A 72,089-nucleotide genomic window follows, 5' to 3' on the forward strand; every position below is an offset into this window, starting at 1 on the left:
ACCACTATCAGAGTTTTTCGAACGGCATATAAAATTGGCAAACATAGCCGGCCATTCACAGACATGCCAATTGATTTGAATGTACAGAAACTGAATGGGCTGAACGTGGGCAGGGTTTTGCACTCCAATAAAACCTGTGGCGAAATCATCGACCACATAGCTCATGAGCTGAAGAAAAAAATGGCAAAAGACATTACAGAAAACCAAAGAAAACTCTGTGTTTTGGTCGATGAATCTACCACTATTAGTGGTAAAACGGTGCTTGTTGTGTGTCTACGCTTAGCATTAGCTGAGCCCGAAACGTTTTTTTGGGAGCTGATCGAGTTGGATGGAACAACGGCTGATGACATCACAAAGGCGTTAATGGAGTGTCTTGGAAGAGATTTTAACGAGGACTTTTTAGGTCAGTGTTTCGTTTCTTTTGCATGTGATGGGGCTTCAGTCATGCTAGGGAAGAGAACAGGCGTTGCTACCCAGTTGTGTAGTAAATTCCCAAGCCTGTTTGTGTGGCACTGCTCCAATCATCGTCTAGAGCTGGCAGTTGGGGATGTGGTCAAGGAGGTCTCAGGGCTCAATCATTTCCAGATCTTTTTTGACAAACTCTATTCCTTGTTCCATGCCTCCCCCAAAAATCAGAGGCAGTTAGCGCAGTGTGCGCAAGCAGTCGGACAGCGTCTCCTGGTGATAGGGCGTGTTTTGTCCATCCGCTGGGTGGCTTCGAGTGAAAGGAGCGTCAGAGCAGTCTGGGAAAACTACCGAGTGCTTCATGATCACTTCACAAATGCTGCAAACGACACGAGCAGGGATTCCAGAGACAGAGCAAAGTACAAGGGCCTGGATGATGTGCTCACATCTGCAACGTTTGTCAGCAATCTGGGACTGATGTACGATGCGCTCACAGAGCTCAGCGACCTCTCTCGGCAACTCCAAAAAAGAGAGATGACACTGCCTACAGCAGATAGGCTCTTAACCTCGAGAAATACGAGTTTTTGAATCCATGGTCACCATGCCTGGCCCACACATGACTACAGTTCATACAGCTCTAGCTGAGAAGTCCTTCAAGGGTGTTGCCCTGCGTGAGAATGGCAGGCTTGTACAGATTCATGCAGGTCAGTTTTTTCCGCAGTATGGTAGAGAATCTGAGACACAGAATGACTTCCACAACCTCCTCTCATGTCAGCACAAGAGAAATCCCATTACATGGCCGGGAGGCCCGGGACAATCAACTAATCCAGGACATGAAAGTTATCCATCCTGGAAGTTGGCCTGAAGAGGAGTTAGACGTACAGTATGGGGACGTAGAGGTGCTACGTTTGTGCGAAGTGCTGAAAGTGGACAGAAGAGAGACTGTTCAGGGCTTTCGCGAATACAAGGAAACCAGGGCATCCCGTACACCTGCTGCCATGGAGCCTCTACTGAAAGCAGTCCGAACCATCACTGTCTCCACTAGTGAGTGTGAGCGGGCATTCAGCTGCATGAACGATATCCTTACTGCAAAAAGGAATGCTCTCTCTGTCAGCCGACTGTCCAGCCTGGTTTTCATTAAATGTAATGGACCATCACTAGGACAGTTCAATCCGGAACAGTATGTGAGGTCCTGGCTGGCAAAGGGAAGGAGAAGTGCTGATGAAAGAGCCTGTCCAGCTCCAGCCCCTGATACTGATGTCCCCAAGGCCTTCTGGAGCCTTTTCTAACAATGTGAAGTATATTGCAAAGCAGTTCACCCAGTGAGAAGACTTTTGGCATAATGTGCCGATTTGTACAGATCCTGGAGATAGAAGGACTTCAGACCAACCAGGGAGTTATCTGATCAGCTTGGTGTTCAATGTAACTCTTTACCATGGCTCAGACTTTGTTACTTGCAGTTACAGTTTCTCATTTTAGATTGTGCAAATTTTGCATTTGTTTTTACATGTTATTTGTTCATGCTCTTTATCATTTTTCTGAGTTGGAAAGTTAGATTGCATCATAGTTTACTTTATACATATTTGTATTCTTCAGTGGTGAAGTATAGTGCAAAGCAGCTTAGCCATGTGAGAAGACTTTTGGCACTTTTTCGTTTTTCGTTTTCTGAGTTGGAAAGTTAGATTGCATTCAAAATGTACAGAAATACTTAATTTTGTTAAAGCTTTTTATAAAAAATGCTTCTGACCAGAGCTTTGTTTCCTTGTCATTAATGTTGAACACCACCAGAGGGGCTCTCACCTGAAAGGTCTCTGCTTCATGTGTCTTCAGCAGAAGATCTAGACTTTGATTGCTATATTTTCAGTTAATATTGACCTTACTGAGCTTTAGCCATATCCGCTGCCTATCATAAAAAATGTTAAGTACAGTGAACCTTTCTAAAATATACAGTAGTAAAGAGACAAACCCACCAGCATTATAGTAGCCAAATTCTTGTTTGTGGGCTGTATATATAAAATTGACTTGAAAAAGTTGCTGATTTTAGAGTACTGGCACCTTTTTCATTCCAATTCAAGCACTGCTCCTCGCTCCCTTATTACTTATCCTAGCTGCACATCCAACACATTGTTTATGATCGCAAGGAGACACAGAATCTAACGGTGCCCACCTGAACAGCCCAACACTGAAAGATACAAACTTGCGACGTTATCAACAAAAACGTACATCAAAACAAATGGCGCTAGCGCTAATGCGCTAGGCTAACAATGACTTACCTTCCTCGTTGTCTGGTCTAAACTGGTCTTCAATGGCATTAAAACGATAAAAACGATGATGTAGTTAATCCATAGATTCATATCCAATGGGGCTGTGTCCCCTTTGAAATGTTCTGATAATCTATAAGCAATAAAACTGCAATTCCGTTATCTGCTGTCCGCTCTGTGCTCCGTGCGCTCTGGGTCCTGCTGCATTTCCTGCTTCTTTACGCTGTAAACAATAAATGAAGTCGGCTGCGTAATGTACTTAAGTTGGCTGCCATTCTTTATAATTTGCGCAGGACCATATCTCTGGAACCCATTGGTCGATTCGTGTGATTTACACCTTTTTCTTAACCATCAGAACCAATAGAATCGATGGGCAGTTCCCAAATCTACGTAAACATTACCATAGCGGACGTAATAGAGAAGCAAACGAAGCATATCTGAAAGTGCAAGCCTGGACGGCAATACTTTATACCGAGTATATTGCCATAAATATGATGATTGATTATCAGTAAAAAATTATACGTGACACAAAGACATTGGATTAACCTTGAGATGCGTTTTTATTTCGTTGAACACAACTTTTGATCACAAATCAAAAAAGGTAAGACGTAATTATTGTAATATTTTTGGAACCGGATGTTGTTTACTTTCTCTTTTCTGGCTGATAGCTCCAGGAATTCGAGGTCGGACAGTGATGACATTACATGTGTGGAATCTGTGGAGTCTCAGCTTTAAATCGTATATCTTGTTTGTGCAGTTAAGATAGTAATAAGGGCATTTCTACCGTGTGTTGTGTGTAAAAAAGCGTTAGCATTAGTTAGCATTTTTTCGCTCAATGCTAATTCAAAGGCTTGGTATTACTTTTGTGTTTTTCTTAGCTAACAATTGTTCTTATTGTCAGTTAGCGGAGTTTCTTACCTTTAAAAGGGTATGAAACATTAATAGTTTCATAAATGTTAAGAAGCCCTGAGACATGTGAGAAAAAAAAAAACTGTGGGAGGGGTCCACTGGGGGGACCTTCGGGCTTAACTGGTTAAGCTGGATGGTTGCCTGTGAGTGGCCTCTCAGAAGAGGGTCCAGAGCAGACAGGGCTGTAAGAGTCGGACTGGCCAAGGGGAGCTTCTTCTGGAGGTACACTGCAGTGGTGATGTAGGCTTTCCTGACGTCTGCTAGGAATGGCAACAACAGCTGACACAAAACACCAAAAACTGACCATTATTTTAAGTCTCAAAAACAATTGAGAAAAAAGGTCATGCAGGTGATGCAGGGTACTTACAGCATGATTGGGATTCTGGTTCCTGAACGTGTCAGCCTCCTGTCCCACATAGACCTCCTTGGAGGGCAGCAGCATATGATCCTCCAGGACCATCTCCCTCAGAGCCCTGGGAGACAGCTGTGTAAGGGAAGTAATTAATGGGAGTAATACCTTAAGTGCCTTTCAAAAGACCCCAGGTTGCTTAACAAAAAAGGAAACACTCAACTGATAGCACAGACAACAGAAAAGTAAAAATAGGGATAAAATCAATATAGTAATGTAGGCAGAGTGGGTGTGAGGAGGAGTTAATTACCTGAGTAATGTATTCGGCCTTCACGAAGCAAGCCATGAAGGCCAGGAACAGCTCAAGCTGCCGATCATGAAGTTTGTGAACCAATGTCTGGCTACCCTGTGTATGTAAAACATATTCTTATGAAATTAATTGATTGCCAACATTGGATGTGCATGCACGTGCAGTCAAGTTGCAGTAATTCCAAGCACAACTAACACCCACCTGGAAAACCATGACATACTCCTTGAGAATAGCCAGCAAACCCATGTAGATGCTGAGCCGTAAGACTGTTGTCGTCTCCTCATGCCACAGCTTTTGACATACCCTCTTTTTTCTCTCACGGCCTTGTGGAGTCATGCCTGTGAAACACAATACATATTCCTCCTCATTAGTAACTTCAAAACAAGTATAAGTGCTAATTATTATAAGGGATTGGAACATCAAGTCTCATCACCTTTCCTGTTGAGTTCCTCCTGAACCACCTTGATACGGGCTCTTCCCGCCTGGTTGACGTGGTACTTGGTGTACATCAGTTCCAAAGGCTCCCTATACAGCTCCTTATCTGCAGTGGAGAGGAAGCCATAATAGAGGACTCTGTATGCAGGCATCATGGCATGGGTTGCCATGCTGGCATCGTATGCAGACAGCCAGCGATGACGAACAAAGCCCCTCTGTGGGCTGGAGGCGGGGAGATTTAGAATCATAGCTATCTCCTTGAGGTACATCACCTGACAAAAGACAGAAAAAGATTTTGAAAGAGACACATACATAGACATTCTACACATTCCATAGTTTTACCACAGTACAGTACAGTAGGGCCAGCAGCCGTGGTCTAGACTAGAGCTGCATTTTGTTTACCTGGTCTGGACTCCACTGATGGTCAACCTGGAGATCACTGAACAGCTTCTCCAAGTAGCTGTCAAAGGGCTCTGAGAACTTCTTTGCCGCATTGTGTATATGATGACAGGAGTCCCCATCAACATCGAGCAGGTTGGGACAGTATTGGTGCATCCTGATCTCGAGGCCGGTCTTGCTGCCCTTCATCACAGCACACGAGTCCATCAGCATACTCACAAGGTTATTCCACGGGATGTTGTTTTTCTCAAAGAACTCACAGAGCACCTTCTCTAAAAAGAAGCAGCATTCAACTTCACAATCTCCAAGGACCCCAAATGCTCCACTATCACCTTCCTCAAGTCTGCATGATAGTAGCAAACGAGCATGGAGAGGATCTTCAACATAAAAAGGTTTATTAGCCATGCAACATTTTACAGGGCTGAAGCAAAAACAGATGGACTTTGATGGCAATAGCTTAATATGAGACCAACCTTGTTGTTGTTGTTGGAGGTACTCTCGTCTAAATTTAACGAAAAGGGAAATATCTTCATGTTGGAAAAGGTCCTCTCAGAGTAGGTCCGCCCTACACAAAGTCGGACAGATTTGTCACATCACATGCATAATCTATTTCGGTACAATATAAATCATACAACAGGTAATTGTGGCAACATAGCAGTATATATAGCAACATGGTAGTTTAAGGAACATGTTTTATGTGCGCAGTTCACTAAAATGTAAATTAAAACACTGAAATAGTAGGTAAGAAAGAAAATGTAAATACCTAGACCATGGATCATCTTGTATGAAGCTGTCGTCCGCGACAGCTTCATTCCCTGCAAAGCTGGTTTATCCAAGGAAAGGGTCTGGGCAAGCTCAACAATTACAGGAGCCATAGAAAACGGGATGGAATGCTCCGCCAAGGTTCCAAGGACCATTGCCTAGAACACAAATTATGTAATTAATGTAAAGCTAGTGTATTCCATGTTTAGGTGATGATGCTGTCAGTGACCGGAGCTGATTGTGAATAATAATAATAATAAATGATTATTGTTATAATAAAAATAACAATCTCAAAGTGCTAGTGAACTCTGTCTATGCTGCCTGTGCTGACTAACAGGCCTACACCACCTACTTCTTAGACCTATTCATATCTTAGACTGCACTGTAACTTTTATCCATGTATTTTTTCTTTTAATGTGTATTTTATTAGCTTTTCTTTTTAATGCCATGTCTTTCATTTTTTGTAAAGCACTTTGAATTGCCTTGTGTTGAAAAGTGCTATATAAATAAACTTGCCTTGCCTTGCCCTGCCTCTGCATTTGCTATGCGGTTTATAACTGGTACGGGCATCTTTCCCTGGCACTGCTGCCTGATTGTTTCTGACCCCTGGTTGGCTTGACTCTGGCTTGCTGGATTCACCCTGGCTGATGCTGGAAGGAAGCTGCTGGCAACACTATGAGTGGAAGCTATCATCTGCACCTTCTTCTTGTGAACTTCCGTGAGCCTGCAGAGCATGGCTGCCTTTTTTAGCATAATTGATCTCTTTGTGGCAGAGTATGCATCTGGCGAATCCCTGCCTGTTGATTTTGATGAATACATCTCCTAGATGAAAGGACACCCCTCGCTCTTTTACTGAGACCTTGCCTTCCAGTTTTAGCCACGACCAGTTCCAGCTGCATTTCAATCCAGCATCTAGCTGTTTAACAATGGCTGAATCCTTCTCCCCTAACACACTCATTCTGCAAAAAATAATGTTTGTATTAGTGTTAGCACTAACTTCTAGTTTAGCCTTATTGATAGAACGGTGGACCACTTTACCCTTCAGCCTTGTCAGTCCCCTCACCTCAAAATCATCAACACATCCTGGAAAAACGAGTTGTAGAGATTTTAGAAAATAGCACTAACATTAACCAGTTTTTATTTTTTGTGATTTACCGTAAGCTATACAAGCTAGCATCTAGTAACTTTAGTAACGATATCTAGCTAATGTTAGGCTAACGTTAACGGTAGCGTTAGCTAATCATTTTCCATCTGAGCTTTATTGCTAGCTGTCTAACGTTGCGTTCCCTCCTGCTGTGTTCAATGACTCAATTCATCAAGCTGTAGCTAACGTTAGCTAAGCCTATGTCAACAGAGCTCCTGGGTAACTTAGATATACCAGAAAATATTAAAATGATTGAAACCATCACTCACCAAATTCAGTCAGGTAAATCGCTGAGGCCAGGCGTGCTTTCAGCTTCTGATGGTGGTCTGAATCCCGCTCTGGTCAGCACGAGCGAAGCGAACTGCTTGTAAACCAATGATCAGTTCCCTTTTTGGCACGCGCACCTGTTCGCAGTTCACTGAATCTCTGGGGCTGGTTCCGAGGCCGTAGCAGTGCGCACCGTGGAGGACGGGACCCAATCACTGCCGCTGAGAGAGTCTCTCGGCTGCGGTGATTGGGTCTCGTCTTCCACTCGTCACCCAACGGTGGGTGCCGTTGCGGCCTCTGAACATACCTACCCCCCCCCCCCCCCCCCCCCTTAAATATTTTCTCATCGAATCTACACGATTCACGTAGGTCACCTATTTTGGTTTCAAAATGGCGAATATCGCCGAAAGGTGAGTGATTCTCATGCCTGCAGAAATTAGACGTAGATGCAGCCAAAATCGACGAAGGCCACTGTCGTTTTTCCATACATCTGCAGGCAGTCTGTAAGGGCAATCTGACAACCCACACAGCTCTAGTTTACGCTGGTAACGACCTAGAGCACACCCCTCAAGTCCAGAGATGTAATCCGAAGACATGCAGCGATTTCTTCGGTCGTTAATTCAGAAAAAAAAACTTGTGCGCTCTGCCTTGCTACGTTAGCTAGCTGTTTATATTTGCACTTCCAGGATATTTGCACCTCCAGGAAAATGGCGTATTTATATATATATATGGCACGTGTTGCATTGTGGGTAGCTCGTGACGTCACTGTGTGTGAAAGAATAGAACATTACATGTTGATAGAAATCAACATGTAATGAAATAAGACCCCACGGTTTGATGATTGATAGGTGTGTGGGCTGTCTTTCATTTTGACACACAGAACAATGTTATAATAAACATACATAGCCTACTGTATGTTACATGGATATATCTGCCTTCTTTCATTTATCTTTCCATTCCCACAACAATATACATAAAGAAATGGCATATTTTGGACATAGTTCGAATGGTGATTAATCATGATTAATACATTTTAAAACTGTGATTAATCCGATTTTCACAGTGTGGTGTTTGTACTTTTACTTACCTGCAGCAAGTGCTGATAAATGGTCTAAAGTGTTATTAATGTGATAATAAAGTGCTACTGAAGAGTGTAAAGTGTTAATTAAGGGTAAAGGGAACATACCTGCTCTGTGTATCCGAAGCTGAGGCTGTAAAACATCGTCCAGAAGCTTCTGGAGTCTCTTGTTCTCCTCCTTGGAAAGAAACAGCTCCTCCTCGAGCTCTGCTATCGTTTTTTCAAACGGAGCAAATATCTCTTCAGCAGTGAGTCGCTGCTTCTTCAACGACAGCAGCATTTGGACTTTACTCATGTTTCCTAGAACACCTTTCCCTGCAGACTCCGTTAAACACACCGTTTCTCTCTCCGTCAAACTCTCAATCTGACTAGCGTTGCTAACGTGTTTCCAGCTAGCATGCTAAGCTAGCTCCTATAGTACGAGGTAAACACTCCAGAAAAAAGAGCACAGAGTCCATTCAGAGGTTTATCCAAACACAGAGATGATGGATCAGTAGAGCTGCAGCTCACACACACTTTCTCAGGAACACAGAGAGAGAGAGAACCGTAGCGACGAGACGCCACCTCGATCCAGGTTAGAAAGAGCTGGGAACTTCACTTCCGGTGCGGTTTGAGGACGTCAAAATAAAAGCGGGAAGGATTTCTTCTTTTTGGTTTTAAGAACGATTGGCATCCGGACGTTGCCTTAACACCTACTACTGGATCAATAATAAAACTACTCTTTCAAAACAAAACTATTATAACTAACAGAAAATACTCATAAAGGAAAAAGGGAAAATAAATAAACATCATTAAGCTAAACAGGTCGCAGTGCACAAATCAAATATCTGTATAGTGTTAGAAATTAAAATCAATGTGGATATGGCGTAATTTGAATTAAATACACTATTGTAGTGTCGAGAAAAAGGGAGTCGGAGGCGGTGCAATGAAGGTGCAAAAGGGTACTTTACTTCGGAGCAGAAAAGGACATGTTGTTGGGTCGCAGCCCGGGAAGACAAGAGGACAAGAAGCAAGGAGGGCACACAATATATACAGTAAGTGTTACGCCCCTGATAAAAGGGAAGAATTTTGACAAGAGTCAAAGTTAGGTTTCATTCTCTGGTACTTTTACTGGAGTGAGTCAACAAATGCAACACCTTTCAATAGCACATACAACTTGGCTAGTAACACTGTATTTCAATCATGAAACTTCTTATTTACCACAATACAGTGCTGGAATTGGGCCGGTACTCACCGGTACGCAGTACCGGCACTTCTGGTTCTGACCCATGGAGTACCGGCACTTCTTGCTCAGTACCGGCATGCTGGCGGTACTCCGGTACTCATGCACCGTGCCAGTACTCAACACTCTCCCGCCGTTCTTATTATACATCCATATATATATATACAGCCGCCCGGTACTCAGTAGATGCGTCATGAGGTGCCGAACGGACATTCTCATCGCTCTAACCGCTGGAGTTTCACAGCGGCTGTCAGCTGTTTACTCCTGTCATTCAAACAGAACGTGCTGGAGAGGGGGCGGGGCTTATCTTCTCCATGTAAATACTGTGGTGGAAACGACTATGTCAAAATTAACCTATTTGACCGTGATTTAATAGTAATACACGTTTCAAAATAATAATAATAATAATGCCGAAGTAACAACATACTGAAAACTGTTAGTAAAACCATGTTTTAATGCTTTACAATTTACATACCTAGATGCACGTGTGTTGTGTTTATGCAGTGCAACTCCCACCCAGTGGGTGGCTATGTAGAGTGATAGAACAGAGCAGGCACTCCCCCGAGAGAAGGAAAGCAAGTCACGTCACAAATTAGCATTTCTAAAATGTTAGCGTGGATTAATAAAAGTGCAAAAAGACAGCGGTTGTCGCCGGAAGAAACTTCAAATACAGAGAATGCTGTGCCTGTGTTGGAAATTGTGTCTGATGGGGAGCTTTCTTTGGTTGATCCTCCTGCTCCAAGTTCTAGTGCATTAGCATTAGCACTAGCTCCGCCGCCTCCTCCAGAGCCTCTAACGTTAGCTGCTGCTGGCGCAACTGCCACCACCAACACCGGGCAAAGCGATGCACCTGACTGCTGGACAACGGACCAGGTGCAATATTTTTGCAAGACCAATGCATGGCTCCTTCTTAAAGATAAGAAGCTAGGATGTCGGATATGCAGAGATGTCAAAATCTTTGGGAATACACACTGGACAAGGACTGAAACTGTCAACTGAATGGGGTGAGTGTGCAGTGTCTCATTTCGGTGTTGACAAGGGCAAACAACAAGCTAGCCTGAGAAAAAAAATCAAAGAACATAAAGAATCACAAGCCCATGTAAAAGCTGCTGCCATCCTTACATCTGCTTCACGTGAAACTATTCAACATCAAGTGCAGTCTATGCATAAATCTGAATTAGACACCACTATCAGAGTTTTTCGAACGGCATATAAAATTGGCAAACATAGCCGGCCATTCACAGACATGCCAATTGATTTGAATGTACAGAAACTGAATGGGCTGAACGTGGGCAGGGTTTTGCACTCCAATAAAACCTGTGGCGAAATCATCGACCACATAGCTCATGAGCTGAAGAAAAAAATGGCAAAAGACATTACAGAAAACCAAAGAAAACTCTGTGTTTTGGTCGATGAATCTACCACTATTAGTGGTAAAACGGTGCTTGTTGTGTGTCTACGCTCAGCATCAGCTAATGCTGAGCCCGAAACCGTTTTTTTGGGAGCTGATCGAGTTGGATGGAACAACGGCTGATGACATCACAAAGGCGTTAATGGAGTGTCTTGGAAGAGATTTTAACGAGGACTTTTTAGGTCAGTGTTTCGTTTCTTTTGCATGTGATGGGGCTTCAGTCATGCTAGGGAAGAGAACAGGCGTTGCTACCCAGTTGTGTAGTAAATTCCCAAGCCTGTTTGTGTGGCACTGCTCCAATCATCGTCTAGAGCTGGCAGTTGGGGATGTGGTCAAGGAGGTCTCAGGGCTCAATCATTTCCAGATCTTTTTTGACAAACTCTATTCCACATTATACTCCACATTACAGGATTTTCTTACACATGAGTTAATGTGTAAAAAGGGGTGAGTGTGTATCATGTATAATGTCAACATGGTTGTAAAATTCACAATTTACATTTTTCTTATAGGGATTGAAAGAAACCTTCCGCCCCAACCCAGATGTTCAAACTGAGTATTGAATGATAGTTTTAGAATTAACTTGCTCCATATCTGGGGCTAAGATACTGTTTGATGAATGTTGACATGTTTCTAAATATTGATTGAATTATAACAGGTAACACAGAAGCAGTGGCCAAGGGGCTACTGTGAGAGATGTAAGTCCAGAATAGAATACCGAAGAAGTTGACCTCTGATAATGAAACCATTTTGTAATATTTCAACAGATATTAGAGTAACTGAGGTTTGAAATGTAGAAAGAACATATTACAGTTAAGTTAAGCTAAAACAATGTAATGAATGTACATTTAAGAGAGCCAGCCAGGAGAGTGCTTGCTCTCTCAGTGTATGGGAATTTAGTCCCAAGCGTTTTTCTGTCTGGTCTGAATGAAGACGCGCCCAGAAAGTACATATCATTTGAAATAGATGAGGGGAGACAGAAAGATAAACTGTATGTGTATGAATAGAGGAGTGAAGGAAAAGGACACATTAAGGAATGAAAGGTGAAGGGATGAAAGGATGAATGGTTATGGGGATGAAGGATTGAGGGATAAAGCGTTGGGGTGATGGAAGAGAAAGGGAGGGTGGTTTTTAAAATATGACTATCAGCATTTTTCCAAATGCAAATAATTTAAATTGATTCTCAGTTGAAGACTCTGTCTGTGGATCTTCATATCAGAAACATCCCAGATCCTTATGAACACTGTGGCTCCTTTCCTTCCTAGTGACACATCACCACATGGGGACACTATGGGAGATAAACAAAAGCAACACTTATTAGATGTTGTGTTTGTATTGCTAGCTAATAATGAAACATGATATACCGCTAAGTGAAACAGAAAACCTGAAATCTAGAGATCTTTGAAGGTGATCTTTTCCAAACACTCGTCCGATGGTCCTTCACTTGTTGAAGAGCTTGCTGTTGATTTATTCTGATTGTAATCTTACACAGTAACATCTAACAAGGTATTCTACTAGTGAGCTTATGTTTCATGGTGTGAACATCTAAACTGTACATGGAGTGAAAGGTGATGTTTTCTGGCTCTCTGTTTTAAATAGACTTGATTGTCTCTGTCAGCCAGGACAGCTATTAACCAAGACACTGACGAGGACTCTTAAAAGTTATTTATTATGTGGAATTAAAAAAAACAATTTGACTAGACTTCTGTAATATCAACAACTCTGCAGTCTGCATGTAACACATAAGCATGTACACATAGTTGAAGCAGTAATATAGAGCACCTGAGGCTGGTCTTAACGATGAATCATGTTCGACACCTCGACATGATTCACTTTAAGCTTCCAGCAGCTCATTCTCTAAACCTACAAGCTGCTGACTCCTATCTGCTGCTGCTGCTGAACACTGACTATAAAAGCTCTAAGAGTTGAACGTGAATATATCCACTTCGCACACATCCTGCACAACCTCGCTCTCCTCAGGGACATTTCAATGTCCTTCTTCTTTGTTTCTATCAGGAGAGCATCTGCAGAGAATCAGAGAGACTTTGTGTAAAGTTACAGCTGGAACTGTGACTCTAAATGTGGAGTGGGCCTGTTTGATCTGATGCAGGAGGCTCTAACCTGAGTGGACTTCACACCATGTCTCCCTGCTCCTCTGTGTCTTCTGTCTGTGCTGCAGTGTGTGAGTCGTTCTCATACTCAGGGATAGAGTCCAACTGATGAAGAGAGAGAAGACAACATCAGACCCTCATTCATGAAACCTGCATATACTTTAAGAATTTATAAAACATTTTTCATATTTTAAAGTTGACCCCAATTATTTATTGGCTAAATTCATTACTGGTTTCAACTCAGGACGTTGTCTTTGATCACAAGTTGTCTTCTCATTGCATTTATGAGCCACAGTATAGCTTTGACGAAGGGGAAGTGTTGTCAATAGGTCCGCTCTCTCTCACCTCTATCTCTTCAGGTGCTTCAGTGGTGGAGCGCAGAGCTTTCTTCTTCCTGGATTAAGGGCAACAACAAATACAGATTTTATTTCCTAATTGTAAACTAAAAGATGTTAGAAGGATGTGTGAAGTGATGAACTGATATGGTTGTACCTCGTCCACAGACTCAGGAGAAACACAGGAATAAGCATCAAGACCCCCAGAGTCATCCTGATGATATTCACTATCATTGGTTAACTCCCTAGAAAGATGAACACATATGTGATACTTCTAAAGGCCCTGACACACCAAACTGACACCAAAGAACACGTCCCGACAGAACACGACTGTTGTGTCTCCTGCTTCTTGGCCAACAGTCGCACTGGAACACACCGCAAAGACTTTAGCCGACGGCCAAGTAGCACGTACGAACTGCGCATGCGTGAGTGGCAATAATTCTCCTTACCAGCATGCGGCGGTAGTGTGTATTCGTCATTCAAAAGAGGCAACAACTGGAAGACAGAGAAGAAGAACAGACTGCGTGATTTAAACAAACAACAAATAGCGTGTGCGTTCCATTTTCACTCTCGTCCATCGAAAACATGTTTCGTGCGGTACTGGAGCTATCAGCCATTGGAGTGTTGCTTGTGGAAGACATTCTCAAGCAACCGTTTCGCTTCTCATGCACTGATTCGCTAGCTGAACAGCCAATCAGAGTGATTTCTCTTTCCGACTGCCTGTGGCCGACGCACGGCCGATTCAACATGTTGAATCGGCCGTGCGTCGGCCATGGAAGGCCAAATAAGGCGTGTCACGGCCGACGGTGCGGGACACACCAAATTAAGTTTGGGCGACAGGGAGGGGACGCTTCGTCGTCCGACAAACGAAAACGGACGATTTCGGCCTGGTGTGTCAGGGCCTCAACTATAGATTGATAAATCACATTGTCAGTGTGATCCACCTCTGACACCATGGAGGTTCCTCCCTGAACACTGACATTTTGAATATGCTTGGGTTGCTTCAGATTACAAAGTGAATCAGTTCTGGTGAATGTAGAGAACTTACCTGTTCCAACACTCAGATGAAAGGTGGAGTTGCTACGTCCTAACTTGTTCTGGGCTCCACAGGAATAACTCCCACTGTGTTTTGCTCTGAAGTCAGTGATGGTGAAGATCTGTCCTGAAGCTTTTGGAGAGTCTTCATCCTCCTTGTACCAGGTGTAGTTAGCTGCTGGGTTAGCATCACTGCTACAGGTCAGAGTCACTGAACTGCCCTCCTCTCTCTCAGCAGAGGGACTCACTGACACAGATGGAAGCTTTGGAGCATCTGGAGATTCAGAGAGACCCGGGTCATTCACATCAGGAGGTTTTAAATATTTACATGGCATTCGCAGATGTTGCATTTTGGATAAATTGATAGGTTTTTGGGAAATTATTGTCAATAAATGTCCTTTAAAAAAACGGTTTAGTATCTTAAAATCACCTGAAGCTACTCAGAGAAACACAGCAGACTGTGAATGAGAAGCGATAGAGCTGAAGAAAGTAGTAAAGATCAGTGCAATCTTCTCCAGCAAAGACTGGACAGATCAAAGCTTTAAAACAATGTTTCACTCACATTTCACATCAATGGATATGCTGTTAGATGTCTTCACCCCCAGCTTGTTCTCAGCCATACAGTAATACTGTCCGGGGTCAGAGGACTGGATGGAGATGAGGACAAGACGTGGTCCTTCATTGAAAGAAGAAAGGTGTGCATTTTGATCCTCCTTGTACCAGGTGTAGTTAGCTGCTGGGTTAGCATCACTGCTACAGGTCAGAGTCACTGAACTGCCCTCCTTTATCTCAGCAGAGGGACTCACTGACACAGAGGGAGGCTTTGGAGCATCTAGAGGAAATACAATAGACAATACAATTGAGTTAAAATACATCATGGTGTATTTAATGAGAAATAGTTATCTGTGTGGGAGCATCTGGAATTTGGAAGTGTTCTTTTGACAGTTATAGAGCTGAAGGAAAATAAGTATACGCATTTATATTTATTTTTCTGTATAACTACTGGTTTTAATTACCTGAAAATACGTGCTAATCTGGGAGCCTATAAACAAAACAGCATTTTCATCATTGTGAAGTAAAAACTTCTTTGCAGCAATGTTGAGCCAATCATCAAATGAGGGAAACTGGATTCGCCTGTCAATACACTGATATTTATTGAGAGACAAACGGCCGGAGAGATCACAGTATACTACAGTTCTCATGTAAAATACCAGCCAACTCTCAAGACAAAAGCGCCAAGAACCCATCTATATGTAAGAAGAGGAGGGCCCTAAAACACGCGGGTTTTCCTTTAATGCATGCCAGATGTCGAGACAAAGACTCGTTGTATTGCAAACCCACATGAGCCAAGCTTCTCCCCCCACAAGACATCAGATGACCTCTTGACCTGTGTCTTCCTGAGAAGCTATGGATCACATTACAGGCAGGAATACACTTTAACCATTAAACAGATTCCCGAGGACAAGTCACTAAACTCTATATACTTTAACAAGACTAAAATATTCCTTTACAATCATCTACCAACCCAGTCTCACAAAAAAACGTGTAATAACTACGTTGATCCACAACGTAGGATGTAGTATTTCTACAAAAACGCCTCTGAAATTGTAAAATCCCTACGTTTTTTTTCACCATTCATTCCAATGGCTGGCGTCTATGTCACGTGATCTTCACATTTCTCCCTGCAGAAAAAAAAAACATGGCCAACATTCGTTTTATTCTCGTTGGAAAACCTATTTTAAAGTTAGTTTGGCCATTCAAATGCGTTTTGATGTCATTTGATGCGAGAAATATGAGTTGTTATTTCAGATTATGTGTGCAGTGGATGTACATGATTAGTTTGCTAGTTATTACGAAGATTACTTCAGGAAATTGTGTCCATCCAACGTTTTAATTGTTACCAAGGTGGTTGCTAGGGATGCTGGTATCGATGTTATGTTGTGTAACTGTTTAATGGTGTTATCTTTATTGCTACACTCTTCCCCGTCAATTTATAGTGTTGGTCCACAGCGCAAACTTATTAGTTTAACAAAATACGCATCTAAAAGTGTGGCATAGATCTACGTTATTTTCCCCTGTGTAATTCTCCATTTACTCAACAATAACACATAATTATCTTTGTGTTTATTTATTTGTTTGATTAATAAACACAAGTTGGAGTCCGTCATGACCGAGGGTCGGAGCTGCTCATTTGCTTTAGAGAATATTACACCCGGAAGTACAAACCCTGTGATAGTCCTCAAGCTCTGTGATTGGATGTTTGAGTGTGCTCCGAGGGTTACGCCGAGCGTCGAACAGCACTTGAAATGGGATGGAACCACGGTAGACTGTCCAAAACTGGATTTGAACGGGTCCACCCCGTCCCCCCCTACCCCACCCCGTACCCAGAACTACACATGCTAGCTATTGTGTTTCGCAACATGTTCTCTATCTATGGCACGTCTCTACTGGGAATTGTAGTTTTAAAAGACGTTTTCGTATTTCCCATAATAAGAAGTTGCCAGTATTCAACTGTGTACATCCCTGGACGTTTAGGGGATAGGAAACACTAAAATGTAAAACATATAATTAATAAATGGGTGAAAATTGCTTGTGCCAATAATGGGCAGCATTAATATATATACCCACATGCCAGCTAAGGTCAGAAGAGCTTTATTTAACAGCTGGTCTTATGTCTGTGACCCCTCCTGTTGTCAATTGATAACATTACATTACATCAATTGATAAGCCTGAAACATGCACTTGTCAAGGTTCAGAGGCAAATTTTGCAAATATGGCAGTAGCCATCGATCATCTTAAGATAAGATATACTTTATTGATCCCAAGTTGGAAACATTTGCGTTACATCAGCATGTGTAACAGTTGTAAATATGCAGTGGTGTTTATTTGTAAATCATTTAGTATAATCACACAAATTCTGTGTTTTATATTTAATAATTCCGTGTTCTTTATTTATTGATTGTTCAATACCTGACAAGGTTGGAGATGAAAAACTTGTGTCACAGGTTCCTCAACAGTGCATTTTAAGACATCTATCAATATGTGTCTATACCTCCACCTGTCCAACTGTCATATTCTGCACATTTATTATACTATCTACATACATCTTATAAGAGTATAATACATTACATTACATTGCATTTAGCTGACGCTTTTATCCAAAGCGACTTACAATAAGTACATTCGACCAACAAAATACAAACTTGAAGAAAACAGAATCATATAAGTGTTACGGTGTGTGTAGGAAGCAGGACCCGAATGCAGATTAAAGTGATAAAAAACTCCTTTATTTCAAGGCTAAACTAGGGCCTCCAGGGTGGGTGGAGGGGGACCGGAGGAGGGACACAAAACTAGGGCCTCCAGGGTGGGTGGAGGGGGTCAGGAGGACGGGTTTGGGCTGACAACCCAGGAGCACAGCGGAGGACCCGGAAGGGATCCCGGGCGGAAGGCCCGGGGGAAAGGCAGAGACCATGGAGGGGGTCTCGGGCGGACGGCCCGGGGGCAAGGCAGAGACCATGGAGGGGGTCTCGGGCGGACGGCCCGGGTGCAAGGCTGAGTCCACGGAGGGGTTCTCGGGCTGATGGCCCGGGGGCAAGGCAGAGTCCATGGAGGGGCGAAGGCCACAGCGGGCGAACTCAGGGGGCCGGGCTCGAGGGCGAAGACCGCGGCACTCAGGGGGCCGGGCTCGAAGGCGAAGACCGCGGCTCGAGGGGGGCCGGGCAGGAAGGCGCTGACGGGACAGCTCCGGAGGCTGGGCAGGACCTGGTGTCGGCCGGACAGGAACCAGAGCCGGTGGGACAGGCTTCAGCAGGATCCCCCACAGAAGAGGACCAGGAGTTGGCAGGACCCCCGGTGAGACAGGTAACGGCGGGACCTCCAACGGAACAAGACATGGGATTGGCAGGACTCTCAGCGGGTCCTCCAACGGAACAGGACATAGGGTTGGCAGGACCCCCGGCAGAAGAGTCGTCGGCGGGACCCCCAACGGAACAGGACACAGGGTTGGCAGGACCCCCAGCAGGAGAGTAGTCGGCGGGACCTCCAACGGCACAGGATATAGGGTTGGCAGGACCCCCGTCAGAAGAGTAGTCGGCGGGACCCCCAACGGGACAGGACACAGGATTGGCAGAACCCCCGTCAGAAGAGTAGTCGGCGGGACCCCCAACGGGACAGGACACAGGATTGGCAGGACCCACGGCAGAAGAGTAGTCGGCGGGACCCCCAACGGGACAGGACATAGAGTTGGCAGGACCCCCAGCGGAACCTCCAACGGCACAGGACATAGGGTTCGCAGGACATAGGGTTTGCAGGACCCCCGGCAGAGGAGTAGATGGCGGGGCCTCCAACGGCACAGGAAACAGGGTTGGCAGGACCCCCAGCGGAACCTCCAACGGACCAGGACATTGGGTAGGGACTTGAGAGGGAACTCAAGAGGAGACTCGAGAGGGGACTTGAGAGGAGACTCGAGAGGGGACTTGAGAGGGGACTCGAGAGGTGACTTGAGACGGGACTCGAGAGGGAACTCGAGGGGGAAACAGAGAGGTGGCTCGAGAGGGAACTCGAGAGGAGACTTGACAGGTGACTCGAGAGGGAACTCGAGAGGAGACTCGAGAGGTGAGGAGAGACTCGACAGGGGACCTGAGAGGGGACTTGAGAGGGAACTTGAGAGGGAACTTGAGAGGGAACTTGAGAGGGAACTTGAGAGGGGACTTGAGAGGGGACTTGTGTCGGTCGGTACGACGACAGGACACGGGGAGCTGGCGTAGGAACTTGAGAGGAGACTTGAGAGGGGACTCGAGAAGAGACTCGAGAGGGGACCTGAGAGGGGACTTGAGAGGGGACTTGAGGAGAGACTAGACAGGGGACCTGAGAGGGGACTTGAGAGGGAACTTGAGAGGGAACTTGAGAGGGAACTTGAGAGGGAACTTGAGAGGGGACTTGTGTCGGTCGGTACGACGACAGGACACGGGGAGCTGGCGTCGGCTGGAGAGCCAACAGGAGACGAGGAGCTGGAGTCGGCCGATACGCCGACAGGACTCGGGGAACTGGCGTCGGCTGGAGAGCCAACGGGAGACGAGGTGCTGGAGTCGGCCGATACGCCGACAGGACACGGGGAGCTGGCGTTGGCCGGAGAGCCAGTCCTGGAGCCGAAAGTGGAGTTAGGACCATGGCTACTGGGGACTGTACTGAAGCCGAAACCATGGCTGCTGGGGCCGGAGCCATGGCTGCTGGGGCCAGGACTGGGGCCAGGACTGGGGCTGGGACCATGGCTGTGTGGGCCGGTTCTGTAGCAGGGACCATGGCTGTGGGGACTGGTTCTGTAGCCGGAACCATTGCTGCTGGGCCCAGTACTGGGGCTGGAACCATGGTTGCTGGGGCCGGAACCATGGCCGCTGGTGCCAGAACTGGGACCGGAATCATGGCTCTTGGGGCTCGGGCTGCTAGCCTGGACTTGCGACTCCTTCTCTTAGAAGCCGCCTGAAGGCTCCGTGGACCTCCAAAAGCCAGACGAGTTCCAAAAAACGACTCCTCGACAGGAGCAGTGGGGAGCTCATTCCACCATTTTGGAGCCAGGATAGCAAACCCACGTGTTTTTGCTGATGGGAACTTGGGTCCCCCTCACAGTGCGGGTGCAGCGAGCCGTTTGGCTGATGCAGAGCAGAGTGCACGTGCTGTACGGTTTAACCATGTCCTGGATGTAGGAAGGGCCAGATCCATTCGCAGCATGGTACGCAAGTACCATTGTTTTGAAGTGGATTCTAGCAGTTACTGGAAGCCAGTGAAGGGAGCGGAGGAGTGGCGTGGTGTGGGACAATTTAGGAAGGTTGAAGACCAGACGAGCAGCTGCATTCTGGATGAGCTGCAGAGGTCGGATGTCACATGCAGGTACACCAGCCAGGAGGGAGTTGCAGTAGTCTAGGCGTGAGATGATAAGAGTCTGGACCAGAACCTGCGTAGCTTTCTGGGTCAGCTGGGGACGTATTCTCCGGATGTCGTAAAGAGTGTATCTGCAGAAGCGGGTTGTAGCAGCTATGTTTGCAGTGAAGGACAGTTTGTTATCTAGGGTCACACCCAGATTCCTTGCAGTCTGTGTCGGGGAAACAATAGAGGTGCCAATGTTGGTCAAGAATGAGACAATCTTTTCCCGGAAGGAAAAGCAGTTCAGTCTTGTCAAGGTTGAGCTTGAGGTGGTGAGCAGACATCCACTGAGAGATGTCAGCTAGACAAGCAGAGATGCGTGCGACGACCTGGGTCTCTGAGCGGGGATATGAAAAACCATGCAGGCTAATGACTGATCCGAGCGAGTTTGTGTACAAGGAGAAGAGGAGGGGACCAAGAACAGAGGCCTGAGGGACCCCTGTAGTTAATTGACAAGGGTCGGACTCGGACCCTCTCCAAGTGACCCTGTAGGTGCGGTCTTTGAGGTATGAGGTGAGGAGGGAAAGTGCAGAGCCTGAAACTCCAAGTTCTTGGAGAGTGCGAAGGAGGATCTGATGATTCACTGTGTTGAATGCAGCAGACAGGTCCAAAAGGATGATGACAGAGGAGAGGGAGGCTGCTTTAGCCGTGTGCAGGTCCTCAGTGACAGCAAGGAGGGCAGTTTCTGTGGAGTGACCTGCCCTGAAACCAGACTGGTGCGGATCCAGAAGGTTGTTCTGATGGAGATAACAGGAGAGTTGTTTAAAGACAGCACGTTCAAGTGTTTTAGACAAGAACGGGAGGAGAGAGACAGGCCTGTAGTTTATAACATCAGACGGGTTGAGAGTGGGTTTTTTTAGGAGAGGGTTTACTCTTGCCTCCTTGAGACTGTTTGGAAAGTGACCAGAATTTAGAGAAGTGTTGATGAAATGAGTGAGAAACGGTAGAATATCAGGAGCGATAGTCTGAAGGAGGTTTGAGGGGATAGGGTCCAGAGGACAGGTGGTAGGGCGGGCAGAGGTAATGAGGGTAAGAATCCCACTTGGAGATAGAAGGGAGAAGGAGGTTAGTGTGTGGGTGAAAGGAGGGTCTGGCGACCCAGCGGTGAGTAAAGGTGAGTCAGAAAAAGAAGAGCGAATATCATCAACCTTTTTTTCAAAGTGGTTAACAAAGTCGCTTGACAGAAGGGAGGAGGGGGAAGGGGCTTAAGGTTGGTCCAAGAGGGTGGAAAAGATGGAAAATAGTTTTTTGGGATTGGAATAGGAAGATTGGATCTTATCTTGAAAGAAAGTGCTTTTTGCCTGAGAGATGGAAGCAGAGAAAGAGGAGAGGATAGCCTGATAGGTTAGGAGGTCGTCATGGTGTTTGGATTTCCACCGTTTCCGCTCTGCTGCCCGAAGGATGGTTCTATTAGCACGCAGTGCGTCATTCAGCCAGGGAGCAGGAGGGGACTTACGAGCCTGCAGAGATGAGAGAGAACAGAGAGAGTCCAGAGAGGATGAGAGAGTAGAGAGGAGAGTTTCTGCAGCAGAGTTTGGAGGCAGGAGTTGGAACGAGTCAGAGGAAGGGAGGGCTGAGAGCACCGATGAGGCAAAGGTAGAGGGGGAGAGGGAACGAAGGTTGCGGCGGACAGGTGCAGGATGAGAAGAGATGAGTTTGTTAAGTTTGGAAATGGTTAGAGAGAATGAAATGAAGAAGTGATCGGATGTGTGAAGCGGGTCTACAGTGAGGTTAGAAGTAGTGCAGTTCCTTGAGAATATGAGATCAAGGACATTGCCAGCTTTATGAGTTGGTGGGGACGGAGACAGTGAGAAAGCAAAGGCGGTTAACAGAGATGTTAGTTCAGCTATCTTCCCTGTCTGGAGGTTGAAGTCTCCGAGAAGTACAGCGGGAGGGCCAGTTGCAGGGATGTGTGAGAGGAGATTATCTAACTCCTCCAAGAAGTCTCCCAAGGCGCCTGGTGGACAGTAGAGAACAACAATGGTTAATTCTATAGGATGGGTTACTGTGACGGCATGGAATTCAAAGGTGGAAGGAGTGAAGTTAGGTAGCTTGAAGAGGGAAAAGCTCCATTTGGGAGAGAGCAGGAGACCAGTGACACCTCCTCTGCCAGTGGGTCTGGGTGTATGGGAGAAGGAATATGCTGTGGAGAGAGCTGCTGGGGTGGATGTGTTGGATGGAGTAATCCAGGTCTCAGTGAGAGCAAGGAAATCCAGGGAAGCGTAGCCAGAGATGAAGTCAGCCTTAGGAAAAGCTGACTGGCAGTTCCAAAGGCCCCCTGAAACTAGATCAATCAGAGTAGGATTTGCCTCCTCTTTGCCTCCCTCGTGACTCCTGCAGGACTCTAATGTCTTTGTCAGTCTGACGCTGAAGCTGACGCTCCAGGAAAATGCTACCTAAAATGGACACCTGATTGCTGAGTTCTCACAGCTGTGGGGCCACGCCCCTTTAATTAGTTAACTCTCTGTAGCTGGTGGCCCTCAAAAGGAAATTGAGACTGGCTCCCTCCTGAGTTGTTATTGTCTTTTCAGTGGCACAATGGTTTTACAATTAAATTAAACCCTAAGTTATACAGTTATGAGTTTAACCCTTAATACATTTACACCTACTCAATAAAGCTCTTAGTATTCTACAAATGTTTAAATCAAAGTTAACCCTAGCAGTCAGTTAGTTCAGTTTTAAGGTTTCAGTCAAATGACTTGTCCCAAGTTTCTGCCTGACAGATACTGTAGCGGTTTTGAGATTTAAAATCACAATTTCAGTCAGATCAACTACAGAGCATTTATACAGAGTACACACACTGAAACAGAGAAGTCTAAAAACAGAAAGTTACTCACACAATTCTAGAAGTCATCAGTTGTTATCCTGTCAAAATCCAGTTGGACACATAATACATATGTATAATATCAGTTAAAATAATTGCTTCAACATAGTTAACATTGCTGGAGGTATACACACATATTGATAGATGTCTTGTAATGCACTGTTGAGGAACCTGCGACCCAAGTTTTTCATTCAATGCATAATACACCGTAGTTGTGTATATGATATGTCAATAAACCTTAGAAAATCTTGAAATCTTGAAAGGGATGTGCAAAATAGCCATCATATACAGTCTTTAATTAACTATTAGTAGAGAATAACGAGTAATGAATATACTTTATAGGGATCCTATTAGCATCTAATAATAAAAATAATGAAATTCAATAACATGCTTTAACCACTAGGTGTCCCTTTCTATCAGCTCTGCACCGTTATGGTGTAAATACAGCCTATCTACCAATCGGATCAAATATCAAAGTCATCCGATTTAGTGTTGATACTGCAAGGAGACGTATTGTGTGAAAATAAATGTAAGATGTTGTTTAATGGCTGATATATTTATGATCCATGTCACGTTTTCAGTGTTGGCGGCAGTTTCTCATGTTTGTCTAGAAGTCTTCTCATCAGGGCTCTATAAATAGAGAACTACGGCAGATATGTAATTTAATACAGCCGAACCGTGTATTACAATGCCGTTATGTGATGACCTCCAAAGAGAAAAGCAAGCACACTCGGAATAAAGTGTTTTCGGTCTGTTTCCGGTATTTGTTTATGACGATGTGATGTGAGATGTGAGACTGGAATTGCACAGGGGAAAATAACGTATCTATGCCACAATTTTAGATGCGGATTTTGTTAAACTAATACGTTTGCGCTGTGGACCAACACTATACATTGACGGGGAAGGGGGTAGCAATAAAGATAACACCATTAAACAGTTACACAAAATAACAGAAATTATCGATAGCAGCGTCCCTCGCAACCACCTTGGTAACAATGAAAACGTTGTATTGACACAATTTCCTGAAGTAATCTTCGTAATAACTAGCAAACTAAAGATCATGTACATCCACTGCACACATAATCTGAAATAACAACTCATATTTCTCGCATCAAATTGCAATTTATTGGCCAAACTAACCTTAAAATAGGCATTTTCCACCGAGAATAAAACGGCCATGTTTATTTTTCTGCAGGGAGAAATTTGAAGATCACGTGACATAGATGCCAGCCATTGGAATGAATGGTGAAAAAAAACTTAGGGATCTTACAATTTCAGAGGCGTTTTTGTAGAAATACTACGTCCCAAGTTGTGGACCAACGTAGTTATTACACGTTTTTTTGTGAGACTGGGTTGCATCTACTGTAGTTGCTCTCCATCTCATTGACCTCAGCAGAAGACTGAACAAGTTGCCATTGGTTGCATGATGCTTTTTATATGATCTGGGTTTCACTCACATGTCACATCAATAGAGATGGATTCAGATATTGTGTTCCCCAGCAGATTCCCAGCTCTGCAGTAATACTGTCCAGAGTCAGAGGACGGGATGGAGCTGAGGAAAAGACGTGGTCCTTCATTGAAAGAAGAAAGGTGTGCATTTCCATCCTCCTTGTACCAGGTGTAGTTAGCTGCTGGGTTAGTATCACTGCTACAGGTCAGAGTCACTGAACTGCTCTCCTCTATCTCAGCAGAGGGACTCACTGACACAGAGGGAGGCTTTGGATAGTCTGGAAGAGAAGTGTTTAAAGTTATTAACATGGAAGGGTAAATATAATGGCAACTTGCAAATATCCAGAGGCACGAAGCAGGAACTGTTTTTCACAAACACAATGCAACACATTTTAAAGCTTGGAGCATCTGGAGGAGATAACATGAACATATTTCACATTTAATTCCACAGAGGAAGATGTTTTAATGAACAATAGTTTAATAAAACACAGAGTGGGTGGTTCACTTGATTCCATTCTGTATCAGAAATCTAAACACTTTGAGGGAAAGTGTTAATCTTTATGTCATGGATGAAGTTTCCTTCATAATTCTCCTTTATTCTTCTTTCTAGTAGCATCCCTCGTAGCTAGGTTATATGTTACCTATTTTAAAATCAGACAGAAAACCTAGAGCTCTGGTTCAGTGTCTTTGGACACTACCATCTGGTGGAGACCTCTGGTTGGTAAATAGATACATGAGTGCAATGATGATATATGTTATACTGTATGTTAATGTTATTAGGGGACGGGTGGCGCAGTGGTCTGTGCATCCGATCATCAGATCAAGGGGGAGTGCTGGGGAACTCCAGTTCGAACCCCGCTCCTGCCGCCACTGTGTCAAGCTGTTGTGTCCTTGGGCAAGACACTTCACCCGGATTTGCTCCTGTGGGTATTGTCCACAGTACATGTATAATACCAATGTGTACCTGTAAAAGCGCCTCGATGTCTTCGAGGCGTGAAGATGGACGGTGTGGCGCAGTGCGCTGTGCAATGATCATCAGATCAAGGGGTGAAACCCGCCGCTGCTGCGTCTGTAAAGCCGGTGTGTCCTTGGGCAAGACACTTCACCTGAACTTGCTCCTGTGGGTATTGTCCACAGTATCTGACCATTGCATGTATCATATATGTGTAATGTGTGTATATGTAAAGCGCTTTGAGTCATTGATAAAGCGCTATAATAAATGTAAGGAATTATTATTATTATTATTATGTCAGTGGAAAACTTCGAGTAAACTCACACACTGAAGGAGAGGGGAAGTCCTCATATCCCTTCAGAGCACAGGAATAACAGTCTGCTGAATTATATCTGAAGTTTGCATCAGGAGATGTGTCTTCCTTCACTTCATGTCCATTCTTAAACCAGATGTAAGAAGTATGACCAGGTGGACAACTGCTGGGACACTGAAGGAGAGTAGATGATCTTGATCTGCTCACCTCCACCTGGAGATCTGAATAAAGCTAGAATTAACAAAACTGTCATTATGTTCATACATGAATATAAATCAAAACATTCACACTATTTGTAAGAAGTGATTGTTATAAACCCAGTGTGAATGTTACCTGTGACAGACAGAGTGGGTCCAGGATAACCAAAGTATGTATCTTGGTTTGTTTTGATCCTGAACTTGTACTGAACTGAGTCGCTCTCTCTCAGGTTTCTGAGTCTCAGAATGCAGATGTTGTTTTCACAGAGATCCTCAACACGACCTGCATACTCTGAGACTGTGGTCAGATCTACAAATTCATCATCTTTCTTCTCAGTGACCCAGAAAGTTTTCTCTACTGTGTTAACACCACCTTTCCATCTAGATGGGTATGTGAAGCTGCATCTTATCTCCACTGTTGATCCTTTCACTGCACAGATCTCAGTAGAAGAGTAAGTCACTCCCCAGCCATGCTGACCCTGAACCACTGAAACACAGAGCACATCAGAAACTAGAATCAAAGTTAATCTATACATTGTTGAGGAATTGCCTGAACAGTACTTTAACTAATAATGTAAAGATAAACATGTTACAATTAGGGCCGGGACTTTAACGCGTTAATTAAGATTAATTAATCACACAAAAATTAACGTGTTAAAAAAATTAACGCATTTTAATCGCACTTATTTTTGCACCGCGGAACGTTTCTCACTGGATGAGTTTCAGGCGTACCGATTATACTGGAGCACCAACTAACGTTCATGACTTCAGACAACAACAAACCACAGTGAACAACAGTGGGAAATGTTGTTTTAAAAAACGGACGGATGGAAGCGTCGATAAGAGCACGGTTGTGTGCAAATTATGCAAAAAGGAATTCGCATATCACCGCAGCACATCAAGCCTCAAGTATCACCTCAATGCAAAACATATAGCAACTAGCGTGGAAGCTAGCGTGGACGTTAGCCTCTTTTATCGCGTTGACACCAAAAAGAGCCGGTACTAAAATTAGTTCATGAGAACCTTTTTACCCCCACGAAAGTCCCTGCTAGAGAGCAGAGAGCTGCTAGAGAGCAGGGACTTTCGTGCGGCTCTCTTGTGAGAAAAGAGCTATATTTCTGATTGGCTGGGTGGATTGCAAACCACGCCCCGTAAAACTCCCAAAAAGTTTTGTGAAGCCGCCATTTTATTATCCTCGCATTAGCATTATTAGCATTAGCCCAGCGCAGAAACGCAGAGAGACTAATTTATGGCAACACAAAATAAAACTTGGGAGCGGTGGAGATGAGGAGGTGTCGGCGTTCTGGCGATTTACTCGGAAGGCTGCAGTAGAAGCTGCTGGGACTCCCAGCAGCTTCTACTGAAGCCAGTCCCCAACTCCGAGGACTTTGGGCGGCAGTATACGCCGTGAAGTGGTTTGCGGCCTGCCAGTAAACCCAAAGCAGAAGAAGAAGAAGTGACGTCAGCGGCTTAATTTTTCTAATCCTCCCCCAGGTTCAAAGAGTTCTCATGAACTAAATTCTCATGAACCTTTGTGGGAAAAGTACTGCGGTGTGAATGCGCCTAATGGTATACTAAAATCCATGTGAAAAAAATTGCTTCTCACTGTTCTCAGGTCAAATATTTATATGTGATTAAAAATGCGATTAATTTCGATTAATTAATTACAAAGCCTCTAATTAATTAGATTAATTTTTTTAATCGAGTCCCGGCCCTAGTTACAATCTTTACTGGGATAGAGCAGAAACACACATGTGAATTCCTTCTTAGGCACTTTAAAACCAATGAGACTCTTTGACTTTGTTGTTTCTTAATCAAACCATGTAGAACAGAAGTCTACGCAGAAAGAGTATGTTCAGTTTGACACAAGATTGGAAAATGCCTTCATTTGAGTGAACAGTGAAGGATTAGCGATCATATTAAACCCTTTAACTGCCAGCACATTTTGTGTCTTGATATCTTGTTTGAAAAAAAATTCAAAAGTTTTACTCCATCTGAGTCAGCCAGCTCTACCCTTTGGTTGACATGTTATGCACAAAACAACCTCTAGATGTCACTGTGGTTCGAACAGAAAGCCCTTCAGCTAGCTTCCACTGAGAAAGTTGGCATGCTAAAAATCACTCCTGAAGAATATATTATATATATAATATTACTAAATCTAGTATTGCCTTATGAGTCTCAGAGTGAAAGAGTGATAATCATTTGTATAGCACCTTTCATGCATGGCATTCAGCCCAAAGTTGCACACAGGTGAGCAAGTTAGGCCAACACAGGATATAGACATTTGCTGTTCGGCCAGTGGTTTCCTGTTAGGCTAATTCAGCATATACAGTAAGATGAGCAAGTCTTTTTTTATCATGAAAAACCCTTTACATTACTTTTTTCCATTTTCTTTTGTTTACAATTATAATTTATTATCTTTTATGAATATATCTGGATGTATATATTGCTCATTTTCCATAAAAGATACAAACGTATTTGAGTTTGTGTTTTATTTGAGTTTGATAAATACTGTACTGTACTGTATATAATGATTCTTGAAAATGCACTTTTACCATAGAAAGCCAGTTCGACCAGATGGTAGAGGCTCATAAAAACAAAACTGTAGTTATTTGTGGCCCATTTGATAAAAATATGCAAACCAAATATGTTTTCCATTGCTTTTGTCTTGGTCTGGCAGTTAAAGGGTTAATTATAACAGTGTGTGATTCTCGTTCCAGTTCCCTCTCTGTTAGCTCTGTGGTCAGGTTGCTGCTGAGGTATCTGAACAATAACTATGAATGCAGAGCACTGAGGTGTGAGCAGCTTCTGTCTGATATACAGATAAGAAAAAGAAGAAGACTGCTGTAACTCAGAGTGTGGGAAATAACACTGAGGTCAGAGAGGAGAGAAGGAACTAGAAGGGTTTGGGGCAGACGTATGATCGATAAGAGTTCAGTCAATATGTTAAGACTTAGAATAAGAATATCTCTCTAAATCACTTCAACTTAATAAAAACAGAGCTGGAGATTCTTTAAGTCGTCTTATGAAAAAAACAAACAAAGCAAAGTGTTTTCACAGAGAGAGGATGGAGCAGTTATACAGACACTATACTCTCATTTTAACGCTTGTAAAGATGATAAGCAAACTGATATTCTATGCAGATGACTCGAGCAAAGGACAGAGGCAACGCACGACAAGATCTTCAGAAAATCCATCAAACAAACTAGTAACGTCTTTGTGTTTCTCCAATTCTACACACAAATACATTTAAAATGTTTCTGCTAGGTTTGCCTTTTACACAAATCCATCCCACTTATTCCCACATGTGACCTGGTTTTACAAGTCCCACATTTTCCCAGAATCCCCTCTGTTCCTGTGATGAATGTAAGTGTAGATGTACAGTACCTGACACAGAGAGCAGGAAGACGACTAATCCACTCGCTGCTGCAGTGAAACTCATAGCTGCTCCTCTCATCTCTGTGAGACTATAACACATGTCAGATTAAATAATGTTCACAGGAGGTTTACAGAATCATTACATCAATAAACTGTTTCTACTCACAGTGAAGGAAGAACGATGTGTTTAAAGATAACTTTCCTCTGTCGTCAAGGAGCAGCAGATGGATATCAGGCTGTTAAGAGCTTTCCTTCCTCTTTAGATTATTAGTATGCATGATGAGCCAAAGGCCAGTTAACACCCATCACACAATAAAGTCATGTTTTTTAACAAAATATCAACTTTTCTTAAAAAAGAAAACTATGGTTAAAGACCCGTTTTGCTGCTTATATTCTACTGACTGCTTATATTCTACTGACTGCTGACTGCTCAGCAGAAGTGGCTTGATTTTGTTCTCAGCAGGGGACTTTGAAAGAGGATTTCTCAAAAGATACACAGTAAAAGTACTTCAATGTATTGTTAGTAGTAGGCTAACTAATACAAAGTCAAAAAGTATCAATTTTATTAAGAACTAATGGTAACATTTTATTTTTATCACTCATAAAAGACAGCAGAAAACATGCATTATGTACTATGGAGGGGACTCTGTGAGTTTCGCCCCGCCCCTCGTTCCAATGACCATTTAGTAAGGTAAAAAACAAAAAGGCCTCTCAGACGCTCTTCCGCTAACTTGTGTAATAAAGAAAAACAAATGGACCGTAGATACACGGATTAGGGCGACACCATCTGGTCACAACGTTAAATATTCGACCATGTTTATGTGCAAATGAAGAGCCTTTTTCCTTAAGTGAGTCTCTTGTCTTTTCTGACTTTATGGGTATTTCACTTTATATTAAATACATAACAATAAGAGTGCAGAACATCTAATACTCTTCACTCTGAATCCAGAACAATACAACTGCAATAGTATGGGTAAAACGAGATGTTTGCATGCATTTGGAGCCGATTTGGGCAGAATCCAGCAGAGTGGATCGTACTGTTCATCCTATGTCATCTATATGTAAAGAAAACAATCTAAATATTTAACATAAAGCTGTGAAACAGTCTCAATAATTGGCAGCACAAATGTAAGGTTTAATTGGAATAAAATGATACATATTCAGTTAGGAAGTTCTAATATCTTAAAAGAAGAGCTTGAATATAAAAGGAATATTTTGGATCCTTCCTGTCTTTCTACTGGGTCTCTCTTTGCTTTGTACTGGCTATCTTCTAGCTCTATTCAGGGTTTTGGATTTTTTTTCTAGCTCTATCCCTGATCATTTTCAGAACCTGAAGGCTCCATACGGACTATCTTCTGGTTCTCCTCTGGATCCGTCCACTATCTCTTGTCTCTGTCCAGTGAATTACACTTGTGTTACTGGAGCAGGTAAAGCATACAACAGATACTTTCAGCATTATCGGAGCACGAAGTGGAAGCTTGGACGAAACACAGCGGACTTCTAAACAATGAACACCTGCAACTTGGAAGAAATAAAGTTGGGTTTTATGCGTTCTAATATTGCAATGCAAACCCATGATGTAATGCCAGTAATTCAGAATAATTGAGTCATTGAATGCTCATTTCAGTAGATTTAATCAAACAAAGCATAAACATATTGGACATGGCCTCAAGACTGTAACCTCTTCACATTCTGTTGAAATAGTCAATTACTAGCCATATCTCACACATTGCTGTTTTGAATCATTAATGTGTGGATGACAGTTGAACTGGATGATGTAACATTTATGCCATCTGCTGGAAAGAAGACATATCGCTCTGTTGGCGTTGTTTGGACAACAAAAACAGAGTGAAGCTCTCATTTCATCAACAATCTTTGAGGACAGACACCATCCTGCAGAGAGCACACAACCCAACAGCACGTCTTTGGTCTAGCATCACTTTACAAAACGTTTGCATTAAGACACTAAGACTAGCTGGTCCCTTTTAAAGGTCAGTCCACCTTAAATGAGCAGTGGGTGATCAGCAGGTGAAAGGCAGGACACAGGAACTTGGTCCTGAGGAGATGTAATGATTATTAAACAAGCAAGTTGTCGAGTCAAGGGGTCAAAGAAATGAACATTTGTGTATATTAGTGAATCGGTTGCAGGTGGGTGAAATCAGGCTTAGGGAGTAACGTATTACATGTAACGGCATGAGGTCATCAGGACAAAAAATAGACAAATGTATTCCCTTACAGTTACAGAAGCAGCTGACGACCAACACACTTGTGTCTTTTGAAACGATTATGCCATTTAAATCTTTTGTCACAAACATTGCAGCTCTATTCTTCCTCTTCTGTGTGGACTCTCATGTGTTTCTTTAAATGTCCACTCTGTGAAAAAGCTTTCTTACAGACTGTACAGCTGTGTGGTTTCTCTCCTGTGTGGACTCTCATGTGTGACTTTAAATGATCACTCTGTGAAAAAGCTTTCTTACAAACAGTACAGCTAAAGGGTTCCTCTCCTGTGTGGACTCTCATGTGTTTCTTTAAATTTCCACTATGTGAAAAAGCTTTCTTACAGACTGTACACCTGTGTGGTTTCTCTCCTGTGTGGACTCTCATGTGTTCCTTTAAATGTCCACACTGCACAAAAGATTTGGTACAAACTGAGCAGCTGTGTGGTTTCTCTCCTGTGTGGACTCTCATGTGTTGCTTTAAACTTCCACTCCGTGAAAAAGCTTTCTTACAGACTGAGCAGCTGTGTGGTTTCTCTCCTGTGTGGACTCTCATGTGTTCCTTTAAAATTCCACTCTGTGAAAAAGCTTTCTTACAGACTGTACAGCTGTGTGGTTTCTCTCCTGTGTGGACTCTCATGTGTTCCTTTAAATGTCCACTCCGTGAAAAAGCTTTCTTACAAACTGAGCATTTGTGTGCTTTCTCTCCTGTGTGGACTCTCATGTGTGCCTTTAAAATTCCAGTCTGTGAAAAAGCTTTCTTACAGACTGTACAGCTGTGTGCTTTCTCTCCTGTGTGGACTCTCATGTGTGCCTTTAAATTTCCATTCAGTGAAAAAGCTTTCTTACAGACTGTACAGCTGTGTGGTTTCTCTCCTGTGTGGACTCTCATGTGTTCCTTTAAATGATCACTCCGTGAAAAAGCTTTTTTACAGACTGAGCAGCTGAAAGGTTTCTCTCCTGTGTGGACTCTCATGTGTGCCTTTAAAATTCCACTCTGTGAAAAAACTTTCTTACAAACTGAGCAGCTGTGTGCTTTCTCTCCTGTGTGGACTCTCATGTGTGCCTTTAAATTTCCATTCAGTGAAAAAGCTTTCTTACAGACTGAGCAGCTGAATGGTTTATTTTCAGCACTACGTCGTGAATCACTGACAGATTCATGTCTATTTTTCAGTGAGTTTGAGCCTGACGCAGGTTCTCTGGTCTCCTTCCAATCAGCACTGTGTTCAGCGTCAGGTTCAGAAGAGTCTTCAGTGTCAGGTTCAGAAGAGTCTCCTGTGTGGTCCTCAGTCTTTGGTTGTAAACTGCTCTCTGGATCTGAGTTCCTGGCTGGTTCTGGTCCTCGACAGTCACCTCCATCAGCTTCTGTTTCCATGTGTTCAGTTTGTCTTTGATGAGGCTGTGAGGACTGAGGTTTCTCTTTATCATCTTCACTCTTCACAGGGTCAGGAGTGAAAGTGGACTTGGTGATATCAGCCTCATCCACCTCCTCACTGACCCCGAGTTCCTCCTGTTCCTGCTTAATGTGTGGGGGGGGCTCTGGGTCCTCCTGGTCCAGACTGGTGCTCAACTCCTGCTGGTCAGGGAGAACATCTTCTTTAACCACCACCTGCTGGACGTCTGCAGAAAACAGGAGACACACAGTCAGAATAAACTGTTAAGTGTTAGCATTTAACAATCTAATCACCATTACAATGGGAGACATTTTTCAGCCCTAATTAATGCCTTTGTTTTTATATTTTCACATTATCTTTCTTTGTCCCACTTAATGTGTATTTTTGTTGTCTCAATTCAACTTATGTAGCCCAGCCCCTTTGAAAATGAAAAAGGGTTTTTTCTTCTGGCGTAGCACTAGCTGCAATAAACAAGGAATTGTATTTGGGATCATTCACAGATACACTACGCCTACAGTATAGAATTAAAATACTGCATTCAAACCTTATTTAAGTAAAAGTATGCAAGCATCATCAGAACATTTGACAGCACCTTCTAACGTAACAGTAACGATGGTGCAGTAAAATGTTCCCTGTCAGTGTTTAATTTATGTTTAATTTATGTTTCTTGATTATTTCGTATGTTTACCTGGAATCAATCAATCAATCAATCAATCAATGTTTATTTATATAGCCCAATATCACAAATGTTACATTTGTCTCAGTGGACTTCACAGTGTGTACAGAATATCAGTATGACAATACGACACCCTCTGTCCTTTGACCCTCACATCGTACAAGGAAAAACTTCCAGAGAAACCCCACAGTTTAAAGGGGAATGCTATCTGTGGGAGCCATCAGGGAAGTAGTATGGTGAGAGTCAGGCAGGACCGCAGAGACAGGTTCAGCCACAACTCGAAGTCCAGGACTCAGATCCAGTGCTCAGGATAGAGGATCCAGGACACACGACCACAGCAACAGGATTAGCCTCGACTCAGGATCCCGGCGTATATATGGACACAAAAAAGAGATTTGCTGCTGCTGGGCACCCTCATGTGGAATCAAATGAAAATGTTGACAATGAAGTGGAAAATAATTACAATGATGTTAGCAATGTTGATGTTGAAACTGATGTTGAGACTCAAACTAAACAAAGTGCTGTTATTGATGATATAAATCCGGAGGACAGTGCCTCTAACATTTCAGGTCCAAAGGAAAGGCAACACAAAACACACTCTAATGTATCTAAAACATCATCCACCGCATCTGCCAGGCTAAAAGCAGAGGCTGGTAAAGCAGCAATTGTGGAGCGAATGAAGGCTTTAAAAAGAAAACATCAGTTGGAAGCAAAGGAGGAGGAACTAAGAAAAGAAAAGGAGGAACTAAGAAAAGAAAAGGAACAGTTTGCTCTGGAGACCGAGCTAGCTGCAACTAATGCCAAAATCAATGTTCTGGAAACTAGCTCAAAATGCAGCTCCAAAAGGGATGGAATGAACTCTTATCTTGAAAGGAACAAGGCTCAGAGTACAAGGCAACTCAATCCTCAGGCTAATCAATTTGTCCCACAGAGAAATGACAAAAATAACATGCAAAATGAATTTCACCCTAATGCCCAGGCTGTCACTGTAAGACCAAAGGAAACCTCACAGACCGTCAGGTTTAAAGACACATCACAAACTGTCAGGCCTAAACAAATGGCAGTGTTACAGACGGACCTCAGACCACTATACACTCAAGCACCAACACAGGTGGTTCATGATGCTCAACAGACAGGACGAGCATCCTCCTTGAATATGACATGACCAAACTGATATCACTACAATGTTAGTACAGCAAAATGTAGCATCCTCCCTACCAGTGAGAAATATACCCACATTTGATGGTGATCCTCTTCAGTATCATTCTTTCATCAGATCCTTTGAAAATTGTGTTGAGGTTAAAACTGATAATGCAAGTGATTGTTTACATTTCTTGGAGCAGTTCACCAGGGGGCAACCAAGAGACCTGGTGAAAAGTTGTCAGCACCTCCCCTCTGTTTAAGGATACCAAAGAGCCAAATCCCTGCTTGCTGAACATTTTGGAAATGAATACAAAATTGCTTCTGCTTATATGGACAACATTGATAGCTGGCCTCTGGTTAAAGCAGAAGATGTCAAATCACTGAAATCCTTTTCCCTGTTCTTACGGGAATGCTCAAATTTAACACAGCGAATCATGCACATGAATGAGTTGGACATGCCATCAAACCTCAGAAACATCATGATGAAGCTTCCTTATAAGGTGAGGGAGAAGTGGAGGAGCCATGCATGTGATTTGCAGGAGAGACGTGGTGGCAGAGCACTATTCATTGACCTTGTGAACTTTGTTGAAAAACAAGTTAGAATTTCCTCTGACCCACTGTTTGGAAATATTCAGGACTCAATTTACCAGCTGCAACAAACCCCCCACTCTCAGTGAACTAGGGATGCACGATTTTGGGGAAAACAAATCTAATTGCAATTTTTCTGACAAATATTGTGATTGCGATATTTATTTTTAAGCAACCCAACGGAAGTTTATTGTAAAATGCGGCCATAACTCCGGCTAGGAAGGTCGTATCAACGTACTCCCGTCTCTAGCACCCCCGCAGCCAGAGCTACGAGTGAAATAACTAAACTTACATGAAACTTCCGTTGGGTTGCTTTAAAGTCAAGCTTCAGTTTAAGATTCACCCTGTAATAGATGTAGAACATGTGATGGAGCATTACTAACCTGACTCAGATGCTTTGTTTCACCAAACCATCTAGGAGAGCTGAAGCCATTTGGAAAGGGCAGGCACTTTCAAAAATACTTGGGAGGTGATTGGATCAATCTGTCTATCACCTTCTATCATGGGCCACTTCTGATTGATTAAAAATGGCTGGTACATGTGGAGCACAGCACTTCTGATTGGTGTGGATGACTGACACACAAGAAGAAGAAAAACAAATTGTAAAAAAAATAAAGTAAAAAAAAATTGCAGGCTTTGCGATTTGATAATCACATCATTTAAAATCGCGATTTCGATTTAAAATCGATTAATCGTTCAGCCCTACAGTGAACCAAGGCATAGGAAACAGGGCACCTTTGCCACCGGTGTCACTGCAATGAAAGAAAGAAACAAAGGCTACATGGATAATAAGATCAAGTCCTTTTCTGCCCAAAGTCACAACAAATGCTGTTTATTCTGCCAACAAACCAGCCACTCACTGGAAAAATACTCACAGTTTAAGTTAAAGACACAAAAGGACAAGATACATTTCATAAAGGAGCATGGAATTTGTTTTGGTTGCTTGAAACGGGGACACATAATTAAAGACTGCAGGAGTCGATTGGATTGCAGTGTGTGTCAGCAAAAGCATCCTTCAGTCCTTCACATTGAGCAGAAGGGTATAAGTACACCTTTTAATGAAGCACAAGAACCTGTGAGCCCTCTGAGTGTAACATCTGCTCAGTCTCAAACATGTGGCCATATAGGGGCCGGAGATGAGTGCAATGCTGTGTTTTCGATTGTTGCAGTTCAAGTGAAAAGCTAAATGAGTGACAGAGTTGTACAGACCTATGCATTTTTGGATCCGGGGAGTTCCGGTACCTTTTGCACTTATAGCCTTGCAAAGAGATTGGGGCTAAGTGGCAAGCCAGCCAGTATTCTATTGCAAACAATGGGGCAAAAGAAAATTGTGAGTACCAATGTATTGTCTCACTTGGACAATACATTGGTCTGGCATGGATACAGATGATTTTATTGAATTGCCCAATGTCTTAACCCAAAGAGTTATGCCAGTGTCACGTGTGAATAGTGCTGCGTACCTGGACTCACATTCAGGTTCAGGTCTGGACTCAAGTCCAGAGGTTGAGGTCCAGACTTATAAGTCCGGACATGTGTCAAGTTGTGTGACTAAAGTGAACTTATTGTGAGCTAATTATCAATTGAAAATAAACTCATAATCAACTCAAATTCAAACTCGTCAGGTTTATTGTGCTCCCTTCCAACTTGTGTCTACATTTCTCTACAAAGTACAAATGTAAAAAAAACACTTTTTGCCACTTAGTCTACAAATGACTTATGACAGCAACTACAGTGAACTACTACAAAGTTCAAACATTTATTTCATTTACCAAACTAAAGTAACCGAACAGTCCCTGAGCTGACTGAGCCTAAATCCCTAAAACTTTGCTGAAAGGTAGAGTGTAGAGTAGACTATACGCATTACACTGTTACACACCTACTATACAGTATACACTGTAGTGACTGTACAGTCAGAGTGTACTGTACTGTCTGTACACCATGTATTTTCTACAACTCTACATGTGTACATTATACAGTACATACGACATACATAGTGATGTACATACATACTGTTCAAAATTCAAATCAATGTTGATATGGTGGTGAGTTGGGTCGAGTGGCGGGGGAAGCCTCTGGATAGACCTGGTAAGCCCAAACGTGTAGTGCGGGTGAACTGGGAACGTCTGGAGGAGGCCCAAGTTCAGGAGGCCTTCAACTCACACCTCCGGCGGAGCTTTTCGGGCATTCCTGTGGAGGTTGGGGACATTGAACCAGAGTGGTCGGTGTTCAAAGCCTCTATTGCCGAAGCCGCGGCGGGGAGCTGTGGTCTCAAGGTCCTAGGTGCCTCAAGGGGCGGTAACCCTCGAACCTCCTGGTGGACACCGGTGGTCAGGGAAGCCGTCCGACTGAAGAAGGAGGCCTTTAGGGATTTGTTATCCCGGGGGACTCCCAAGGCAGTTGCAAGGTACCGACAGGCCCGAAGGGCAGCAGCCTCATCCGTGGCCGAGGCAAAGCAGCGGGTGTGGGAGAAGTTCGGAGAAGGACTTTCGGGCGGCACCAAAGTTGTTCTGGAAAACTGTCCGACACCTCAGGAGGGGGAAGCAGGGAACCATCCAAGCTGTGTACAGTAAGGATGGGACGTTGTTGACCTCAACTGATGGAGTGTTAGGGCGTTGGAAGGAACACTTTGAGGAACTCCTGAACCCGAAAACTCCGCCCTCTATGTTAGAGGTAGAGCTGGAGTATGACGGGGGATCAACACCAATCTCCCGGGGGGAGGTCACTGAGGTCCTCAAACAACTCCACAGTGGCAAAGCCCCGGGGGTGGATGAGATCCGCCCAGAAATGCTGAAGGCTCTGGGTGTTGAGGGACTGTCATGGTTGACACGTCTCATCAACATTGCGCGGAAGTCGGAAACAGTACCGAAGGAGTGGCAGACCGGGGTGGTGGTTCCCCTTTTTAAAAAGGGGGATCAGAGGGTGTGTGCCAATTACAGAGGGAGGGGGTCTGCAGTTCGGTGGACTAAGGATTGCACCACTGCTTTTTAAGATGATGTGGTTCTGATGGCTTCATCAGTCTGCGACTTTCAGCACTCACTGGATCGGTTCGCAACCGAGTGTGAAGCGGCTGGGATGAGGATCAGCACCTCCAAATCTGAGGCCATGGTTCTCAGCAGGAAACCAAAGGACTGTCCACTCCAAGTATGGAATAAGTCCTTACCCCAAGTGAAGGAGTTCAAGTATCTCGGGGTCTTGTTCTCGAGTGAGGGAACAATGGAGTGCGAGATGGTCCGGAGAATCAGAGCAGCGGGAGCGGTACTGCAGTCGCTTTACCGCACCGTTGTGACGAAAAGGGAGCTGAGTCAGAAGGCAAAGCTCTCTGTCTACCGGGCAATTTTCGTTCCTACCCTCACCTATGGTCATGAAAGATGGGTCATGACCGAAAGAACGAGATCGCGGATACAAGCGGCCGAGATGGTTTTCTCCGCAGGGTGGCTGGTGTCTCCCTTAGGGATAAGGTGAGAAGTTCGGTCATCCGGGAGGGACTCGGAGTTGAGCCGCTCCTCCTTCGTGTCGAAAGGAGCCAGTTGAGGTGGTTCGGGCACCTAGTTAGGATGCCACCTGGGCGTCTCCCTAGGGAGGTGTTCCAGGCACGTCCAGGTGGGAAGAGACTAAGGGGACCTAGGACGAGGTGGAGGGATTATATCTCTTCGCTGGCCTGGGAGAGCCTTGGGATCCCCCAGTCAGAGCTGGTTGATGTCGCCAGGGAAAATAAAGTTTGGGGCTCTCTGCTGGAACTGCTACCCCTGCGACCCGACCACGGATAAGCGGGAGAAGATGGATGGATGGATGGATGGATGGATGGATGGATGGTTGATATGGCGTAATTTGAATTAAATACACTATTTAATTTAAATCAGTTTTATTCTGAAAAAAAAGAAAGTTCACACTATTAACTTAATACTTGTATTCTGAAAATTCTTCACTTCCGGTTAGCATTGGCATGTGGCGAAATGCTACATTTTCAAACCGTGAATCGAAGGTGAAATTACATGTGATGTTGTACACTAAGCACACTGGGATTAGCACTCATTTATTGACGCTGAATAAGGTTTATCAGGGAATGTTTAACCAGTTAAGCCCTGAGCCTGTTTTTCAGGTTTCAGGCTCGAAAATACCACTAACACAACAAATGATATATCTTCACTTCTAAAAGGGGTAAATTAATAATTATTTTTCTCAAAGCAAGGTTACATCTGTGAGTTGGATGTAGAAGTGTCAGAATCAATATAGATGTTTTTATTTTAAAGTAAATTCAGATGGAACATAGTAAAAACATGTAAATTCTAATGTCCACCTAAAGAAAACCCTTTACTTATCGTGAAAACCACCCTTGCATGATGGGTTAGTAGACTAAAAGCTTTAGGAATCCAAACTATAACATATAATAAGTACCCTGTATCAAGATTGATGCAAAACAAGTGAAATTTGACCTTTTTAGAGAGATTTAGACAAATAAAGTCTAAGCAGACTCACCTCTGGGTAATTTGGGAACCATTGGTTCCATTTGAACTTTTTCACTGTAAAAATCATTTTATTACTTTGAATTATCACTATAGGTATTCATTCCATCCAAATACAACTGTTGTGAAAAAAATAAAAAATAAAATAAAATAAAATAAAATAAAACATAGGCCTACTCTTACAGTGAGCCTCTGAATTAGCCCCGAGCGAAAAATGCTAACCTATTACAGCACCGAAAATCACTCCTCGCTCCCTTATTACTTATCCTAGCTGCACATCCAACACATTGTTTATGATCGCAAGGAGACACAGAATCTAACGGTGCCCACCTGAACAGCCCAACACTGAAAGATACAAACTCGCGACGTTATCAACAAAAACGTACATCAAAACAAATGGCGCTAGTGCTAATGCGCTAGGCTAACAATGACTTACCTTCCTCGTTGTCTGGTCTAAACTGGTCTTCAATGGCATTAAAACGATAAAAACGATGATGTAGTTAATCCATAGATTAATATCCAATGGGGCTGTGTCCCCTTTGAAATGTTCTGATAATCTATAAGCAATAAAACTGCAATTCCGTTATCTGCTGTCCGCTCTGTGCTCCGTGCGCTCTGGGTCCTGCTGCAATACCTGCTTCTTTACGTTGTAAACAATAAATGAAGTGGGCTGCGTAATGTTGTCACGTTGGCTGGCATTCTTTATAATTTGCGCAGGACCATATCTCTGGAACCCATTGGTCGATTCGTGTGATTTACACCTTTTTCTTAACCATCAGAACCAATAGAATCGATGGGCAGTTCCCAAATCTACGTAAACATTACCATAGCGGACGTAATAGAGAAGCAAACGAAGCATATCTGAAAGTGCAAGCCTGGACGGCAATACTTTATACCGAGTATATTGCCATAAATATTAGGGGTGCACCGAATGGGAAATTCTTGGCCGAAACCGATACCGAAAATAGGAAACAGTTGGCCGAAAACCGAATGCCGAAAGGCCGAAAATGATTAATAGAAATATATATATATAATGTATACATTTTTTACCAATGTTGTTCAGCTACCTGATTATGGAAATAGACATGATTATGGCAAAACGTAACTTAAATAATAATCACTATTATGGGTCCATAAAACATTTATTCAGCACTTTTGAATGCATACAGTACATTTATATATGTCATGTATTATTGCTAAAAAACATTATATCGCAGTTTTAGTGTCGCCAACTCGTTTCTAATATGCAAAGACAACAAATGCGTCTATGATGTATTTTCGATCAGACGAGATCTCTCTCCCCCGTCTGTGTGCGAGGGGGCGGGGCAGCTGCTACATGCAGCTGCTACATGCAGCGGAGCACACTGCGGAGATGGCGGAGAGAACGCGCTCCGAGGTGTGGTTAAACTTTACCCGTCTCGATGTGGAGAATACTTGTTACCATAAGTGCAATAAGAGTTTAGCATGTAAGCACGAGCAATTTGTCTAAACATTTAGCAAAAGTGCACCGCATGCAGACGGAGGAATGTACCGGGTTCGACCGTCTTTCTAGCAGCTCTGTAGCCCCATCCACGAGTAACGTTTCCACGTCAGGTGTTATGTATGCTAGCAGCAACACACGGAGTTAACTCCATGATACAAACATGGGTTAATGATTAGAGGTAACTGAGTTATTTAGTTTGTTAACATTTCAGCTATTCTGTTTACAGTCTGTCATCAGATTATTTAATACGATTTGTTAAAGGCTCAGGGCAATCTCGATGACAAAGGTCAATGTTCCCCCCTCCCTGTGAGCCAGCCGCGAGCATGGTCGCCGCGTCTTTATTACGTCATCACAACAACACGTTAGGTTACCAACGTAAGCCTGTTCTGACATTCGGTGATATTTTTTCGGTGCTAAAACCCTTTCGGCCGAAAGCCGAAAGGGCCTTTTTAACCATTTTCGGCCGATAATTTTCGGTGGCCGAATATTCGGTGCATCCCTAATAAATATGATGATTGATTATCAGTAAAAAAGTATACGTGACACAAAGACATTGGATTAACCTTGAGATGCGTTTTTATTCCGTTGAACACAACTTTTGATCACAAATCAAAAAAGGTAAGACGTAATTATTGTAATATTTTTGAAACCGGATGTTGTTTACTTTTTCTTTTCTGGCTGATAGCTCCAGGAATTCGAGGTCTTACAGTGATGACATTACATGTGTGGAATCTGTGGAGTCTCAGCTTTAAATCGTATATCTTGTTTGTGCAGTTAAGATAGTAATAAGGGCATCTCTACCGTGTGTTGTGTGTAAAAAAGCGTTAGCATTAGTTAGCATTTTTTCGCTCAATGCTAATTCAAAGGCTTGGTATTACTCTTGTGTTTTTTTTAGCTAACAATTGTTCTTATTGTCAGTTAGCGGAGTTTCTTACCTTTAAAAGGGTATGAAACATTAATAGTTTCATAAATGTTAAGAAGCCCTGAGACATGTGAGAAAAAAAAAACTGTGGGAGGGGTCCACTGGGGGGACCTTCGGGCTTAACTGGTTAAATAACCACAGACACCAGAATGATGTAATTTAGCAACAGAAACAGGCAGGAATTGCATTGGACCCGCCCCCGATGACGCCGGCCAATAGGAGAACACCTCAGATGACAACAGGAAGAGCAAGCCAATAATTGATCTCTTCTACCTGCTGACCTGGGCTGACGGGAGATGAGGAGAGCGCCTCCTTTTTCAATTTATTTTGTTCACCACCGCATCTTTTGTGTAATTAAATGATGTTAACTTTTATAAGCTTCCCTTGACTCTTTTCAGTCTCTCCTGCCTTCAGGGAGGTTTTAAATGGTTTATAACAAAAAGGAGAATATACGTAAGTGTTAGTTTTTTTGCGAGTCCAAGTACCGGTTCCCGACGTTCCGGTTTTAACCGGACTTGAACCGAAACTTTTTACAAGTCCAGTACCGGTTCGGCGTACCGGTACGCAGCACTACGTGTGAACATTCCACGACAGGATGATGTGGAAAAATTGCCTTACTTGAGTAACATAAAGCTGCACGACTTGAATGCAGATGTGGATTTGCTCATCGGAACTGATGCAGCAAAAGTGGTGGAACCATGATCAACAGCCAAGATGAAGGCCCATACGCAGTCAGAACAAGAGTCGGCTGGGTCATTAATGGACCACTTAGGAGTGGAAGTAACGGCAGACTTAAGACTGGCTGCTCTGTTGTCACAACAAACCGCATATCTGTGGAACATCTGGAAGAGATGCTCATTAAGCAATACAACCATGATTTTAATGAAAAAACATCAGAGGGGCAATTGGAAATGTCAAGAGAGGACATTAAATTCATGAATATAATGAGAAGTACTACAGAACTGAAAAATGGACATTACATTGACAGAGAAGAGGAACCGGTCTTGCCAAATAACCGCTGTGTTGCAGAGCAGCGACTTCAAGGCCTGAAGAGGACATTTGAAAAGAACATCAAGTTTAAAGAGGAGTACACCTCATTCAAAGAAAAAGGAACATAAAGCTACGGAAAGTGACAAGGATGCAGGAGTTAAAAGTACAGTTGAACAGAAACTTAAGAGCTTCAAAACCACACTCGGTGGAAAACATTTGACTTCAGAAGATTGTGATGAAGCAGAGAAGGCAATCATTCATTTTGTTCAGAAACACAGGTTTAAAAGTGAAATTGCCTCCCTCAAACATGGCTCAAATATTGTCTCCAAGGACAGTCCACTGTACAAGCTAGACCCCATACTGGAGGATGACTTTCTCAGAGTTGGTGGTCGTTTGTACAAGTCTGCATTACCATCAGAAACAAAGCATCCTGTTATTCTTTCCAAAGACCTGAATGTCTTCCAGCTCATTTTACGCCATATTCATCAACAACTAGGACACGCTGGGAGGAACCACATGTTGTACAGACTTCGACAGAGGTATTGGATAATTAATGCCAATTCAGCTGCAAGAAAGACCATTACAGATTGCATGGTGTGTAGACGGCACAGAGGAAAACTTGGGGAACAGAAGATGGCAGACCTGCCTGAAGAGAGTTGTGCCAGACAAGGCTCCTTTTACTACAGTGGGAGTTGATTATTTTGGCCCCATAGAAGTGAAAAGAGGAAGAAGCCTTCTAAAAAGGTATGGAGTGATTTGCACTTGTCTGACCAGCCGTGCAGTACACCTGGAGGTGGCACATTCCCTTGATACAGACTCTTGCATTAACCTGTTAAGCCTGAAGGTCCCCGCCGGCGGGGACCCTGGGTCTTTTTTTAACGATACTGTGTCTCAGGGGATCTTAATATTTAAGAACCTATTAATGTGTTATACCAGATTAACGGAAATAATCTCAGCTAACTGCCGATACAAACCATGTTTACCAAAACAAAACACAAGTCTCACAAGAAGCATCTAAATTACCCCCGAGCGAAAAATGCTAACGGACATTGGCACATAACTTAAGATAAAAGTACCCTTATTACTTATCATAGCTGCACATACAATATATCCGATTAAAGCTGAGACTCCATAGATTATGTAGGTATATAGTATCATCACTGAGTGATCCGGACTCGCGACAGGGGAAGCAAATACAGTCATCACAACACGTACCTTTACGAAGCTTCTAGGGAGATCGTCTCACAAGTAGCTGTCAATCTGATCAAAGTACGTGTTCAATGGCATTAAAATGAGAAAAAACGCGGCTTAATCTGTTAATCCATAGGTTCTTAACGTCCAAGTATAAAAAACTGATTGAATTTATAATCCATAATTCCATTTTTATGTAAAAATCGGAGAGTAAATGCTAGCTGCTAATGGTAGCCACCACAGCTAGCTGCTGCTTCCGGTCTCGGCGATGCAGCAGTCTCACACATACACATGACCAAATAAGGACTATGTGGGAGTTCCCCTCGATTCCATTGGCTCTGACTGTCAGAAAGAGATGTCACATGTTAAAATCGAGTAAGGGGGGCTAGAGATATGGAAAATCCACCCAAATGGCCCCAGAAGAGGTTTTTTTTTGCTAAATCTGTCATAAAATATCACTTGTTTTGCATCAATCTTGATACAGGGTACTTATTATATGTTGTACTTTGGATTCCTAAAGCTTTTAGTCTACTAACCCATCATCCAACGTTAGTTTTCACTATAAGTAAAAAATATTGTTTGGACGGAAACTATCATTTACAGTTTTTTACCATGTTCAATCTGAAATTTCTTTAAAATAAAAAACATCTATATTGAATCTGACTTTTCTACATCCAACTCACAGGTTTATCATTACTTTGAGAATTTTTTTTATTAATTTAACCCTTTTAGAAGGGAAGATATGGTCATTTGTTCTGGGAATGTCATTTTCGAGCCTGAAACCTGAAAAACAGGCTCGGGGTTTAACAGGTTAATGCCTTGAGGAGATTCATTTAACCTGTGTCAAGTTTAAGATCTGACAACGGCACAAATGTTGTTGGAGCAAACAAGGAGTTGAAGCAAAGTCTTGCTACTTTGAATAATGCAAAGATCCAGGATGCCCAAATTCAGGATGGAATTAAGTGGAGCTTTAATACGCCAACAGCCTCACACCAAGGTGGCTTTTGGGAGCGTCTCATTCGATCAGTAAGGAGAATACTGACCTCTGTTCTTGGACAACAGGTTTTGGATGATGAAGGCCTGCAGACACTGCTTTGTGAAGTAGAGGCGATACTAAACAACAGACCCCTCACAAAAGTGTCTGATGACCCTAATGACCTCGAGGCCCTCACCCCAAACCATGTTCTTCTGCTGAAGGGAATACCCATCTTTCCCCCTGGACTCTTTGAAAAGAGTGACCTGTACATCAGAAGGAAATGGAAGCAAGTACAGTATATCGCAGAGTTGTTTTGGAAAAGATGGACATCTGAATACTTACTTGTGATGCAAGAAAGACAGAGATGGGCAGCCCCAAGAAGAAACTTCTCCCCAGGAGATATTGTCATCATTGCCGATGCTACAGTTCCAAGAGGATCCTGGAAGATGGGTCGAGTTGTGAGTACCAAGTCTGACTCCAAAGGACTGGTCCGCTTTGTGTGCATCCAAACCAAAACCAGCGTCTTGGAGAGACCTGTGACGAAGATCTGCCTGCTGGTGGAGGCCACAGAATAAGATCATGGACAATTCTATCTATTTTCTCTTCCTATCCTGTCTTCTTACCATCTGTTTATCTTTCAGTGGCTACAGAGAAGGTGACACAGAAGACACTATGGCTCTTGGATAGAGAAAATAGCTCCCTTATATGTTTTAGATAAGGGTAATTGTGATTCTCACAATTAGGGGCCGGAATGTGGAAGCTATTCAGTATTTTTCACATTTATTTAATGTATTTATTTGTTATTTTTTGTTTCGTAGAATTAATTAATTTACAGCCATATTATTTATGTTAAGTTGTGTTCCAGCTAAAATGCTTTTATTTTGAAGGTGATGGGTAAATGTTCACACACATCTGGGTTTATTTAAGTCAATCAGGGCACAGCAGCAGTCTGTGGGCACCGGGAAGGTCTATGGTTTTTTACCAGTATCAGGGCTGAGTTCAGCAAACATTTCAACACCTTTTGCTGTATTGTTCTTGCCAAGGTGAAGCTAATAAATACCACAAAAACGTTGATGCCTTATCTGGACAATGGACTCATTACCAACTCATGATCTGCGTAAGATCCACTATACCTGGTGCCTCAGTGGCCTTTTGAAGTTTTATTGTTGTTGACAAATAGCCACTACAGGTAATATTTAAAGAGCCTGTGACAGCCTCCCAACAACTGTTGTGCAATGAAATATTGGGCTACTAGTAATCTCGAACCGTCAGTTTAAAAAAGAAGGTGCGATACCGTTCCGATAAATATCAATAATTTCGAACATCGCTGGGAAATTCCTTCGACTCATTTTGAAGTTTTGGGGGAAGCCGGAAGTGACGTCAATGCGGGAACGCTTCACTGTGCGGCGAGAGAGCCAAACACGGACAAAGTGTATTGTCATGCGTAGAAATGGTGAATTACTGAGTTTAGGCACGTTAATAACGTTTTAATGAAGTTGACTACAGTATATTCATATTTGTCAGTGCTTTCATGTCAATTCGGCGAACATAAACATAAATGATCGTGGTGAAGATAATGATTAAATTAGGATTAAAAATTGGTAGTGAGAGCTGCTGAATTTCCTCCCGTCGGATGTGATATAAAAACAAATCGATTATTTTTGTAGTTGTAAACTCAAGTGGATGAAACTACATTTATTAGTGCTTTCATGTCAATTCGGCGAACATATGATAGATTAAATGATCGTGAGGATGATGATTTAAAAATCGTTTGTTTGAGCCGGTCTGCATTTCCTGATGAGTAAACAAACCGATGCTTTTTGTAGTTGTAGTACACCAACATGGATTAAACGTGTGGTTTTTTTACCACAATGTTGGGGAAATTAATGGATAAAATGCACGGATTATTATTATTATTATTCCCACTCCGATCGGGACACTAGGTCCACCGTTTCCCCGAAGCAAGGCTCCCCCCGTTGACAGTTTACATGGGCAGGGCTGGGTGCAGTGGCGGACTGGCCATCGGGACGAATCCCGATGGGCCGGTACCGAAGTGGGCCGGTCGGATAAGTCACTAGCACATCCCCCACTCCCCCCGTTGACAATTTACTAGCGGTACCGAAGTGGGCCGGTCGAGAGTCCCGGGATGATTTTTAGTCCCAGTCCACCACTGGCTACATGACCGTATTATCGCCCATATTGACGCACCTAATTCCTAAACTTCTAACAGATACAACATAAACCGATTCTTCAGCCTCATATGAGCTCTCAGACACGTTCAAAATTAAACTGTCATCGCTGTCTGAGCTTGCTGCTGTCTGAGCTTGCTGCTGTGTGCGCCATCGTGCGTTTACATGCAGATGCTGGGATCATGAACGGTGCAGCTGGAGCGCTGTGCCCGCAATGACGTCACACATAATTTGGCGGGACTTGAAGAATCCCCGAGAAGATCCAGAAAATGGTCAACATTGAAGGGCAGATTAATGGTTATCAAAGTACAAATATCCAAAATCAGTTCAGTAACGGTTTTCAAGGGGACAATATTTACTCAAATTGATGGGTTTGGATGATGGGGGAAACTCGTGTCACAGGCTCTTTAAATCAGTACATTAAATGGCATATTATTCAATCCATGTATTTTTATTAATGCTGTAAAAATTATCGCGTTAACGGCGGTAATTAATTTTTTTAATTGCGTTAAAATATTTAACGCATGTGCAGAATGGCCCGCCCCATACATCCCACCAGTGGCAGTGCGAGAGTATGGCTGGGGTATGCTACACCCATACCAAGAAATGGCTTAGCCCCACCATGAAAAATGATGTTAAAGTAAGCAAAATAAAGTCCGCCAACTCGCGCGGAGTAAATTGCACAGACAGCCGTTAGTAAGATTGATTTCAGTAGCCACTTGTCTGGAAATACCGAAGACCAGAAACAATATTGAAAAATGTTGTCACGTAGTGATCGTCTTCTCAATAGAACATCTTTGATAATGCCTTCTGGCCAATCAGAATCACGATAACGGCGTGGTGTTGTTGCAGGAAGTCGACGGAGAATACTTTTGCGGTAGTACATCTCTATATACAGGGCTGCACATAACTGGTGTGCAGGTGCACATGCGCACTTCCGCCAAAAAAAGAGCACCTGGTCATTTGAAAAAAGGCGCATTTGCGTACCAACCAAGTGGCAAACTCTGGGTAACAGCCGGGACGCCAATAAGGAAGTGCCAAACACTGCAGTTCATACATGGGCCGCTAGGGACTGGCTGCAGAAAGGAGCAATTTCCATAGACCTCCATGTTAAAATGCCCAACTTTACAGCAGAAAAAAACATGTTTCTACCCATGGATGCAATAAATATTATTATCGATATAGTTAGATTCCACCTTCATGATTATGAATCTGTGAGTGAATTGTTTTCTAACACGACCCTTTTATTTATATTAGGTCTTAAAGTTTTTGCATAAATTAGGGCGTGGTCACGTTGATGGACACGTACATGCCTCACTGTCAGCTAACAGCAACTTGTCCACTCTGCTAGGCTACAACCATAGAGGCTACAACGTCAGTTAGTCATAGTACTGTACTTGACCCTTTAGCTTTAGCCGTGTTCGTGGTGATTGTGCCTTTTAGGGAATATTGTTACAAATACCAGACAATTAAAATGTTGTGCTCTGCGCTTGAATGTACTAACAGAACTTCCAAGAAGTCTACAATTATAATATTATACATGTTAACCCCGTTCGCAGGTGTTTGTGTGCTTGGTAGCTTAGCTTATTACTTATTAGCCAGCTAAGGACGTAACCCTTTATGCATACATATACATTTTAGTTTATGATTCAGCCTTGGGTAAGACTTTTATAGTCTATGGCTATGACGCCCATAATGCTAAACGGGAGCAAATGTTAATAGGGGACCCAATTATCCCAGTGGTGGCCGCCGGAGCTAACGGAGCCGCAGGGGGCTAGCTCCAGCCGGCGTCCCGGAGCTAAACCCCTGCGGCTCCGTTAGGTCACACGTTTTCTCAACGTGTGAATGACAAGCATTAAGAATAACAAAATATAGCTAATTCTCTTGCAGATTGTCTCATTTGATTATGAATGTAACATTTATATAGGGGAACTACACTGTTAGCAGTAACTTGGTATGCATGTATTTCATGTTAGCTTAGCTTCTTAGCCTGAGCTAGCTCTGTTTACTTCCAGTTCGGAGGCAGCAGGTCCCGCCTCGGCTCCACCTCTTTGCCCTTATTTGGAGCAGGCGGGATTAGACTCTGACGTCACAGTCGAGCCGTTAGTGGCCGACTCCGCCTACTAAGGGCTTCACGGCAACTCTGCAGAATCCTATGGGTGACGTCACGGACACTACGTCCATTTATATATACAGTCTATGGTACCAACATTGAGAGAGAGAGAGGGAGAGAGAGAAGGGAGAAGAGAAAAGAGAGAAGAGAGGAGAGAGAGAGATATTTGCGAGTTGCATATTAACTCAGGGCCGGCCCGTAGCACTGGGGTTATAGATGTTCGCCTAGGGCGCCAGATCTGTGGAGGCGCTGCGCTGGCAGCTCTGGGAGGGAAAAAAACATTTTTGACCATTGGCGCTCATCCTAATTTTCGGCCTTGATGTAACAACATTCATAATTAAGTAAATGTAACACCCTTTTCATCCCGGTTACACGTTTCATTTGCCCTGTAAAATGGGCGCTGTAAGTGATGAAAATCGGGGATGTTGGCTTATCTGGCGCCCGCAGCTCACAGCCAAAATGCGAGTGAGCGAGGGAGAGAGGGAGGGTGCACCGGTACCGGCGCTGTTGTTATTAGAATCTGGTGCTAGCTGCTCTAACGGATATAAGAAGAAGATGTTTCTACAATAATGTGGAGGAAGAGTCCTCTCCAGTCAGACTGAGAGGCTGATACTACAGCTCAGTGAGGTAAAGGACTCTTGAGTGTTTAGATCAGGGATGCCCAACCGGTCGATCGCGGGGAGATTCCCAGTCGATCGCGAGATGTGTCTAAAAATAGAACAATAACATTCTGTTTTATCGTTAATGTCCTGTAACATAATCTTCCCGTGCCAGAATAATGCACTTGAACGCATCAAAGCTTTGTGATTGGCCGGCTAGACCCCATGTGTCGGGGCGTGGCTGGTCGGCAGTGGGCAGTGCACTATTTCGCTGACGTTGTCCAACTTGTCCGTGTCAACAGGAGTGACAGTCCGCACACACACAAGACCGCAATTATGGCAGAAGCAAAAAAGCCCAAAATATATAATTTTTACTCCGAGTGGGAGGATCATTATTTTTGTATCTATTCCAATTCAAAGTCCATCTGTCTCATCTGCAATGTGAGCGTGGCTTTATCGAAGAAGGGTAATTTAGGAGCGGCATTTCAAAACAGTGCACAAACGCCACGAGACGGAATTCCCTCCTAATTCTGCCCTACGCTCCAAAAGGGGAGGGGCCTGAAAGGACAGCTAAATGCACAGCAGTCCATTTCCACCAGGCTCAACAACAAGAGCAAGGCTGCTACCAGAGCATCTTATCGTGTCAGTCACGTTCTTGAGAAACACATGAAGTCTTTCAAAGACGGTGAAGTTGTGAAAGAAGCATTCCTGGAGGCTGCGACGCGCTTTTTGGGGACAGTAAAAATAACAGAAGCATTTCAACAGGTTTTTGATATAATAAAAACTCAAGTTAGATACCGTTATTAATCAGCTGTAAGTTTTAGTTTGAACTTATTCATTATAATTATTGTACAAAATGGTATAAGAATGCAAACTTAAATTGATTATAGTCTATTATCAATTCAGGTTAAGAAACTAGTGTTGCTTGCATCCTATTTTAAAGGCATTTCTTTTTATACTCTACTAAAATGCAACAAAAAAAGGGTTTGATTCTATTGATGTTGTCTTTTTTATTGCACTTTGGCAGCAGATTCCTGTGTAGCTTCAGATCTGAGTTGTCTTATTAGTAAGCCTAATTTATACTTTTGTAGCAACGCTATTTTTATATAATGGCAAAGAAAGGGTTCAGAGTCTTTTCTTTTTCCCTGTGTCATATGTGGCAGCACTGTTCAATGCTTCTTGAAAACATTACCCACTGTAGTGACGTGTGAATAAACTCCAACTCTGTATCAACAGCACTGTTGTGTAACTTCAGTTAAATACTTGTATGTGTGTAGATTAGAAAGAGGTAAGATAAAGGATCTGCAGTATTTTATGAAGTATTCATCGTACAAAGGTCAGTTTTATACAAGTAGAAGTGTGTATTTACCTGGTAGTAGGCGGTCAGTAACTACGCCTCTCTATTTGGACTGGTAGATTATCGGCAGACTGGCAACTTTAAAAGTAGCTCTCGGTTCAAAAAAGGTTGGGCACCCCTGGTTTAGATAGTTCACTTTAGTCTAAGTTACCTCAGTGGGTCTCAAACAGTTTGGTCACAATTTATGTAAACACATATTTCCAAGGCACTCCTTTATAATTATTGGGATAAACAGGTTTGAAATCATTTCAATGTATACTATAGGACAGTAAACCAAAAATATCCTTTAAAACTGGAAAGATAAAAAAAGATGCATAAATAACTATGTTAAGGTAAATAAGATATGAATGAACAACACAAATAAAATAAGTTACATTCAATTGTTATTGGCTATGGTAGGTCATTGGTTATGTTCACATACTTATTTGATTACATCCACTTTTCTAAGATGACAACAGAGACTTTCGACCCAAACCCAGCTGTTGACTTGTGGATGCAAGCAGCTAATCGCAGACTCAACCAGAGAGAAAGAAGTAGGCCTACATCATCAGCTACCATGTCTGACAAAGAGGAAGACAGTGAGGAGAACAGTCAGGAGGGGAGTGATGACAGCTTGTAGGATTACTGGTCGTGCTAATGTTGTCTTGTGTTCACCTCTGCATGTGTGTTCACCTCTGTGTGTTCAGTGCCGTGTGTCTGGCAAATAAAGACCCCCTCAAAAGGTACGGTTTATTTCATTTTAAGGATGAGCACCAAGCAACATCTCCAGGTGCTCCTTTGAGAACCTGGGCAAAAAAGTGATGTGCACCCCTGCTTATATACATCGATACAACATTACATGTTGATAGAAATCAACATGTAATGAAATAAGACCCCACGGTTTGATGATTGATAGGTGTGTGGGCTGTCTTTCATTTTGACACACAGAACAATGTTATAATAAACATACATACATAGCCTACTGTATGTTAAATGGATATATCTGCCTTCTTTCATTTATCTTTCCATTCCCACAACAATATACATAAAGAAATGGCATATTTTGGACATAGTTCGAATGGTGATTAATCATGATTAATACATTTTTAAGCTGTGATTAATCTGATTAAAAATGTTAATCGTTTGACAGCCCTAATTTTTATAAATATATTTATTTTGGTAGGTTTGCTCTTCCGTAATACATTTGAATTATTATAATAAAGTACATGTGTCTAATAACACTTACATACTTTTACTTAAATAAGATAAACTTAAAGATATGAAATGCTGTAACTTGTAATGGAAGATTTTCAGTGTGGTGTTTGTACTTTTACTTACCTGCAGCAAGTGCTGATAAATGGTCTAAAGTGTTATTAATGTGATAATAAAGTGCTACTGAAGAGTGTAAAGTGTTAATTAAGGGTAAAGGGAACAGACCTGCTCTGTGTATCCGAAGCTGAGGCTGTAAAACAGCGTCCAGAAGTTTCTGGAGTCTCTTGTTCTCCTCTTTGGAAAGAAACAGCTCCTCCTCGAGCTCTGCTATCGTTTTTTCAAACGGAGCAAATATCTCTTCAGCAGTGAGTCGCTGCTTCTTCAACGACAGCAGCATTTGGACTTTACTCATGTTTCCTAGATCACCTTTCCCTGCAGACTCCGTTAAACACACCGTTTCTCTCTCCGTCAAACTCTCAATCTGACTAGCGTTGCTAACGTGTTTCCAGCTAGCATGCTAAGCTAGCTCCTATAGTCCGAGGTAAACGCTCCAGAAAAAAGAGCACAGAGTCCATTCAGAGGTTTATCCAAACACAGAGATGATGGATCAGTAGAGCTGGAGCTCACACGCACTTTCTCAGGAACACAGAGAGAGAGAACCGGAGCGACGAGACGCCACCTCGATCCAGGTTAGAAAGAGCTGGGAACTTCACTTCCGGTGCGGTTTGAGGACGTCAAAATAAAAGCGGGAAGGATTTCTTCTTTTTGGTTTTAAGAACGATTGGCATCCGGACGTTGCCTTAACACCTACTACTGGATCAATAATAAAACTACTCTTTCAAAACAAAACTATTATAACTAACAAAAAATACTCATAAAGGAAAAAGGGAAAATAAATAAACATCATTAAGCTAAACAGGTCGCAGTGCACACATCAAATATCTGTATAGTGTTAGAAATTAAAATCAATGTGGATATGGCGTAATTTGAATTACATACACTATTTAATTTAAATCAGTTTCACACTAACTATTAACTTACCACTTTTATTCTGAAAATTCTTCATTTCCGGTTAGGATTAGCATGTGGCGAAATGCTATGTTTTCAAACCGTGAATCGAAGAGGAAATGACATGTGATGTTGTACACTAAACACACTGGGATCAGTGGCGGTTCTAGACCAATTTGACTGGGGGGGCCACTGGGGGGCCAGTTATTTTCTGAGGGGGGCACAATAAATGCAGGACGAAAAAGAGAACTAGACAGTATGAAGTAATTGCGCATAAGAAAACAATGCAATACAGTTATTGATATTTGTTTCAGTACACTTATTTATTTCACATATATCTTATAGTTATTACTGTTAGCTTCAGCTTAAGTTATAGTGCAATGTTTGCACTCACACCATATTTATATAAAAATAAAGGCAATGAACAGTTACATCTCTACTTTACATAAGGGTGTCTGCACAATCTCACATTACAGCAACAAAATCCTGAGTACCAGAAAATATACATTTAAAAAAAACTAAAAAAAACTTTTCATTGTTAGGGGGGCCACAGGGGGGTCAGAGGTCAGTGTTAGCCCCCACTAGAACCACCCCCGACTGGGATTAGCACTCATTTATTGACGCTGAATAACGTTTATCAGGGAATGTTTAAATAACCACAGACACCAGAATGATGTAATTTAGCAACAGAAAAAGGCAGGAATTGCATTGGACCCCCACGACGCCGGCCAATAGGAGAAGACCTCAGATGACAACAGGAAGGGCAAGCCAATAATCGATCTCTTCTGCCCCCTGACCTGGACTGACAGGTCACATGAGGAGAGCGCCTCCTTTTGCAATTTCATTTGTACACCACCACATATTTTGTGTAATTAAATGCTGTTAACTTTTATAAGCTTCCCTTGACTCTTTTCAGTCTCCTTCCTTCAGGGTTCTAGAATTGCTTTCACTACCAATGAGACACATATGACTCCAACTTGACTGCACCTGAGGTCAGGTTACAGGGGTACTGCCCATATTTAGTAGATTAAAAGGAGTGGCAGGACCTTCAACACATCCAGACCTCTAAGCATCAAACTCTGAACTCCGTTTCCAGTGCACTTTTTTGAAGACTTGTTACATCTTTGTTCTCTTTTGAGCATCAAACAAAACAGATTAAAAAAAAAAAAAATGCAAACAAACAAGTGAAATGAACTAAATGAATTGCTTTTAATTCACTGGCAGGAGCGACAAGTGAGGAGGAGCAGAAAGTGAACAACGAGGGAGAGATTGAACACAGAGAAAGCGTAGAGGACAGAGAGAGTAATGAAGATGGAAGAGAGGGGTATGGAAAGGAGAGAGACATGGAAAATGAATGTTGACAATGTGTTGTGATCATGTTAGCCTCTTCTGCATGTCCAGATCATTAATAGTAACAATCAACTGATTCTTATGTATTACACTTTCAAAAATAATTTATGTTGACATTGTCAGCCCACTGACATCGTTTGAAATCAATATATTATCCAATGTGTGACCCCCCACAGGACTTAAAAAGCACCTAACTAGATCATGAAAATCCCAAAAATCTCGAGGGGTATCCCCCGAACCCCCCTAACATGTTTGGACCTAGGTATTTTGTAAATCCTGGATACGGCCCTGATTGCATCGCCTCCGACTCCCTTTCTCCCGGCACTACAATAGTGTATTTAATTCAAATTACGCCATATCCACATTGATTTTAATTTCTAACACTATACAGATATTTGATTTGTGCACTGCGACCTGTTTAGCTTAATGATGTTTATTTATTTTCCCTTTTTCCTTTATGAGTATTTTCTGTTAGTTATAATAGTTTTGTTTTGAAAGAGTAGTTTTATTATTGATCCAGTAGTAGGTGTTAAGGCAACTTCCTGATGCCAATCGTTCTTAAAACCAAAAAGAAGAAATCCTTCCCGCTTTTATTTTGACGTCCTCAAACCGCACCGGAAGTGAAGTTCCCAGCTCTGTCTAACCTGGATCGAGGTGGCGTCTCGTCGCTACGCTTCTCTCTCTCTCTGTGTTCCTGAGAAAGTGTGTGTGAGTTCCAAAAAACGATAGCAGAGCTGGAGGAGGAACTGTTTCTTTCCAAAGAGGAGAACAAGAGACTCCAGGAGCTACTGGACTACAGCTAATGTCCAATCCTTGTGTTTCTTGGCCCAAACTATTCTCTTCTTCTTGTTGTTCATCCTCAGTAGTGGATATTTGCAGGAATTGGACCATGGACCAATTGGCCTAATTCACGCAGTCTCCTCTGAACAGTGCATGTTAAAGGTCCCATGTCATGCTTTTCCTGTTATTACCTGTCCCCTTGTGTGTTATTTAGCTTTTTCTGCTAACGGTCTGCAGAGTCACAAACCCTCAAAGTACACCCTGTAGCGAGTAAAACTCTAACACAGAAAATATGTGTCTATTGTTACGACCCGCCCTCTACTCCGTGGTAGTGAATCGTGGAGAGACCTGCAGCATAAAACAATACACGCAAAAACCAGTACTTGGTAACGATAATTTATTGAAGTACAGCCGTTTACTCACACAAGCAATCCGGCATACGCAAGGAGGTCTGGAGGACTGGAGGGGAGCACGTAACATCTATGCTGCCCCAGAACGCCTCGTTGGAGATTTTTCTTTTTCCATTTTTTCCTTCCGGCGCATACTGACGTAACGAAGTCCAAATGGACAAATCCGCGGAGCTCCGCAGTCCGCACACACACACTCAATCAACCTTATATTTTCTCAGCCGCGGTGCTGTCTCGCAGACCCCACGCAGCAACCAGGGAACAACACCAGTAAGCGAGCTCACACTGTCCGCTCCTCGAGCCTCAAATGGCGGAGCAGCGAGCCCCGCAACGTCCCCTCAACACGGCATCCAGACCCCACGAAGGTTTCTCACCTGTTTGTCCTTACTGGTGTCATTTTCTGGTTGCTAACAAACGCCATTGTAAAACATAATCACTGATGTTCCGCTGTAATGGTGGTGGACTCATCAGAACAGAGTGGGCGAGCTGACCAATCAGAGCACAGTGGGCTCATAGGGGGTGTTTAGAGTCGGCGAGGTCCTGATAATTTATTCCGGTAAATTACTCTGACCTACTAATTGACCTGACCGAAGTTATTGAGTCTATGTAAGTTTACTGCTTGGCTCAGATCCAAAAACGTCAGCAAGATCTCACCTCTATTAACTCCCCGAAGAACCAGGTTCAATTAACTGCTGTTTCTATTCAGACAACTCTTTTTTAATCTGTTTAAGGGATCCCGAAGGATTTTTACATCAGTAACATTAGGTAGGAGTGTGCTCCTACCTAAGTGTGTGTGTGTGTGGCAGGGTGCAGTCTTACCTTTGAAGCAGGAGAGGAGAGCACAGATTTTATTTTAGTTGTCCCAATCCAACAGGTAGGATCAGTTTATTTGAAGAAAAATAGGTCCAAACTAATACAGGGTTTTTACCTTCTCTCTTTACAACATTATAATCATACTAAAAAAAATGATGCTGTGATCATGTTCAAATATGAATCTTTAATTCACAGTCTTACATTTATTACCAAAATGTTTAACTTCAACTGCCCAATTCAGTTGTGACATTTTAAAATCTCCCGATAGAATTTAGAGGCATTTCCTCATAAAAAGACCGGTGACAATACAAATCTGAATTCAAACTTTCATTTTCACCCAATCAATTTACATCAGGTTCATACCTTTTTTCCGACACAGACGGCGGGTACTAACATTCAAAAACACACACCTATCTCCCGCAGGTATTCGGAGGAAGATCATCACGGTGGCGGTTACTAATACTCACAGACACATCTCCCATCAAATCATTCCACTCAGCATTCCAACGAAGAAATTCACTCAGCATTCAAAGAAATCCACTCAGCATTTCAACCAACAAATTCAAGAGATATTTACCAAGTTTGAGAGAACTTTTACCGAGAGCAATTTACCCAGCTCTGAAGGACAGAGCCTACCGGGAGAGAGTATACCAGGGGAAACCCCCCTCTCTCTCGCGCTCTCTCAAAAAACCAGTCTCTTTATGCTCAAAAAATCGGATCGAAACCCCCAAAAAACACCTCCTCTATTCCCAACCAACATCTTCTATTGGCTATGGCATAAGACACACCTTCCCATGTTTGTGTAAAAAATAGCTAAAACATGACTAGACATTTTCTATGGCTATGACATAACCACCTTTTTGAGGCCCTCAATGTGTTTCTCCTTAAGTCAGGAGCCCCCCTCCCTGTGCACCCTTGTGAGAGGAGAGGAAAAAAACTGCCTTCTTCCTTATCAGTGACACCCATAACTCATTATAGGCCTTACACTCAACTTAACAAACCACTTGGTTTTGTTTATACTGTAACTATAGAAAAACCTAAAATATGAAGCATTTTCATTGTGGGTTATACAAGAATATAATTGATTATATTTGATTATAACTAACTTTCGTTTTAAGTATTAAACATACTATGAAAACTCTCAACAGGGGGGGGGGGGGGCAGGAGCTCCAACAAGCCGTTTAGGACAGATAGTGAATACACATACTATACAGAGATGCTGTATGACAAAAACCAATCTGATTTTGGAACATTGAACAATGTAAATCTATTCTAATAGACCTCAACAATGGAATTATGATCAGTTGAAATTGCCATGACATGGGACCTTTAAGATTGTCTGCTCCTTGAGCTCTGTGATCATCTATGTGGGCTCTAATCTGAGGTGCTTTAATTTGTGGTTTCTGAGGCTGGTAACTCTGATGTATGGATCCTCTGAGCAGAGGTAACTCTTGCTCTTCCTTGGGGTCCTCATGAGAGCCAGCCTCATCATAGCATTCAATGGTTTTTGAGATTGCACTTGAGGATACATTCAAAGTTCTTGACATTTTCCGGATCGACTGGCTTTCATTTCTTAAATTGATGATGGACGGACGGTCTTTTCTCTTTACTGGGTTGAGTCGTTCTTGCCATGATATGGATTACAACAGCAGTCAAATAGAGCTTTCCACTGTGCACTAACTCTACCTCTGCACAACACAACTGATGGTCTCAAACACATTATGAAGGCAAGTAGGGATGTCCCGATCACCTTTTTTTGCTCCCGATCCGATCATTTGATTTTGACAATCTGCCGATACCGATTTTTCCCGATCCGATCTTTATGCAATGCATTAAGAGAAAAAAAAGGAAAAAAGCATTCAAGTTGTCCCTTAAGGTTATTTTTTTATTTAAATGACATTACCCAACTATCCATTATATCCAACATGGATATAGCTTCTTTTTTTCACAGCAGCATTGGATCAGTTCAGTTATGCAGCATTGGATCAAAACAAAATAAAGCTTATCAGTGGTCCACCACAAAATAACCATGTAAACAAATTGAGTAAAGATAGTGCAATAACAAAACAAAAATAACTCTACTGGAAAGAGGTAGCTTGACTAGCTTCACAAGTTCACATTCAGTCACAAATAATACAATTAAAATGTGGCTTTGTGCAGAATTCTAGCCTTAAAGAGCCTGTGACAAGAGTTTCCCCCATCATCCAAAGCCATCAATTTGAGTAAATATTGTCCCCTTGAAAACCGTTACTGAACTGATTTTGGATATTTGTACTTTGATAACCATTAATTTGCCCTTCAATGTTGACCATTTTCTGGATCTTCTCGGGGATTCTTCAAGTCCCGCCAAATTATGTGTGACGTCATTGCGGGCACAGCGCTCCAGCTGCACCGTTCAGGATCCCAGCATCTGCATGTAAACGCACGATGGTGCACACAGCAGCAAGCTCAGACAGCTATGACAGTTTCATTTTGAACGTGTCTGAGAGCTCATGATGCTGAAGGATCGCTTTATGTTGTATCTGTTAGAAGTTTAGGAATGAGGTGCGTCAATATGGGCGATCATACGGTCATGTAGCCAGTGGTGGAATGGAACTAAAAAATCATCCCGGGACTCTCGACCGGCCCACTTCGGGACCGCGAGTAAATTGTCAACGGGGGGAGTGGGGGATGTCAGGGGCGGCGGGTGCTGTAGATAGTAAATGTAAATACAAATATAATGTATAATGTCTGTGTCTTTGACATTAGCGCTGCATTAGCGCTGCTGTGCCCTATGAAGGGCCGTGTAGGCCAAAATTAAAACTTACCTCGCACACACACTACTGAAAACATCTGGCCTTGCACACACACTACTGAAATACTCTCACATTCACTACTGAACACCTCACACACACACACTACTGAAAATTAAGCCTCACACATATTACTGAAAATGAACCTCACACACACGCAACTGAAAATTAACCTCACGCACACACTACTGAAAACCTCTGGCCTTGCACACACACTACTGAAATCCTCTCACATTCACTACTGAACACCTCACACACACACTACTGAAAACATCTGGCCTTGCACACATACTACTGAAATACTCTCACATTCACTACTGAACACCTCACACACACACTACTGAAAACATCTGGCCTTGCACACATACTACTGAAATACTCTCACATTCACTACTGAACACCTCACACACACACTACTGAAAACATCTGGCCTTGCACACATACTACTGAAATACTCTCACATTCACTACTGAACACCTCACACACACACTACTGAAAACATCTGGCCTTGCACACATACTACTGAAATACTCTCACATTCACTACTGAACACCTCACACACACGCTACTGAAAACATCTGGCCTTGCACACATACTACTGAAATACTCTCACATTCATTACTGAACACCTCACACACACGCTACTGAAAATTAACGTCATACACACACTATTGAAATCCTCTCACATTCATTACTGAACACCTCGCACACACACTACTGAAAATTAACCTCACACACACACACTCCTGAAAAACATTTTACTGAAAGGTTCTCAGTAGGGAATGTGCATGTGTTTCACCTATGTGTGTGTGAGGGGATTCTTGCTGTAACGGAAGTCATTCTAATGTAACGGAAGTCATCTGCTAGTGGGTCTCTTTGCTAGCCCCGTTAGCTTCATTAGCTCCAGGCTGCTACTCGGACGTGTTTGTTGTGTTGATGCCTGGTGGAGTATTCTTCATTGAAATATCGCACTTATCTTATGGCTCTGCGGTTCAAACAGACCGTCCATGAATGCAGTTTATTCGGTAAGTGAAATTCAAGCACTTTATTTCTTACTTGTCTTTTTATTCAGCTAACAAGCGAGACGAAGCTACATCTGTGCTAACGATGCTATCCGTAGCATACAAGTTAAAACATAATAGAGAAGTGTAAAACATTAAGAAGGATTATACTGTAAAACATAAGGCTTCTCGGTGAGGTTGGTAAAATAAGGTCATGCTTGTACATTAGTTAGTTTGCTAGTTAGGTAACTGTATGCATTGTTATTGTTAATTTAAAATAGCTATGCTCGACGATGCAGACAGCTAGCGTCACATTAGTGTTGAAGAGCAGAGTACGGTATGAGATTAACCCATAGATTAACCTCACTATAAGATCTGTGCATCTTAAAAATATGAATCTCACATTTCCAGTTGGTTCCAGAAATAACGTTGACGTAGATATTGCAATATGGTTTGTTGAGCTGGAGTTGATTATTGAAGCTTACTGGTTAACGTTCATCATATTAAACGAACGAACCCAAACGTTGTTGTTTTTATTAATATTATTACCAATACTTACTTAGCATTTTATTATCATTACACTGGAGAAACCGACTTATTGTGGCAGCAGAACGTGAACATGTAACTTAATGCCTGCATTTGAGGACGAAAAATAGCTCAGTCAATGCTTTAGGGACAAGGAAATGATTTGTTTAAATATTAGATATGACGTTATGTGTGCTTCTGTGACAATGAAGCTTATTCATTGCATTACATTTGTTGAAGATGTTTGTCTTTTACCCTTACGTGTGTGTTACAAATGAATGTGAATATGGCATAGGACCAGGGCCGGACTGGGACAATATGTCAGGCCGGGAATTATACACCATACATACAATACATACAAATCTATAAATGCCTTAAGGTTTCTAAAATATACAATATGTGGTAAATTCAACAGTGGACCCAGCAAAGATTCACATTTTTGCATGATTTTTGTTATTGATTTGTTGCTGTTACTTAATTATACTTTTAATAAATTCAAGTCAAGCTTAGTTACATGTGATGGTAGCTATATGCTCTCTGTGTGCCTCCTCCGCAACCAGACTGTATTCAAACTCTCAAGTACCAGTTATATCTACTTTAAACAATTAAAAAGACAAAATCAACTACATTTATTGATATACCAATCTTTAAACTTTCAGACGTGAGATATTGAAATACAGTAATAGTTTTGTCTATTTAAAAAAGAATGAGCCATTCCTTACAGTTAACTTCATATTTCTTATTGTCTAAAGCATTTATGAGACACATTTCCCCCTCATATTCACAGTGTGGATCAATTGAGACAGCGTGCAGAGACTTTGGGAGAAACCTCAGCATGACGGATGTCCTGTCTGTGGGTTTGGCTGGAGAGGTCTTTCTCTGGGAGGAGGCCCAGGCCTGATGAAGAAACCCCCTAACTGCATCTGTGAGCACATACTGGGCTCAGCTGTCAAACAAATGATGGTCCTGTTTGACTTTGTGTTCACAATAAAAGTGTAGTTTCTTAGTGAATGTCCTGTATTGGTCTTTAATCTGAAATCAGCTTTTCATTTTCTTCTTGCCCCTCTGAGAAAACGGTGAGGCCTTCAGGTATGTCCTTTCCTAACAGAAATGACAAGAAACATGACATTATTGCAGAGCAAGTGTGTTATTTATGAAAGAGGTTTGTTTATTTAGCGGCTATAGAAATAATGTATTTTTTTAATTTTAATGTGTTTTTTTAAATCATCACTTTGTACTACAAAGATAATCAGATTATGAATGAACAGTCTGCAGTTAATCAACATTAAAATATCTTATTATTAAATAATATTCAACTGCTCGGTTGTCTCACTGCAAGAACCACTTTTACAATGTCTTTTACAGACAATATGTAGAGACAAATGGTAGCAATTCTCAATGTAAAATAATAATTGCCTTAAATACATTGAAATGTGAAAGCTGATTACAGTTGTTACTTTATTTAAACCAGAATGTTTCTCGATTCTTTGTACAGTATGAAAGGAGTCTTTGTACCTTTGAGTCCATAATGAAGTTCACTGATGTTAGGAATAGGTCTGTCTCTCGTGGTCAGCATCCTCTGGTCTGTCTGCATCACCTGGACACTTTAAACAAACAGATGTATATGTAAAGTAACAATGTGTTGGTCACAGACTTTTTTTACATGCAAATGTCATGTGATAATATTTTTGTTATCCTTAAAACAAGTGCTGGATATCAAAGCCCTTACTGTATCTTATCAGTTGGATTGTGAATTATTGTATAGTTGGGGTCCTTTTTATTTCAGAATCGTTTTTCATGAGACAGTCAATTTAAATATTTGTACTATGCCATATTCACATTCATTTGTAACACACACGTAAGGGTAAAAGACACACATCTTCAACAAATGTAATGCAATGAATAAGCTTCATTGTCACAGAAGCACACATAACGTCATATCTAATATTTAAACAAATCATTTCCTTGTCCCTAAAGCATTGACTGAGCTATTTTTCGTCCTCAAATGCAGGCATTAAGTTACATGTTCACGTTTTGCTGGCACAATAAGTCGGTTTCTCCAGTGTAATGATAATAAAATGCTAAGTAACAAACAACAAACCATATTGCAATATCTACGTTAACGTTATTTCTGGAACCAACTGGAAATGTGAGATTCATATTTTTAAGATGCACAGATCTTATAGTGAGGTTAATCTATGGGTTAATCTCATACCGTACTCTGCTCTTCAACACTAATGTAACGCTAGCTGTCTGCATCGTCGAGCATAGCTATTTTAAAATAACAATGCATACAGTTACCTAACTAGCAAACTAACTAATGTACAAGCATGACCTTATTTTACCAACCTCACCGAGAAGCCTTATGTTTTACAGTATAATCCTTCTTAATGTTTTACACTTCTCTATTATGTTTTAACTTGTATGCTACGGATAGCATCGTTAGCACAGATGTAGCTTCGTCTCGCTTGTTAGCTGAATAAAAAGACAAGTAAGAAATAAAGTGCTTGAATTTCACTTACCGAATAAACTGCATTCATAGATGGTCTGTTTGAACCGCAGAGTCATAAGATAAGTGCGATATTTCAATGAAGAATACTCCACCAGGCATCAACACAACAAACACGTCCGAGTAGCAGCCTGGAGCTAATGAAGCTAACGGGGCTAGCAAAGAGACCCACTAGCAGATGACTTCCGTTACATTATAATTACTTCCGTTACATTAGAATGACTTCCGTTACAGCAAGAATCCCCTCACACACACATAGGTGAAACACATGCACATTCCCTACTGAGAACCTTTCAGTAAAAATGTTTTTCAGGAGTGTGTGTGTGTGAGGTTAATTTCCAGTAGTGTGTGTGTGAGGTGTTCAGTAGTGAATGTGAGAGGATTTCAATAGTGTGTGTGTGAGGCTTAATTTTCAGTAGTGTGTGTGTGAGGTGTTCAGTAGTGAATGTGAGATTATATCAGTAGTGTGTGTGCAAGGCCAGATGTTTTCAGTAGTGTGTGTGGGAGGTGTTCAGTAGTGAACGTGAGAGTATTTCAGTAGTGTGTGTGCAAGGCCAGATGTTTTCAGTAGTGTGTGTGTGAGGTGAGTTTGAATTTTGGCCTACACGGCCCCTCATAGTGCCCTGTACTACGAAGCCAGTTCAACTATCCCTGGATATGTTTGAGTAACAAACAAACTAACAAACGAGATCTCGCTAAGCGGTCCTATGACGCTGGTTATCAACTCGGTAAATCAAGCCAGGGTTTCTCTCACCAGCTGAGAGCGCGTTCACGTCTAAGACACGAGTGGATCTGACTTTAATTACATTTGACTCGAGTGTTTTGTCAACATAATGTGTTGCTTAAAATAATACTTCTGCATACAGTATGTGACACTATAAGTGTTGCACGGCCAGATACGTGATATGACTTGAGAGATTTAAACTCCGCACACTGAGTTGATCTCTTTTCTATACACGCCGGAGGCGGGCAGCGTCAGGTAAAAAAAGTTATTTCCCAAACCTGAGCCTCACGCGCCGCTTACGGGGGATGTGCTAGCGACTTATCCGACCGGCCCACTTCGGTACCGGCCCATCGGGATTCGTCCCGATGGCCAGTCCGCCACTGCACCCAGCCCGCGTAAACTGTCAACGGGGGGAGCCTCGCTGCGGGGAAACGGTGGACGTAGTGTCCCGATCGGAGTGGGAATAATAATAATAATAATCCGTGCATTTTATCCATTAATTTCCCCAACATTGTGGTAATAAAACCACACGTTTAATCCATGTTGGCGTACTACAACTACAAAAAGCATCGGTTTGTTTACTCAACAGGAAATGCAGACCGGCTCAAACAAACGATTTTTAAATCATCATCCTCACGATCATTTAATGTATCATATGTTCGCCGAATTGACATGAAAGCACTAATAAATGTAGTTTCATCCACTTGAGTTTACAACTACAAAAATAATCGATTTGTTTTTATATCACATCCTACGGGAGGAAATTCAGTAGCTCTCACTACCGATTTTTAATCCTAATGTAATCATCATCTTCACCACGATCATTTATGTTTATGTTCGCCGAATTGACATGAAAGCACTGACAAATATGAATATACTGTAGTCAACTTGATTAAAACGTTATTAACGTGCCTAAACTCAGTAATTCACCATTTTTACGCATGACAACACACTTTGTCCGTGTTTGGCTCTCTCGCCGCACAATGAAGCGTTCCCACATTGACCTCACTTCCGGCTTCCCCCAAAACTTCAAAATGAGTCGAAGGAATTTCCCGCGATGTTCGAAATTATTGATATTTAACGGAACGGTATCGCACCTTCTTTTTTAAACTGACGGTTCGAGATTACTAGTAGCCCAATATTTAATTGCACAACAGTTGTTGGGATGCTGTCACAGGCTCTTTAAGACTAACTAGTCTAGTAATAATGCAATGAACAACAGCAGCTTAACATAACATGAATAAACAAAGTATTATATTTCCATCTTACTGGAGTAACAAAATTGAATAGTAATCAGCAGCGAACCACTTCAACACGTGTATTCACGGCATTAATTTAGTTATTCTACAGTATTGTTGTTTTATAGTTATTTGTTAATGTAACCCAATTTGTATTTGAAATTGAAAAGGATATCGCATTGTGTTTGTTACTTTCGTTGCAGTTGTATATATAATTTTTAATATGTAATTTGTAATATGTAATTTGGCTTGGCTTCCTATTTGTGGACATGCTTTTATTTTGAAGGAGAGGTAGCGCTGTTGACAGTTTCGCTTGTTTTGTTGCTTTGGAAACAACGTGACGGAGATTAACGGAGAAAAGTAATATCTACATATAAAGACGGAGAAAGTAAACAATAATGTTTATGGTTAAGTGGTATTACCCCCCGAAGAGGCACCAGCTCTTACGTTGATATTGGAGATTTCAATAAATTCAATTTGGAAAAAAAAACGGGGAAAAAAATGAAAAAACAAACGAAACGAATTTCCGAATAACGAAATTGAAACCCGAATAGTACTCCAACGAACGAATATTCGGGTACAGCCCTGTACTCGCCGTGTTGTTGTTGGCGTTTGTTTCTCAGGTGGCGTATTAGATTGGTCGTGTTGAACATAACTCTGTTCTTTCCACCACGTGGAACCTCCGCCTTCTAAACATTGCATCTGGCTGTTACACTGCCTTCGCTTTCAATTTTATAATACTTCCAAACTGCTGACATTTTCTCTGTCCCGACTCCCGAGTCACCAGCTGAACGTAGCCTCTCGTTAACTTTCTGCTACTATTAGACACTGCGCCCACTCTGTTGCCAGCTTTGAGAGAAATAAGCAACCAGGTCTATGAAAACAAGCCCAAAAGAAGCAACACATACATGATGTTATGTATTTTTAAACCAAAACTAAGGCCTCAGGATGACTTTAAGACGTGAACATTGTCATTTTTGTTTTGTAACATTAAATAAAAAAATTTAAAAAAAAAAATTATAAAAAAAAAGATTCCCGATCCCCGATCTTTTTCTCCAGATTCCGATCTTTTAAAAATCACGTGATCGGCTCCGATCCCCGATCACGTGATCGGATCGGGACATCTCTAAAGGCAAGTCATTCCACACATTGACTCTTGACAAGGCGCACATGTTAATTGAAAACCATTCCAGGTGTCTACCTCATGAAGCTGACTGAGAGAAGCCAAGACTCATATTCTTGATTTTTTAACACTTTTTTGTTAACTAGATAATTCCATATGTGTTCTTTCATAGTGTTGATGTCTTCAGTATTAATCTACAAAGTAGAAACAAATTAAAATAAACAAAAACCATTGAATGAGAAGGTGTCCAAACTTTTGACTGGTACTGTATATAAAAAACACACACATTTTAATATTTAGCAGGTTCCCTCATCTATAATCATTTATACAATCGCAACTTTGAACATGTACAGCGGTAAAATGCAACATACGAAATAATCAAGAAACAATATACATTAAACAATGACAGGGAACATTTTACTGCACCATCATTACTGTTACGTAAGAAGGTGCCGTCAAATGTTCTGATGATGCTTGCATACTTTTACTTAAATAAGGTTTGAATGCAGTATTTTAATTCTATACTGTAGGCGTAGTGTATCTGTGAATGATCCCAAATACAATTCCTTGTTTATTGCAGCTAGTGCTACGCCAGAAGAAAAACCCCTTTTTCATTTTCAAAGGGGCTGGGCTACATAAGTTGAATTGAGACAACAAAAATACACATTAAGTGGGACAAAGAAAGATAATGTGAAAATATAAAAACAAAGGCATTAATTAGGGCTGAAAAATGTCTCCCGTTGTAATGGTGATTAGATTTGTAAATGCTAACACTAAACAGTTTGTTCTGACTGTGTGTCTCCTGTTTCCTGCAGACGTCCAGGCGGTGGTTAAAGAAGAGGTTCTCCCTGACCAGCAGGAGTGGAGCACCAGTCTGGACCAGGAGGACCCAGAGCCCTCCCCACACATTAAGCAGGAACAGGAGGAACTCAGGATCAGTGAGGAGGTGGAGGAGGCTGATATCACCAAGTCCACTTTCACTCCTGACCCTGTGAAGAGTGAAGATGATAAAGAGAAACCTCAGTCCTCTTAGCCTCATCAAAGACAAACTGAACACATGGAAACAGAAGCTGATGGAGATGACTGTCGAGGACCAGAACCAGCCAGGAACTCAGATCCAGAGAGCAGTTTACAACCAAAGACTGAGGACGACACAGGAGACTCTTCTGAACCTGACACTGAAGACTCTTCTGAACCTGACACTGGAGACTCTTCTGAACCTGACACTGAAGACAGTGCTGATTGGAAGGAGACCAGAGAACCTACGTCAGGCTCAAACTCACTGAAAAATAGACATGAATCTGTCAGTGATCCACGACGTAGTGCTGAAAAGAAACCATTCAGCTGCTCAGTCTGTAAGAAAGCTTTTTCACTGAATGGAAATGTAAAGGCACACATGAGAATCCACACAGGAGAGAACCTATAGAGATGCTCAGTGTGTACGACAACTTTTTCACGGATTGAACATTTAAAGGAACACATGAGAATCCACACAGGAGAGAAACCCTTTAGCTGCTCAGTTTGTACGAAAGTTTTTTTAAAGAGTGGAACTTTAAAAGAACACATGAGAGTCCACACAGGAGAGAAACCCTTTATCTGCTCAGTTTGTACCAAATCTTTTTCACAGAGTGGAAGTTTAAAGGAACACATGCGAGTCCACACATGAGAGAAACCACACAGCTGTACAGTCTGTAAGAAAGCTTTTTCACAGAGTGGACATTTAAAGAAACACATGAGAGTCCACACAGGAGAGGAAGAATAGAGTTGCTATGTTTGTGACAAAAGATTGAAATGGCATAATCGTTTCAAAAGACACAAGTGTGTTGGTCGTCAGCTGCTTCTGTAACTGTAAGGGAAAGGTCTGCCTTATGGACAGTTAACATGGGACTTGTCCTTCAAATGTACAAATGTCCGCACAATGGAAATGTGACTTCAACTTCTAATGCCACGTCCCTGCCAACGACAGGACAAATTTGACCAACTGTACCTACACACATTCAACACTTGGGGGTGCTCTATGCATGCGTCTGTGTCCAACCCGTGGACCCTGGTGTCCATCTCGTGTACATTTGTTTCAATTTGGTCAAAATATGGTCTTTGTCTGTTCATTCTGTCAATTTTTCTCAAAAGTGACAATTTTGGAGAAAATGTGTCTTTTTTCCCCAAATCTTGTGGATGTGGTCCAAACGACCCCGAGTGTCCCTATATCAAGTGTGTATGCCCTGTAACGTTGCTAATGTTTGGGTATGTTCAGAAATCATCACCCTGCTGACACAGCAGTGATACCCGCATAAAAGCACTGATCTGAGGGTAAAATAATCATCATTCTGTACATAAATATGTTTGTCAATATCATGGACATCTCCTGCTAAATTCGGGTCCATGAAGTTGACACCCTGCTGACACAGCAGTGATACCCGCATAAAAGCACTGATCTGAGGGTAAAATAATCATCATTCTGTATATAAATATGTTATGTCCTGCTAAATTGGGGTCCACGAAGCTGACACCCTGCTGACACAGCAGTGATACCCGCATAAAAACACTGATCTGAGGGTAAAATAATCATCATTCTGTATATAAATATGTTTGTCAATATCATGGAAATCTCCTGCTAAATTGGGGTCCACGAAGCTGACACCCTGCTGACACAGCAGTGATACCCGCATACAAGCACTGATGCAGTGACTCTGCTGTGAAGCAGCCTGTCCTCTGGGTGGTGGGAGAGCGAGGTGCTGGAAGGAGCTCTCTGGGTCACAGCCTGCTGCTGCTCTCTCCCTGTATTCACATAACTTTTACCCAGCTTTCACACACTTATTGCTGGGTAAGAAAGCCATGTGCATGACTCTGGATCTCTGCCTGTGTGCGTGGGACCCTGCTTACAGCAGTGACTCTGCTGTACATTTCATGAGTCAAATGTGGATGAAATTGACAGGTTTCAAGCTTCTTTCCTGGGTTACATAGTGCTGTGAAGCAGCCTGTCCTCTGGGTGGTGGGAGAGCGAGGTGCTGGAAGGAGCTCTCTGGGTCACAGCCTGCTGCTGCTCTCTCCCTGTATTCACATAACTTTTACCCAGCTTTCACACACTTATTGCTGGGTATGAAAGCCATGTGCATGACCCTGGATCTCTGCCTGTGTGCCTGTGATTGTGGGACCCTGCTTACAGCAGTGAACCTGCTGCCAGCATTACAAACATATTAATCAGGCATTTTAACACTTTTTCCCATGAAAATGATTTTTATTCACTATCATGGGGCTATATAAATCAAATTCCGGGTAATTAGGAGCACAATTGTACCTTTGACTATTTAAATGTATTTGTATTATATATTTTTGGGCTATTAAAATGACATTTCTGGGTGACTTTGTCAGTTTATGGAGCTTAGCCCACAATTCCCGGAGGTTCCAGGCTGAATTTGGGAGCTCATAGGTGGCCTGCCATGCACCCCCACCCGTGGAAAGCAAAGAAAAGTAAAGAAAACGGTCAATTATATCTTAAAATAATCAAAAATGAAGTTTAAAAAAATTCTCGAAAAAATGGCTAAGTGCTCACGGAGGAGAGGCGCAAGTCTTCGGCGGTTCCGGTGGAAGCCCCGGACACTTTTCCACTCCCCCGTTGCAATTTACAACGGAGAGGGGAATCGAGACCTCCCTTCCTTCGTCCAAAAAATGCATTCATCTTTTCCAAGCTACCATCCGCACGAAATCGGAAACCCGGTTTTTGAGAGCACTTAGAAAAAAACGGGCTATTTCACATCATGGAGAAATCATGGAGGAATGCATCCGCTACATGAGCACTTTGGATCGGATACAATTGTTGCCTGGAGGACCCCCAATCATGGTTCTTATGGATGCTGATGCAGGGGCATGAGGTTCTGTTGTAGGGTGTGAACATCTGGGTTTAGTCCGTGGGGGAGTGCTTAAGTCCGGGGGGCCTGGGTCTCACGGTGTGCGATGTTATGGAAGTGCGCATGTTATATGCTGGAGCTGCTTAGTCCGTCGTTTGGGGCTCTGTGAGGGGCTACAAATGGGTGATTTTCCCGGTCTATTTCATGGATGTCTGACATAGCCTGTTTGCACATGTCAGGGAGAGATGGGTGGTGCTGTGAAGAAGGCCGAATATTGATGCTGGTGTGCGGACAGTACAGCACCACAAAATCCACCACCTTTAAGTATAACCAGGGGCATGATAACATCCTCCACAGGAGGGTGGGTGGTGCTGTGAAGAAGGCCGAATATTGATGCTGGTGTGCGGACAGTACAGCACCACAAAATCCACCACCTTTAAGTATAACCAGGGCCATGATAACATCCTCCACAGGAGGGTGGGTGGTGCTGTGAAGAAGGCCGAATATTGATGCTGGTGTGCGGACAGTACAGCACCACAAAATCCACCACATTTAAGTATAACCAGGGCCATGATAACATCCTCCAATGGAGGGTGGGTGGTGCTGTGAAGAAGGCCGAATATTGATGCTGGTGTGCGGACAGTACAGCACCACAAAATACACCACCTTTAAGTATAACCAGGGGCATGATAACATCCTCCACAGGAGGGTGGGTGGTGCTGTGAAGAAGGCCGAATATTGATGCTGGTGTGCGGACAGTACAGCACCACAAAATCCACCACCTTTAAGTATAACCAGGGGCATGATAACATCCTCCACAGGAGGGTGGGTGGTGCTGTGAAGAAGGCCGAATATTGATGCTGGTGTGCGGACAGTACAGCACCACAAAATCCACCACCTTTAAGTATAATCAGGGAGCATGATAACATCCTCTACAGGAGGGTGGGTGGTGCTGTGAAGAAGGCCGAATATTGATGCTGGTGTGCGGACAGTACAGCACCACAAAATCCACCACCTT

The 72,089-nt window shown here is 42.5% G+C and overlaps 1 protein-coding gene and 1 long non-coding RNA gene across 2 annotated transcripts; both read right to left on the reverse strand.

Annotated features, from left to right (window-relative positions):
* Nucleotides 1-13,040: 13,040 nt before the first annotated feature.
* Nucleotides 13,041-13,777, reverse strand: LOC117537730. The gene is made up of 3 exons (XR_004567762.1): nt 13,553-13,777; nt 13,406-13,454; nt 13,041-13,165 (listed from the first exon to the last, which is right to left on the reverse strand). It is a non-coding gene; the product is annotated as an uncharacterized LOC117537730 (long non-coding RNA).
* A 548-nt stretch (nt 13,778-14,325) lies between these two features.
* LOC117537727 (B-cell receptor CD22-like) lies at nt 14,326-53,233 on the reverse strand. Its single transcript, XM_034203052.1, has 11 exons — nt 53,179-53,233; nt 45,847-46,055; nt 32,910-33,298; nt 29,472-29,551; nt 26,563-26,571; nt 26,221-26,465; nt 25,899-26,108; nt 24,631-24,900; nt 14,993-15,262; nt 14,444-14,704; nt 14,326-14,396 (listed from the first exon to the last, which is right to left on the reverse strand). Exons 2-11 carry the CDS (start codon nt 46,007-46,009, stop codon nt 14,326-14,328), a joined length of 1,968 nt encoding a protein of 655 aa, XP_034058943.1. The 5' UTR covers nt 46,010-46,055; nt 53,179-53,233.
* Between the last annotated feature and the right edge of the window lie 18,856 nt (nt 53,234-72,089).

The sequence above is a fragment of the Gymnodraco acuticeps genome, unplaced genomic scaffold (genome assembly GCF_902827175.1).
Source record: "Gymnodraco acuticeps unplaced genomic scaffold, fGymAcu1.1, whole genome shotgun sequence".
Lineage (NCBI taxonomy): Eukaryota > Metazoa > Chordata > Actinopteri > Perciformes > Bathydraconidae > Gymnodraco > Gymnodraco acuticeps.

What these genes read in the sequence shown, in the direction of transcription:
- LOC117537727 (XM_034203052.1), bottom strand. Translation starts at nt 46,009, where the DNA reads ATGCACACAAAGCGGACCAGTCCTTTGGAGTCAGACTTGGTACTCACA. An exon ending in CATATCCATTGATGTGAAAT is followed by an intron (nt 14,705 to 14,992) that starts GTGAGTGAAACA and finishes CTGAATCTCCAG; the next exon opens with ATGCTCCAAAGCTTCCATCT. An exon ending in TCATCTGAGTGTTGGAACAG is followed by an intron (nt 14,397 to 14,443) that starts GTAAGTTCTCTA and finishes TGTAATCTGAAG; the next exon opens with CAACCCAAGCATATTCAAAA.